Source organism: Indicator indicator, chromosome 7, assembly GCF_027791375.1.
Source record: "Indicator indicator isolate 239-I01 chromosome 7, UM_Iind_1.1, whole genome shotgun sequence".
Lineage (NCBI taxonomy): Eukaryota > Metazoa > Chordata > Aves > Piciformes > Indicatoridae > Indicator > Indicator indicator.
In genome coordinates this window covers 17,290,978-17,363,066 of record NC_072016.1, presented here as the reverse complement: position 1 = coordinate 17,363,066, position 72,089 = coordinate 17,290,978, and the positions used below count along the sequence as shown (strand labels likewise).

The 72,089-nt window shown below is 40.1% G+C and overlaps 2 protein-coding genes across 2 annotated transcripts; both read right to left on the bottom strand.

Moving 5' to 3' along the window:
* Positions 1 to 11,501: 11,501 nt before the first annotated feature.
* Positions 11,502 to 28,504, bottom strand: ZFAND4 (zinc finger AN1-type containing 4). The gene is made up of 9 exons (XM_054382385.1): positions 28,321 to 28,504; positions 23,143 to 23,218; positions 22,980 to 23,047; positions 22,250 to 22,436; positions 18,735 to 18,882; positions 16,810 to 17,991; positions 16,141 to 16,195; positions 13,728 to 13,842; positions 11,502 to 11,795 (listed from the first exon to the last, which is right to left on the bottom strand). Exons 1-9 carry the CDS (start codon positions 28,502 to 28,504, stop codon positions 11,660 to 11,662), a joined length of 2,151 nt encoding a protein of 716 aa, XP_054238360.1. The 3' UTR covers positions 11,502 to 11,659.
* A 3,687-nt stretch (positions 28,505 to 32,191) lies between these two features.
* On the bottom strand, positions 32,192 to 63,836 carry LOC128968068 (WASH complex subunit 2A-like). The gene is made up of 29 exons (XM_054382391.1): positions 63,742 to 63,836; positions 62,111 to 62,176; positions 61,282 to 61,455; positions 60,563 to 60,656; positions 60,092 to 60,150; positions 59,314 to 59,361; positions 57,951 to 58,055; positions 56,121 to 56,208; positions 54,823 to 54,891; positions 54,339 to 54,451; positions 53,783 to 53,855; positions 52,968 to 53,024; positions 50,844 to 51,008; positions 50,114 to 50,247; positions 48,984 to 49,079; positions 48,367 to 48,471; positions 46,915 to 47,031; positions 45,463 to 45,626; positions 44,951 to 45,062; positions 43,928 to 44,113; positions 42,940 to 43,125; positions 42,260 to 42,388; positions 41,964 to 42,059; positions 40,784 to 40,900; positions 39,162 to 39,224; positions 38,329 to 38,541; positions 36,512 to 37,123; positions 35,740 to 35,914; positions 32,192 to 32,586 (listed from the first exon to the last, which is right to left on the bottom strand). Exons 1-29 carry the CDS (start codon positions 63,769 to 63,771, stop codon positions 32,441 to 32,443), a joined length of 3,792 nt encoding a protein of 1,263 aa, XP_054238366.1. The 5' UTR covers positions 63,772 to 63,836; the 3' UTR covers positions 32,192 to 32,440.
* Positions 63,837 to 72,089: the final 8,253 nt, after the last annotated feature.

Sequence of the window (72,089 nt, the reverse complement as noted above, 5' to 3'; positions counted from 1 at the left end):
TGATGTAGCAGTGGAAGACTATGTAAACAAAAAAGGTCGAGCACCAAAAGGATGCTAATACGTTTGCCCTATAGCTATGTCTGGGTGCCACACACTCTGTTGCTATTTCACACTTCCCTTTTGCAAGTAGCAAATTTTAGTCATTTCTTCCAAAAGAGGAATCTCCTCAGGAATCCTCTGAGATAAGTTGGAATTGGTGAACTGTACTATTGAGGTGAATTATACAGGGAAAATCCAAAGGGAGAGATTTCCTCTGTCCAGATGTAGTGCCTATCCCGCTTGGGAATAAGTGAAAAAGAACAGGAAGACAGACAGCCTCACTGAACTGTTTCTGTCAGAGCAGCACAGACAAGAAAGCAAGATACTATTAAGAGAAAAAACAGACAGAAAACAAAGAAACATCCAAGTTCTTTCACTAAGCCTACTCAGTTTTTCATATCCTGAGTCTGCACCTTTCCACATCAATAATTTACAGGACTCCAGGGAGGTTCCATTTACCCTTAAAGAACAGTGAGAAGAGTATAATATGAGTAAGGTAACTCCTTCTCATGCAGAGTACAACCACCTCCTACAGAAAAATGACATGTTACAAAATAGGCTTTCAGAGCACAGAGAAGCTGTGCTGAAATTTGGTCATTATATTTCAGAGTTAGGGCCCAGCACACTCATGCAGTGGAAGTGGGAGAATCACCACACAGAGAGCACTCAGTGTGTCTTCCAGGGAAGAGAAAGGTGTTTGCAAATTCCTATTGAGGCATATGTAGACTGAAGTTAGAACACAGATGCTTGGATTGTATCTCCTTATAAGATAGGGCATGGTAAATGAATGTGTGATGATCTTGATAGGCAGCGCATTGTAATACTGGTGTGTAAAGAGAATCAGTTTCTGTCCTAGACTGTATTGATAGCTTACCTTGAGGCCACAGGGGTAGCTCAGAGGCTATTTTCTTCCCTCATACTCTGTTTTACTGCATTTGGGTTTTTAAAAATTATTTTTCAGGCTAGGATTGCATCCCACTGTGGCAACAGCATAACTCACCACCCAGTACTGTGTGCCAGAGTAGGAACGGAGCCTGTAGACACAACTGGTATGTAAGTAAAACTATACAGAAAAACAGCTGCACAGAAGACAGAGCTTCCTGGCAGACTAGAATAACTAATGATTAGGCCTCATATGAAAGAAGCTACAGTAGGCCACCACTACAACACCCTTAACTCTCAGGGGGAGCAAAGTGCCTAAATGCCTTTGCAGATCTAAGCCTTCCCTCTGTTTCACAGTTATTACTCCAAAGTCTGTTTCCCCAGAAAGCCTGTTTAGTAATGTAACACATTGCTGTTCAGTTAGAAGTCTCAGCAGCAACCTCCCAAACACAGAATTGCAGAGCTAGACTAAAGCCTCAATGCTAAAGAGCAAGCACTACTATGGAACACCCTCCTTGCATGCCTTCTTACAGCCCTCACTAAGAAATGCAAACCTAAGTCTTGGCAAATCTTCTCTCAAATTTGCAGCTAATTCACAAAGTAGGGAAGAACAAACTTAAGCTAAGGGTCTTTAATCAAATGGAAGCCTTAAATTCTAGCTAGCATTGCTGTTCACGATCTGAGTAGGAAATACAAAGATTTTTTTTTTTTTTAATTATGGGAACAGAACATCTCCAATTTGCTAGCTGGATACCTCTGGCTCAAAGTTGAGGGAAAACTAGCTGTGGAAAGTGCACCTAGAAATACACTTAGCTGAAGATACTGACAGGCTGCACACAGAATCTAGACTGTGGGCATACACGTGATCATCATAAATACTTGCCACCAACAATAAATTTGATTTGCTTGAAGTCACACTGGAAGGACCTCTGTGCTCAGGAGATTCCAGATCTCTCTAAAAGCATCATGGATCTAGCAGTCTTAAATAACTGTAAGATTATTTTTTACAAAAATCTCATTTCTGTTTTTCAGAAATACTTTTACTCCTTTTTGCAGGAAGACCTGAAAAGTGTTGTGAGGCAGAAACCCTGAATAGTAAAATCTCCTGTATAACTGTGCCTTTTTTTTTAAATGACAATACATACAGTAGGAATGTGGAAAAGCATACTTTTTTCCTCAGATAATTATAAATAATCTTTTTATTCTACAATATAAGCCTGAGCACCTGCATATTTTCATAGCAACTCCACAGTACTTTAGGGGATTACTTTAGAATTCCAACAGTTTGCTTTGTTACTGTCCTAAGAAAATGCAACACTTCCTTGCAGACTTTTGTACAAAACCATGCAATAGTATATTCACTGCAATCAGAACAGCCCTTATGGACTTATGGCTGGAAGCATCCCCAGAAGTCTTCCAGGGGATTACTCTTATGTGATGGGCTGATGGGAGACTGTAAAGGCCAAAATTTCTCATCCCCAAAATACTCTTTGTAAATAACAGGCAGGTGTCAGCACCTTCACACACTCAAGAACATCTCTCTCATACATTTCACATACATGTATGTGAATTTATGGCTATTAATTTTAAAAAGTAGAGAAACATCTATTAGACTGCATAACAACTACTAAAAGAAAAGAATGTAAGCCTGATGAGTAGGAAGCTTTAAACCCAGATATATTCATACATGCTCACATGCAAACATGACATGCATGCAGACAGGCCAGGATGTGCTCCTACAGCTTTTTCTTCGCTAGTTTTTCTCCAGGTCAGCTGAATTCCTGTACTTTCTTTCACCTGCATATGCTGAGCTGCATCTTCCCCTACCTGTTCACTCTCTTCTATGTACACAGGAAAAGCTCTCTGATGACCCCTAGTTTTACTGAACGTGAGCGCAGGGGTCATCACTGTTGTTCTGCCTGTGCTAGGTGAATAAAGTAGTTTCTGATAAGAGAAGGAAAAGAGGAGCATCAGGGAAGGTGAAAGGAACTAATCTGAATTCAAGTAGAAAGACAGAATGAAAAAAAAAAAAGTTTGCATCCTTACCAACACCTTTTCGTTAATACAAAGAGGATTTTAGGTTCTGAATAAACCTAGGAAAGAAAACAATTTACCTCTGTAAGATCTGGAATTTCCTAAAACCTGTTGTCAATGTGCTTCACACAGCATTGTTTTAAATGCTCTTCTCTAGAGGTTATGTGGGAACACTTTTTGACATTCACCAAGAAAACTAGACATCTTTTTTTTTTTTTTGCCACTGTTAGAAGGAAAATTATTTGCTGAGATTGTTTCAACAATACAGGAAGTTCAGCATTTTCCTGATTCCCTCAAGAATAGGAAAAGAGCAAGTACCACTCCCTTTCTTTGCCAGCCCAGAACATTAATATTATAACCAAGAATGTTCTGATATGTGATAACCATAAGATGCTCTCTGAAAAGTGTATTCTGCTACAATAAATGGCAACAGCTTGGAAGTGAACAAAAGAAGAAATTAGAAGAATTGCATGACAGGCACCTGAAAGATGTTACAACAGTGAACAAGCACTGAGCAGTGTTGAAGCACTGGCACTATTTACCAGTTGAGTCCAGAAGTGAGGCTACTCATCAAATACCTGCAAGCAACAGATTCAAAGACCTGAAGTAATTCTAAAATAAACCATTTTGCTCAGATAATTTATACCTGAGAGCCCTATTTTTGGTAACTTGCAAGCAGTGACCCAGCAGAATGCACTGTTCAAAGTCTCTTTAAGAAAGCAGCTTTTACCAGAAAAGCACTGGACTTCAAAGCTTATATCACCTTTAATAAAAACACTGCCAGACCTTCAAGTAGGTGATTTACAGACACCGTAATAAATGCCTGAAATTTATTGAACTTTCTTCAGTCTCAGTTGCAGGATATAAATTAGCACTGTGGTAAATATGTTTTACTAAAACCTGGCCCTGGAAAATCCCTAGGATGAGATCATTTGAAACCCACCCTTGAGACAGAGTGGCAACAGCCATCAAAGTCTCACTTGGAAAGCAATAGGGGAAAAAGAAAAAAGGCATCTCTGCCTGCAAACCAAATTGTAACCTTTCTCTCAATGCAGTGATGTAAGACCCTTGCATGCTGGGGATTCAGCAGTGGCTGTAGCCAGCCTTACATGCAGAAGGTTTAATGTGGCATGGCGTGTGACAAACAGGCATATGACTATACATTCCAGCAGACTTCAGCAAGTCTTCAGTCATATGAGGGTGCCTTTGAAGACTGACAAGATTGGATACAGCTCTGAATCTGTCTCTGTGCAGATAAGCTTTTGCAGTCATAAAGCCTAAATGCTGTTCCCTGTAGAAGTGCTGTAGGGATTTTCTTATAACTGAGCCTCAAAACTAAGGAAGAGGTTGGCAAGTGCAACAGACTGACCTTTTAAGGTAATTTCTCTAGGTAAAACCTGTGGTCTAGTTATTGGTGAACTGGCTCTAGTGAAATCCAATCAGCGTTAAGGTGTCCCATTTGATTAAGGCATATTGACACTGCAAGCTGTTGAGCATCCAGATGAAAGAAAGGAGAAGCCCATACCGTAGTCCATGCTCCGTACCCCAGAAAATTTAATGCTTGAATAAAGTGGGATATGCACTACTAGAAAAACAGTGAAGCTGAGTGACAAGCAATGCATCTCCTGAGGTCAGGTGGTACTGCAGCTGGTACTACAGCTCACCATTTTCTTCCCTTATTTTGCAAAAAGAAGAAGTAAAACCAACCAAAACCATTTCCTTCTCTACAGACCAGAACTTGGAAAAAGGACCTGACTAGTGTGCTGCACTTCCAGGTTTGTTGCTCAGACCACTGAGGAGTTTATACAAAGTTCTATTAACTTACTCCCCCAAGACCAAATATGCAGAGGAGGAAAGACATTTTCTGAACAGTCAATACTTAAGCATTGGTTCTCCCCACTGCCATAAATGAATTGCATGCATCTGACATCTTATGTGATAAAGGCATGAAAACAGGCAGCCTGGTTTGGTGTAACAAACCCCAGACATCATCTTCCTCATATGCACAGCTATTGAGCTGAACTCAGCCAGATGCTCCCCTTACACATCTTTCCTACATTTCCTTCTCATATTCTAACTAATGCTATTTATATCCTGTCCAGACTACATATAAATTAGTAATAAGCATTTCTATAGGATCTCCCTTGGAAGAACCCTGGGCATATTTCACCACGTATTATTTTAATCAAAACTGTAGAGGCTTCCACTTTAATAGTATCTTGAGCAGCTTAAAGCTAAATATACAAAATAGGAAAACGGGAATCAGGGAACTTAAGAAGACAGAAAGATCTCTGAAGTATACTTCAAAATTAGAAGATATTCAGGGGACATCAAGCATAATTAAGACTCTGGAATAGCAAAGTGAGTGAATTGCTACCATGAAGATGAGTAAGAGGAGATGTAATACAAACATAGAACATGGTGACTATTCAGGAAATATTGTTCTCTCTCATAGCACTAGACCAAATACATTTCAACTTTAAAATAGAAAATTCAGAACTAGAGTGAAAGGAAGTGCTTTTTGCATTGTATGTAAGAGGAAACAAATGAAACTGTGAATCTATTGAGATTCAAAAATAGTTTTAGACTTTTATGGGCCTCCAACCTAAAATTGTACTGTAGAATGAGACAGCAAGGTCTTCACAATTCAGATAAGTCACTAGCATAGGAGGTAAGACCAAGTGTTGAAAACAGGTTCCTGTGCATTCAGTTACAGAATTATTGCACTTTCTTCTGCAGGAGAGTTTATTATCTTCTGCTCTGAGATACAGATGCTAGACTGGAAGGATCTAAAGCTAATCCAATCTATGCTGATGAGTCCTGTGTTTCCCCTAAAGCAAACTACTTATGATCACTGTCGAGATAGAAGAAGAAATCCTGTAACTCAACTCTCAGTCTCAAGACCATGTTTAAAAAAAAAAGATAATTCATTATTCATCTTTGTGTTGTAACTTTACAACAGCCAGTACAAGTTTTTAGTGAACCACTACCATAACCCAAATATGGCCCATTATGGGCAATAGTTCCTGTACCTGACATTAAATAAAAATTATATTCATGCAAAACAGATCTAAGTCTACTGTTCAAACAACATCAGATCAAATAAAAATGTCATCTGCACATTAAGATTATGGATAGAAGGGAGATAAAAAACATAGTTGTCTGCTTTAAAAAAAGGATGTTTCAAACCCTATTTTTCCTTTCAGAAAACTTTAATGGGTTTATTTCCATCTCATTAACCTTCTTAATCACATACCATGCAAGTCATACTGTTTTTGTGATTAGGAATTGTTCTGAATTTCTGGTGCTGGGCAGAACACCTAATTCAACAATAATTCACCATCCCGATGTGATCAGAATACATAATCCTTACATAGCTATGTATGCACACACTATATGAGATATAGTACTCAGTCCTACTGAAGATTGGATTATAAAGGACTGAGAGCAGACAATGCGCAGTTTAGGAATAAACTGATGTTGCTGAAGCCTCTTGAATTGCAAGGTCAGAAACGACAAGTAGTAAGGAGTGGTCAGTTTGAACAGCTACTGGTATACACTCTCACACACCACTGTTTCAGCATGCGGGGTTGGACTGGATGATCTCCAGAAGTGCCTTCCACAATTCCTACCATTCTGCAATTCTGTGATTAAAAAAAATCAGCATACAACCATCTGTTTCTGAGGCACTCTTCCATTGTTTTCAAAGTTTTTTTAGAAAATTTGTAATTAGGAAAAGAGTAGGAATATATCCTATCGCTGACCTCCTCAGATCTATTTAGAGTGGCCTGAGTTAGGGCCATAACGAAATAATCTCTTTATTGGGCAAACCCAACACTTTTGTTATTCTTAAATGCCTCTGCTGCCCCCTGGTGTTTCTTCTCTGCAGCTTCATATAGAAAGCCACAACCAGTTCCCTCCCTCCAAGTCCCTATGTGAGAGAGAAGTTACAAACCAGAGGATCACACTTCCAGATGCAGGTCTTCTGCAAACTGACACTCACAACTTGCGAAAAAGATCGCATTATAAACAGGCTTAATTTCAGTAAGATACTGCAGAACACACAAAACCTATATCTGACACTGAACATCATTAGCAGAAACAGCTTCCAATTAGGGGAGCAATAAACTGCACAGAAGAGGCATGCAGTGAGCTGGGAAAGAGCTGTTCTCCTCTTTCATGCAAACTTCTGTAGATATACTATTAATTTGCTGCTTATGCATGGTGTTTACTTTTTGTTGGGTTTTGGGTTTTTTTTTTTTACTAAAAGAACCATTAATGGGAAAGGCAAGTTAACACCCTACGACAAAATACTTTTCAATAAATATGCACACAATAACACAGAGAAAAAAAATGGGTCCATCAACAAAACCCCCAAACATACTGGAACAAGCAGAACCTAAAGCTATAGAGATTCACATATCAGTAAGCCAAGATGCATATCAGATTCTGCAGTTTTCTTAAGTAGTGCATTCTTTTGATGCATATGATGGCTTTGAAACAACTGCCTTTGAGTCGTTGCAATCAGAAGTAGCTAGTAGTCCCAAGAAAAAGTGGGTTTTTATTCATGGAATTACATAGCTACAGGAAAGAACTTGGCTCACAAAGTCAATCCAGATGTGTCTGGATAACATAGTTTCATCTTTTGAGAGAAAAATTTACAGAGAATCTGTAGAGAGACTACAAAGACTGAAGTATAACTTGTTCTTTAACCATATGACTGTCTTACTGAAACTTTAATGAGAGGGAAGAATTCATTGGGAAAAATCCTACAGGATCTCAGGAGGTGTAAAGAGCTAAAGCAGAGGACCTCTTCTTTAACCTATGGCTGTAAATTCTAATAAAAATGGAGTAGTGGGTTTAATCTCAAGAGGTAAAGGCAAACATGAACTCTACTGTAAACAAAGCAGTGGGGGAGGACAATGACCAGCTTGCTGAAATACTTAGCTCAAGAAGGCTGCTTGATAAATAAAGACAGGTTAGGAATATAAAATAGGTTGAAATCAGCAACAGCCCAAGCACAATGAGAAACACATAGCTCTACCCCCATTTTTGTGCATCTGACTAGCTTATCCCGAAGTTGCTTTCAGGCTGGGGTCTCCACTGACATCTCGTGCCTTTGTGTAACATATCATATTCAAAAGGCAATCCTCCTTATCTTGTCAAGCAATTGCCTTTTTTTTTTTTTTTTGGCAAAAGTGGTAGACAAGCTTTTCTGTTTAGTTAAAATGCTTTGCTTGCAAAACCTTTGATTTTTTATCTACTCAGCGTGTGTAGAGAAAAGGAGGATAAAAGCTAATACTGTGAAAAGGAACATCCCTTTATCTGTGCACAGATATGCTTGTAACATGAAACAGTACACCTAAGTAACCTTAGAAACATCAAATACAAATTAGGAATCTAAAATCAGATAAAGAAAACAGGAGATTGTTTTGGTGAACTGCTGAAAATGTGACTAATGACAGTCCTACATATTTTAAAATCAAGAGTTACCAGGAACAATATCTCAATGGTTCTCAACTCATCCGCTTCACAAGAAACAGCCTAAATTTGTCTTTCAATTGAGAGCATTTGATTCCTTTTAGACAATCTCTAAGCTGGACAATAACTACAGGAAGGCAGGAATATTCTTTCATTGCTTTCCACCCAAGACTCCAACCATTACAAACATTGCCAAGCTAATCCACACTAAAAATAAGGTTAAGAACTACAGTACCCAGAAGCAGTACAGGCACACTCTGCTGCATCATAGTTTCACATGGCTTTCTTAGTTATGTGAAAGTCCTGAGTCTCACTGCTAACACAGAAAACAAAAAAAGGCATGTCAGGATGAACCCAATTTACATGAAAATCGTAAAAACTTGACCCAAGGCAAAAGCCACAGGTGGAAGCAACTTCTTATAGGCACACGCAACTCCAAACCCACAATTTAAATCCAGGAGATGGTGCTCCACTGTAGCTGAAGATCATTAGCAGAAGGCACCAGTGCAATTTTACATTTCTGGGGACTGCAGACTGAATAGAGATGGGAACTGGAAGCAGACAGATCTTTATCACCATAGCCTTCTAGAGATTTCAGAGAACAGAAGTATTTCATTCAAGACGCCAATACATTTCTGACACCTCTGTGGCACTCATTAATTTGACACAAGAATCCTGGAGATAATTCAGTAAGAGAGACCAGCCTGATGATGCCTCACAGGTCCTCAAGAATGAAAAAAATATTTGACAGGAAGGTAGGGTACTCAAAGTAATTTTTAAACTTCCATTATGTAAATGCTTTCTAGTACAATCTAATTACATGAACAAATATGCAAAAGCTAAACATTTGTCTATAGCAGATGCATTGCACCACAGTGCACTGACTGATACTCAGAAAACCAAACCATTTAGTTAAGTTTACACAGTAAACTAATTAATCCAAAGCACACCCTAACATGGGACTTGGTAAAACCCAGCAGAAGATAAATTAGCAACAAAACCTATTATTTATGAATTTGAGTGCTCTTAGGCCTGTACTACTAATTGAAAATAAAAGTGTCCATAACAGTATTGGAGATAGGAACAAAACCAGAAGAGTTCTGCACAAGAAATGCCTGTATTCAGTATAATCCAAAGGAGGTATAATAAAAGTCAAGAGCAACTACACACACAGAAATTAGGTTATTACTACATCTCATTTTCTGAAAAGTATTGTTGTACACTTTGTTATGCATATGCAGAGAGGGAGTGTCACAATCAAGATCTGACTTTCTGCCACATATCTGTTACTTAGGCTTACTAAAATTTGAGTATGGCCATTCTAATGCACTGCAAAATAATTTTCTGACAATTATGCAAAAATCAGATTAAGTGATGGCAACTGATAGGATTTTGATGTCACTTCTTGCCCAAATCTCTACTGTATCTACAAAAAGGCCAAAACCCCTGTCTTAAAGTTGCTGAGCCACATATAAGGAATTGTTGGGAAAACACTAGTACATTTGCCCTGTTGCTTACTCTTTGTCATCAAACGTTGTGCCATGATGGAGATGAAATAAAAACTACAGGTATGTTCACAGTACCTTGCACTGCTCAGTAATGACATTGTCCATACAGGGTGCAACTCTGTCCAGTAAGAATAAGCCTAAAGGGCACACACAGAGAGAACTACCTTTTTACTGTATCAATGCCCAGAAGAATGACTTTGGCATACTTTTCCTGAGGTCACTGCTTTCAGGAAACTCCAGGAAGTTTAAGTTGCAAGTACACTACATGAAATTAATTTCCTCCAAGGATAAGAACTCTGCAAGTTACTTCTGTCCCTTTCAGTGATCTCTTTTTTTTTTTCCAGCCTGACCTTTGACTGCCATGCTTACTAGATCCTACTGTTTGACTGGAACACAGCATAGACTATTTTAATACCACAGCCAAGTAGCTGAGTACTCTGGCAAGAAAGCAACCATGATGTTCAATTGTCTAGATGCAACGTGGACGGGTTTCTTTTGTTTTGGGGGTTTGTTGTAGGTTTTATACTAGAACATGTCAAGCAACATAAGCTTATGAAAACATTTCAGACACATTAAGGGAATCAAAAAGGAAAAGCTTTAAGTTGGTATACTCCTCCAACATCACTTTCTGCAGTAGCAGCATGCTCATTAGAGGTGTCTCACGTAATTACTGAACTGCTTTTGTACTGTATCAGGTGCAGGGAAAAGCTGTCAGGTTAACATGTTATGTATTGAAAACCTATTTTGCCTTTGCTAGTATAGCTGTAAGACTTCAGAAGCACAGTGGTGGTCACACTAATCCTAATGAAGTCAGTGGGACCAGACATAACTAGTGCTTCTGAATAAGTAAATTTAGAAAATATTATATACTCCTCCAGCAAAGCCCAACTCTTAATTTAAAAGCACATTGTAAGATAGGAAGAGTTATTCTGTGCATTTATAAGAGCATAAACCAGAATAAAACTTAATATTTATTAGAACTTCTTCCAGGAACAGCATTCAACATCTTAACAAACCAAGTTGTGAAGTCTTAAAAAATCTAGGATTACAAAAGAAGTTAAAATAAATTGTTCCTTATATTTAATGGCAACAAAGGGGGAATTTTCTATTTAAAAACAAACTTGTCATATAAACAGTATTATTTTAAGAAAATGCGATTAACATGATATGTAATCTTCAGAACAGATACAGAGTGTATGAATACCAATCTGAATGGAACACACTACCCCCTTAATCTCAAAATAGGCTGTTTGAAGAAATGGGAGGGAAGAGGATCTTTCTATTGAAATAACTTAGAAGATATCACACAATGGACAAAAAAAACGCAATAGTACAGAAGACATTACATGACACCCTCATTACAACACCCTCTCTGGTTATACAGTAAATAAAGTTAGTAAAGTGCATCTTTTAAAGACTTGTCTAGTGAAATAGCTTTTCCAAATATAAAACACAACACAAGACGTGCAGTAACAGTTAAATCATCGTGTAAGTTTTTTGAAACTACATCTTTAACTTTTCATTCACTAAAGAAGAAAAGTTTTAACTGCAGTAGTGTTCACATTATTCTTCAATAGGATACATCCTCATGTGCTTTTGTTACTTGGCAAATATTTAAATATGGAGCATGGAAAAATTATGCAGTTTATGCAAGTGCTTCTCTTGATGCAATACAATTCTTCAATGGCAGAACAGCCACATGCAGCAGAACCATGTTAGATTTTGGGAAGCTTTGGTGCACTAACAACAGGATTGGTCTCTTGCAAATATCTTCGCCCAGCACTCTTATAGTCGTAGGTGCAGGTGTGAGTCTCTGCATAGCGGTGCGTTGCACAGAAATTGTTTCCACATCTGAAGAATCAAGAATACTAGAGGTTACAAGCTTTTAGAACTTTTTAACTCTCTGACATGCTTGTTTATTTGGCGTAATTGCTTGGATTCTAATGATCCTTGACTGATGACTAACTGGTGGGGTAATCAAAATGACATTTTTGTAACTGAACACTGGAGTTTTGACCCAACAATCTCTTCAGCTGGGATGTTCAGCAAGATCAGTACTGCTGCAACCAGTTAGCAAGGATCAAACACACTTTAAAACTACAAGGTATGGGCTTTGATTTATTTTGTTTCTTTTTAAAGACCTCACATAACATTTGTTCTTAAAATTCAGAGGACTAAGCCATGGAACTAATACAACGTCATCAAGTGAAAGCCAAGTAACGTATTTTAATTCAAAACCAGCACATCATTCAGACTACCAAAAGAGATGTTTAGTTGAGCACATGTTCTGTCTGGCATAAATTCAAATTAGTCATTTGAAATTAACAAATACAGATTTAGTCATCTGTAAAAGACATCAGACAAACTCACTCTAGGGAAGACGAGTTCCTATATGACTAGATAAGAGTGCATCTTCCCAGTGTCAGTTGCAATTTTCATGAGTGAAATTATCTACCTGGGCTCATCATAAATTCTGCAGCTGTTACTGAGTCTGTGTGCCTCATAATGTTTGCTCTTCTTTGGTTCTTGGTCCCATAATCTCCAGCTCTCATACAACTGTATTCTCCGTTTGGTTCATGTTTTATTCTAGTAAAAGGTCATATTGTTGCTAGAATGAAGACTGTTCTTGGAAATGTGCCATTTCTTCCCTTTTCCTGTGCTTTGTTTTTAACCTTACACAAGCTGTTAGTTTTAGAAGAACATGCAGATACTTGCTCAGCAGAAGAGTGCAGTGTCCAAAACTGCTTCCAAATCAAAAACTAAAGTCAGTAAGGAGGCAGTGCCTCACTCAGAACACAATTCCCCAACAGCAGAAGTCTTGTTCATTTTGCGGTTTATTGGTGTGAACCAAGATCAGCTTCAAATGTAGCTCTTGCAGCGCAGCAGTTGCCAACCTTAGACTAGGTCATGGAAAATAATACTGAAAAAAGAATGTCTTGCGGGAAACAATACTTTGAGAACCATGATCAACAGAGAAAGTGGGTTGTGGGTTTGTTTTGGCTGAGCTTTTTGGTTTTGTTTTGATTTGTGTGCATGTATGTTTGGGTTTTTTCCAGCTTTGTTTGTGTATGGGATTTTGTTTGTTTTTATTTTGTGTTTGTGTGTTATGTGTGTATTTTGGTTGGGTTTTTTTTTTAGCTGTTGTTTCGGTTTGGTTTTTTTTTTTTTTAAAGTTTATAGTGATCATCACCAAGCAGTAGGTCTCACTGTGTTGTCTGCAAATCATCATTTGGGAGATCAGCACTCCAGTATTCTGCTTTTGAGATGCTCTCAATGTTAAAAAGCTGACCAAAGTCTCACAAGAAACAGAAAATCCATAAAAATCAAAAAGCTGTCAAATAAAAATTCACATACATTCACCAATCACACAGATGTGTTGTAATAGGGCAAACTCTGAGGGAAATTATCTGGAAAACTGTGACAAAACCAGGTTTTCCTGAAGTTAATACAATTGTTGAGAAACTGTATAGAATATAATTCTCTAGAAAGTTCTTCCTATAATAGATTTTTTTTTTTTTTGGTAACCATGTTCTTTAGCTCCTGATATCTTGGATTCTGATACCCTGCATTTCTTGAGTTGTCTGGAAAAACATACATCTCAACAGCAGAACAGGCACAACAGTTCTGAATTTTAATTCCTGGCATTTTGCAAAACAGAATTGCAACATTTTTGAAGGTTGTCTTTTGATTTGTTATGCTTAAGGAATACCACACAGCACAGAAAACCTTTTAGTTTACCCAGCTATCCATTTCAAATAACAGCTGGTTATACACTCAGCCTACCTGCATTCATAGCTGGTTGCCAATCCAGTTTTCTTGCCACAAAGAAAGCAATGTTTCGTAATTTTCTTTTTTGCCTGAATTGAGCCATTCACAGGTGGGAGACGGGTTGCTTCACCTGCTTTCAGAGGTAGAAAGACAGTAAATATATTTTATTTTTACTTATTCTTGGTCACAAACTAGTTAAATGTCATCTTCTGAAACCCAGATTAATTTTGCATTTCTTAGGATACTTCAGGTGGGAACTCCAAAGCCTAAACAGAGAGGAGAATAAAAGCCCAAACCCAAAACCCAGAAAAACACACCTCAAGCCTATGAACACCTTTGGATGGGGCACAATGCAGGACTTTGACTGTTATTTTTAACACCTGTTAGAAGTTCATATAAAAAAGAAATTACAGAAGAAATCAAGAAACATCTCCTAATGGTCTTCCCAAATGCAAAATGAAAACACAATGTACTTGGGAAAGCACTTCACACAATGGCTTTCCTAGGAACCAATAGGGTATTGAAGCATCGAGCACCTAGCATATTCAGTAGCTAACACGAAATTTGCTAGCCAAGTGTTGCAAGATTACAAAATCTTACTGTTACTCCATAACTGCAAGAAAAGTACATTAGACTACAGGCCTCTGTTGAGCTACATGGTTTCATACGGCACTTTGTACATGTTCATACAACTATTAAAAATTGAATTCACCGTTTTGCCCTGTAATTCTTGGCTGTGGCTTCATTAACTGGAGATCACAAACAAAAGGCACCTTCCTTCCCTTTGTAGAAACAAGCTCTCTATCCACAACCTGCTTATCCATATTTATCAACAAGCAATTAACCAGTGAGCAAGGCATCCCCTCAAACACTCTTTCAGTGCTTCTACCGTTATATTGTTATGATGGTCCCAAGAAGCAATCTCACCTTCCTAAGTGTTTTTTGTCTAGCACACCCTTAATCTCACCAGTCATTTCTCAGCTGAGATACAGCAGGCTACATTCAACACTAGCACTGGCGTCCCAGAGTTCAACCAGGGCACAGCATTACAGAATCCCAACATGGTGGGGGTTGGAAAGGACCTCTGGAGATTATCTAGTCTAATCCCACTGCTGAAGTAGGGACACCCAGAGCAGGCTGCCCAGGACCACACAGTCACTACACACTGCAGTTATCACTGCCAATCAGTGCTAACCCATTGCTACCTAGCATCAAAACTTCCAGGCAATGTTTGTCCATGCTATCAGTTTCATCATCCAGAAGTATACTACTTCAAGCTCTGTCTTTTTTGCAAACTGGCCTCACTGATGCGTCTGAAGACAGCCCCCACTGTGGGCCATACTTAAATAGGAAAAACAATATACCTGTCCTCACATTTTGGGTCTTTATAGCAATGACACATAAACTGACACCATCATAAACAACCACCTCTCTCTCAAGAGCCTGTGTGATACCATGGCACCAACTTTGTCTTTTTCATGTCTGTAACTTTTTGGAAAATACACTTTTGTCTAGCATAAAGGACACCAGAGAGTGTCCTCTTTACAGTTCTATCTGACATGGCACAGATGATAGCAGGCCTCCCCACCATGCAGATGTGGATATTCAGATACTAACTTTTTACCACACAGTAAGGAAAGACAGACCTCTTCATTGACTGACTGTCAGTCCAAAGCTGCACCTCTAGTTGTGAAACTAAGGCACAAATCCCTATTTTAGCAGCTTCAGCTCCCATATCATCACAATTACATAATTATTTTTTTCTGTTGCAGCTGCTATTTGAATATTCATCTTCTAGCTCATTCTTTATGTATAAAACTTACAATCTTGGAATATATGGCTTGCTCTTTCTCGTAAGATCATACAGAAAGAAAAGAAAATCTGAAAACTTCAAGTGAAGGATTCATTTTCAGAATACGTCAAGCAGTAAGCACACCACAGTTACTGAGACTACAATGGAAAGAATGATGCCTACCACAAAAAATGGAGAAAATTCTACACTGTATCAGTAATCTTCAGCATCCTCCCTGGTTTTCTTTTGCCAAACCTTTTTGGTTCAGGCTGTAGCTCTAAAAGTAACACTACTGATAAGCTTGGCTCTGATTTTAGTACACACAAAAGTATCCATAGAACTAGCCTTTTGGAAGCTTCAGAAGAGAATGTCATTTTATGTCTACAGATGATATGCATGATTAAGAAAAGCTAGGAAAGAGTCACATTTATGTCTGCCTAAGATCTGGGTGACATCTGTATGTTAAAGAATTCCTTAAAATATCGTAAGGTATACCACGCTACAGAAATCTAATACAGTGTGTACTTCTAAAGCCATATGCCTTACAAAGACAAAGGATTCTTCTCCTGTACATATGTGATATATAGGAAAGACCAAAGAGTCATCTTCAGTTATTATTTAAGTCACATTACTTACCTACTCTTTTCCCTACAGCTGCAATACTTCCATTCATTCCAAGCCCGTGTGCAGACTAAAAAAAAAAAAAAAAAAAAAATTTCCACAAGAAAATTACTAGCAGATGGAAATTAAATGAATTAGGCAGTCTGGTATTAGCTTATTTGAAATCAATGTTTTCCTCAATCAATGTACCTACGAAGAGTCCAAGATGACTTCCGTATACAAAATTAAAATTCCTCAATTTTATTTCAGTCTTACTCAAATTCCAGTCTTACTCAAAATGACTTAAATAGTCTCCCTATACTTCACAAACACTCCAAAATAAAATACACTAGAGATCTGAAGCCAGGCACATAAGACAATTAGCAGCAAAGTCAGATGATACCTCAAACAGACACTCATCATGCTATCATTACAATAACTAATTATTTTAGTTGTGAACTGAACAACCACTGGAGTTTTTACCAAAAATTACTTCTAGGACCTGTTTAAATAAACAGGCAGTTAAGATACCAACAGGAATTCAGAAAACAGTTTCAGACTATCAGGGACTTAAGCACACTTCCCTCTCCCCACCTGCCTTTTCTGAAAAGACCTACAGACATACACAGGAAAGTACACTTTTCATAATGCCAATACCAGAAAAGACAGGAAAATTTCAATTTCTTTCCAACCATTAGTACTCACTATAATATATTCAGTAGCTTCTTTTGGAGGAGCAGTTTTCCTAAAGCTTTCTTCCTGCAAATGGTGTAGGTTTGTAGGCAGTGCAATACCTGAAGTCCGAAACCTGCCTGTCCCACAGGAACTCTGTAAACTTTCCCTGTTTGTGCTTCGGGCCAGTGAAGCCAGGAATCCTAAGTTACTTAGAGAACTCACAGGTTCTTTGGATGCCTTGTTAGCCACATCTGTGATGTCCCTAGCCTCTGCTTTAGGAATTACATCAGGTCTTTTGCCAAGTGACTCTACTTTCACATTATGAAATCTAGTAGTCCTAGAACAAGAGGAGTCGGCGATACTATGGACTTCCAAAGACCGAAACACATTTGGGGAGGCTGTAGATCTCAAGTTACCAGCCTCAAAGCATTTAGGTTGTGTCTGTGGTTTCAGAGAACTGTGACGTGCCACTTGTGTCGAATACCGAAGAGGTGACAAAAGCAGATTTTTCTGAGGACTTAATTCACGAGTGCTGAGAAGACCAGCCCCCATTGCTGCAGTGCTCAACACTTTGCTAATAGGTTTCCTATGCTGCTCTATAATCTTAGACTCTTCATCTCCATCAGACAGCTCAAGTTCTGAGTTCATCTTTCCTATGTCATATATCTCACTACACTGTTCAGTGGTGCTTGCTTCTGTGAACAAAGCAAAAGCATCTGTTTCAGGTAAAAGTTTTTCTTCTGTTCCATATAGTTCTACATTTGTTAGATTTGGAAACAAAACAGCATCCTCTTCATTTGTTGAGGTCACATTTTCAGATGCCTTTTCTGCATTTGCTGGCAGAGATGAAACAGGAGTTGAAATACTATTTGTAGGTAGTTTTGCATTTTCTAATTCAACACGAGATATTTTCGGTGGTAATCTGATGCTACTAACTGACTGAGACCAAGAGCTGCTCTGCCAAGTGTCATCTTCTTTAAGAAAGTCATTAGCCGTGGATGGCATTGTTCTACCCGCAGTGGCCAAAGTAGCCAAGGCTGAAAGTGAGTTTTGGGAAGACTCTGAGTGGTATGAATTCCCAGGAAGAGGTAGGCAAGGCTGTCCAATATGTGGGACCACTCTTAAAAACCGGTGACGAGCAGCAGCCACTGAGCCACTGGATGGTCGAGGAGCCACTGGAGGACGAGGTTTCACCTTCACAGTCTTCTTAGGCTATTAAAAAGCACAAAATCCACATACAAAAACAATTAGCATTTGAATTATGGTTGCCTTCAAAGACCTGACTGAGATCACATCCACAGGAATTCAGACAGTGTAAGGCCAGAAAAGATCTAATAATTCTTTCTACTCTCTTCATCTGTTACTAGCCATCAAGACCTCACCCCAACATCTGAATAACAAATTCAAAGATTATAATCAGAAAAGACTATTTAGTAAATAGGTCATGTGTCACAGAAATAGAAAATGAAACCAGAATGCCACCCAAAATAATCAAGAGCAGCTTAGGGTCAAACAATGAAAGTATATCTTCTTTTTATATCTAGGCAACTTAGACAGACATGAACACCAACATAATGTTTTATCTTCTAGGTAATTTCATTCTCATATTTAACCTTATACACTTTTCAGTTATAGAATTTCTAATGAAGCCTCTTTTTAGAGAAAAATCAATTTTTACTAGAACAGTAGTATCAGAATTAAAAACAAGAACCCCCAAAACCCACCCATGCAAATAAATCCAAGACCAGCTGTGAATTCTTTGAATGCGGATAGGTAGATCCAAGTAAAGCCAATGCCACACAGCAGAACATTTATACAATAACATTTAATTAAACAACAGATAAGCAGTCATCTACCTTTGATTATTTCAAAATATCTGACCTCCTCTTTGGAAAAGCCAGCACAAGGGAAGTACAAGACAATTTAAGACAGAAAAACTGAAATCACAACTTCACCTTTTTACTCAGATTCATGTTCTCCATCTTTGCCTTGAGCAGTTTCATTTTATTCATTGTAATTGAATTCTCAATAATCTGTTGGCCAGATGGCGATGTCTCTGTCTCATCCTCATCATCAGCATATAAATTATAAACTGAACCACCACTGAAAATAAAATAAAGTTTGTGTTCACCTTCTAATCAAGCAATTATGTTTTCAATATAGAGTATTCTCACCACTAGAAAGTCACATCCGTAGTTGATCTGTTGACAAAACATTATGTAAAACCATACGCAAAGACATTTCAAACCCATTTATTGTAGCACATAAGCATTCCTTGTAAGATGCTCATGCAAAATGATGATGCTGAAATCAGAACATAACCACGCTTCTGGGAAGTTGTTATACCATATACAGTTGGTTCACACTCACTATATATTCTTCCCACAGAGGGGATATCCAGTTCCACAAATGCATCCTGAAGGTATGGCCAAAGCTGTTAACTGTGCGACTCAGACAACAAGCTGATCAGTTTTCCAATTAACCAGACACTGGTATGGAAGGAAAGTCCAAATTCTATACATCCTGAGGGGTGTTCTCACCATAAATGGAAATGGAGGGGTCACCCATGTGGATGTGATATTCTATTTCGCCTTTTCAAAATAAAAATAAAATAAAATAGGATCAGTTTAGGTTTCCAAAAAGCCTCACAGTTGGGAAAAAAAAAAAAAAACAAACCACCAAACAGATTAGACTTGCCAGTCCCCAGACAACATATTTGAACTCAGTAGTCACTGGAAATTTGTAGTATCACATAGCCTTTTTCCACTCTGTTTTCTAACAGAATGCAAAACCTTAATGTTTTGAAGTCATTATCTGACTTGTTTTTCCTATGAAGCATTAATTACTAAAACATGCCCAATATTTACAATAAAATAAAAGAACAACCATTAGGAGTATCCAATTCATTACAAATGAATGTATTTTCAACACTGTACACAATACTTTTTAAAGGGTATTCTAATTTTTCCTTTAGTCTGTCAGTATCTAGAAATCACGACAATCAAGCAATTCCCCTGTGTTCATACAAATGTCTTAGCAGATTTAACTAAAATTTCTACTCTCTAAAAGAGAACAAAGAAAAACTAAAGGACATGAAAAAGTCAGTAAAAAAAAAATTGCTAATTATTTCTGGCATTTTACCTGATTCTTGGAAATATTCTGCTGCCCTTAGTCAAGAGTCAGTATTTTTCCACTGACTCTCTAAATCCATTTCCTAAATTGCAGCAAAACTCCAAAGGGAGTCTGTCTGGGAGACAGATCTTTGAGAGCAAGATGGCAGCAAATTCAAACAGGAGTCAGCAAAACAGTCCAATAATTTCTTACCAAAAACTGAACAGTTCCACATGAGGACAGTCAGCATGCATATTACATGCCTCTCCTGGTAAAGAATCAACACTAAGGAATCTCAAAATTTTAACTCTGCATGTCACCAACTGAAAACAATTATTTGAAATTCTCTTCTTTCAAGGTAAGGGTAAAAATAAAAGATATGTCTCCATGTTTGGTTGTTTTTTTCATTGGTGGTTTGGGTTTTGGTTGGGTTTTTTTGTTTGCTTGGGTGGTTTTTTTGTTTTGTTTTTGTTTGTTTAATGCAAAAATTGTTATCCTTTTTCTAGCATTTCCTGGCTAAACAAGAGCCAAAAATACTAAAACCCCCTCCAAAATCCAGTGGACTAACATAAGGATTTTTTGCTTTAACATGGTTGCAAAAATGTAAAAGTTGAACAGGGACCTTTGTTCTTGATGATTATTTTTTCCCATTCTCCAATGAGTATATTTCAAATTTGCTTTGCTCCTAAGTGTCAACATTCCTGACATCTTGCTTGTAAAATGTGTGCCTCAAAAATGAACAGTAGGTTGCCAAAATTCTTTTGACAGCAGTGCTTGCCAGTCCTTTACCACAACTTCAACAATTTTCTTTTAATTCATAGACAATAAATCCTTGTATGTATTTACACCTTGTCCAGTTCTAACCATTAACTAAACCACATATAAAATGATCTGGAAAAATATAAACCAAAACCCAAACCCATGTTCATTTCTAAACCTCAGTCACTACATTCTGCTCCACACATAAGCAATGTGAGAAAAACTCTGATAAACAACTGCCTCAAAAATGCTCAGTCGCCAGTATGCTTACACATATAATTGTCAGAATGGAAAACACTGGTATCCAGAGGAATTCACAGATTTCCTCTGTAAAGATCAAATGAAAAGGTCTGATTTGTTTTCATTCTCTCCTCCCTTTGCTACTCTTCCTATTTACACAAAGCCTGACCCAGCCACAATTAACAGTTCAAAAATTAGGATTTCTCTTTCCCTCCTTCCCTTGCCAAATTACTGTCTGTCTTAGCAGAAAAAAAACCTAACACACACGAGCTCTTTTGACCCTCTGCAATGATGTGGGAATTCAACCTTGGTGTTTTTTTCAGTCTGTACTTTTTAGGTACAGATCTCTTATAAAAAGTTTGTAAAAGTACTATCAATCTGAATGCAAACACACTGAATATAAATCACCTCTTGCTTCCAACTTTACAAACAGGAACATGAATAAGTTACTTTGATCAGTGCAAGCCTTGGAGAAAACGCAGCTAGTTCCCAGAACAGGGACTCCTTTCCTTACAGTTGTACAAACACTAAGATCTTTGGGTGATTAAAAAAATAATCTGATAGTAATATAAAGACAGTGTCTAATAATTTTTAACAGAGTATCAGTTTTGATAGCTTTAGGAAAAAAATAAAATAGTATTAATCTGTTTGCTGGATTGTAGTACTTAAGTGACATACTTGCTCTTCTAATGGTAACAACACTTAGATTCTGTGACAGAAACTGAAAAAAGTTTGGTACGTCAACAGTACATAATCTGAGGCTTAATTATGCCCAAAGGCCAGCTCCATTGGTAATTATGTCAGTACATTTAAAAACAACAGCAACCAAACAAACCTCACCAAAACACCAAACTAAAATAAACATCCCTTGCCCAAACCAAACAAAATACCAATCCCACCACCCATTTTCTAGAAACCTCAGACATATCCTGTCAGGATTCTGCAGTGCCAATCTCTTATCTTCACAGTTAATCATTTGGTCAACTCATGTCCATACAAAAAAAAGAATTTATAATGTGTACAGAGAAATATTTATAAAAAAAACCAAATTCCTTAAGATGGAAGCGAAAGTACTTAGCAAAAGTGAAATGCGCCATGTCTCCTTTCAGAAAGGACTGGAAGGCTGAGAATGCCTTAAGCACAAAATTAGCTTTATCTCCCTCCATGGACACACACAGGGATAGATGATAATCAGCATGACCACAAAGCACTACTGTGTTTTTCAGCTACCCAGCTACAGCATTTTAGCAGGCCTTAGGGAACAGTTCTCACAATATTTTGATAAAGTCCACAAATAACGGTGAAAATTATATGGCATCCCCTTTTTGAATAATAATATAAAGATTAAAACCAACTTTACCTCAAAGATTCAGATAATGGTGTTAAAGTGCCATCTCCCCGGTCTACCACACGGAAGAAATTCAACTGATCTCCTTCTCGATAGACTAAGAAGGTAACTTGCTTGTTGGATGTCCCTTTCTCCCAGACCTCATCTCTAGTGGGATCCATGTATTCAGCCATTTCCCTGATAGGGTCTTCCACAGGAACTACGAATAGAAAAAAAAACAGAATTAAACCCAAATTATTATTTTTATTATTTTGATCATGTTTGAGAACTCAGCTCAGTTTACAATCAGAATCCTCAACCTAGAAGATATGCTGATTTCTTTCCAAATAAAAATTATCAAGGGATTTCTGCATTTTCACTCTTCCATAAATGATCCACATCATCAAGTTCAACATCAGACTGAACCAATACCTGGTCTTTACTAACCAGAATTTAAAGAGTATTTGCATAACGACATTACAGCATCACTTTTTCTACAGGTGAAGAGCTGATTTTAATATTTGATGACTCTATACATCCAAAGATATTTGCTAAATTAAGGGTAAACAACATGAAAAGGATAGAGCACTTGGTATGCTAAGGAAGAAAAGATGGAAAATAAAGTCTCCCCATTTTTGTTACATATATTTGCAAGTAATTTGGAACTGAAGAGTCCTTGTCTAAAATGCTTAGCTAAGAGAAGCTGTTTACAGTTGTAAGATGTCACACGAAAATGACTATTTTTAACCGAGTTAACACCTACCTCTTCTAGTGTTAATAGGTCCGCCTCGCATAGCAAGAACTAATTTCAGAGTGCAACCTTCTGAAATGCTGTAAATAACAACAAATACATTTTTGTAGCATAAGTAATAGAAAATGCTAACAATCATTTAGAAACATTAATTGCAATTTTATTCTATACTTACTTATAATCATTCAAACAACAGTCATCCTTCAATTCTGTATTATTCCAAATTAAATGCTGCTGAGAGACAGGAATACCTAAACAAAACAAACAAATACAGATAAAAACTGGAGCTTGGTAGGAGAACTTTGGGGAGTTTTGCTTTTTCAAGAATGTGGAGGTAGCAGAGGAAGTGTAAGGAAGTAGATTACACAGGAAAAAAAGAGAGGAAGCAGGACAAGAATAGCTACTTCAGCAGCCTTCAGTCATGATATCAAACCTCCCAAATAGTCATGAAGAACTTTTCATCAGGCTTGTGCTCACACATGGAGTTCAATCTTTTGGCTCAACAAGGGGTCTGCAATATTCAGACTTTAGGCTTAATGAATACTTGCTCTTTTTCAGTCATCAGATGAGGGAGGTTTCTTCCCCCTTATGTATACCTCAGAGCTTTATGTTTACTGACATGAAAAGTAAGATAAATTTCTAACTACAGAAATGCTGAATAATTTACTATAACATGGAACATCAGCTTGTGATTAAAGACAAGGTCACATTAAGCTAACTGGTGACACCTCTGTTACAGTGGTGACAACTCTAAATATATTTTGATCACTACTTAGCTTGGAACCTGAACTGTCACACATACAATATAGTACCATAGCAGTTAGTCAAACTTTGTATTACAAACACTTAAGATTTTTCTTGTGGGTGTTCTTTGTACAGAACATTACTTCCAGTAACACTCATTTACAACTCAATTTCTGGGACAAATTCAGTAAACATATCAAATTTTTGTTTTTTTATTAAAAATCCATATTCTGCACAATGATTAAATTTGTTTCTTTTTGCATGCATGATCAACATCTGGCAAGATGGGAATACAAAGACCAGACTCTTCCAGGTGGTTTCTAGAAACATCTCAGCTTCCCAAGATTTGCAAGAGTGCAAGCTATGGCAAAAGGTTGGTTGGATAGCCCCTTCGTGGCTGGAGGAAGGACTCAAAGCTACCAACGCTCATCACCAGCCAGTAAAAAAAGGAGACTAGATCCTGGAGAAAGTCCAAGAGATTCAACAAGCAAATAGCAGACATGCTAAGTGCTCATCCCTGTGCCAAAGAGGGATAGCGCTTTGGAGGAAATGTCATTTTAGAGAAGATGGTAATTTTGTTTTCTTACCACAGCTCACATCTTTATCTTTTTTTATGAATGACCAACACAACTTTACTTCACTTTGATAGCATTTAACATGAATCTTGTATCCTTTGAAGTCCACAAGACATTTATGAAGTGAGTACACTAACACTGCCAGCTACTTCATTTGTGTATTTCTGTGTTTGTATATTGGTTATGTTTCAAGTCTGCAGCATAAGCAAAACATGAAGAACTCAGCAACAGCCAGCAAGTCTGTGCTGTTTTGTAGTCTTCCAATTACAAAGTCATTACTATCTGCCTTTGTTATGGTTTCAGCAGCCTCTAAGGAGTAATTTCCAATTATTCTGATAAACTGAGAGAGTATTTGTTAAAAAGGTTGGTTTGCAACTGGCAGTACTGCAGTAAAAAATGTTTTTGTTCATTTAACAATGACAAGGTATTTCTGATTAAATGAACAGATGAAAAGATTATGCTCTGCTGTAATGAGAAACAGACAAGTCTTTATTACTAATTCCCTTTTATGCTGCTTTCTAAGAATTCTGTATTTATACACAGAGAAAATGGTATGTGCTTTACAGATTCAGGTGCAGGAGAACATGGATCAGCTATCCCTTCTCTGGATTATGGTAAGGCTTTCTTCAGGAGACATTTGCATATAGGAACAGCATGTAAGACTGTCAATAATAATGAGAATATGACATACCCATCCACTATCCCCTGTCCCTAAGCAGCATGTGACTCTATCACTGGCCTGCTGTAAATTAGTACCAAGAAGAAAAGTAGAACAACACACATCTCAGTGCTCAAAGGGAAGTGACTAGCCAGGTGATGCTATAGGAGGACAGAGGAGTCTGCAAATTGTCTATTGAAATGGCTGCAGATGTACTAACAAGATGACCTACTAAAGTGGGAGAATGAGAGTAGGTACTGTATCCTGTCTTTGAATTGGCATATCAGATACACACTTGAAGCTTCTCTCTTACTCTTTCTGGCATGTTAAGAAGGCTCGCCAGAAAAAAACCCCAAACCTATAGATTTCAGAACAAACTTGATTTTATGTTGTGGGTAGAAGATGACTATGTTTAAAAACACTACAAATGTCAAAGTCAAAGTTCAAACAGTGTACTTATCTTTCATCCAATGCTGAAATTATTGGAAAGTTTCTTAAACATTTACTTTTTGGTCCTCCCTAGAGAGGCTGAGCTGACAGTCTTTCTCTCCACAAACTACCTACACTAGGTAAGAGGTGCAAAGGTTCACAACTGACAGCAGCACGACCATTTTCATAACTGACAAACCCTTCAGCTCTCACTTGTGTGATAGTAAGCTACCTTAGTGTCAAGGGTGGTCAGCACTGATCTACTCTATACTAGGGACTGACAAAGAAGAGGCTGTAACAAAGTCACCAGCAACTGAATATAGTCACACTAAATATCCTGACAAAGGTGACCTTACCTACACCTTCCAGATGCTGCTCTAACCAGGCTTGCAAGAAAGTTTTACCAGCTTAGACAAAACAATCCTCAAAAAGCTTCATGAACTTCTAGTCTGTATCAGCACAGTAAACAAGCAAATTCAAAGCAAACAGGAGACAAAGAGGAAAAGTAGCAGAGAGAACAAAACAAAGATTGGTTTTGTTAAAAACTTATTACAGTTGGGCAATCCATTAACTTCAGCCCCGACAGAAGCATAGCTAGTAATAGTATCACATACTCTGAACTCACAGAACATTGAAAGAAATTACAACATCCAAAAGCAGTCTGCTTGACAGTCATCCAGTTAATTTCACTTAAAGTGAAGCTGCTGTACACATAGGCAGCAAAGCACAACAAAAAGTCCAAAGAAAAATAACAACTCTCATGATGAATTGAGTACACTCACACAACAAAATTATTGCATCTGTTGTTCTCTGCTGTACACAAGCATTCCAAATCAAAACGAACGCTGAAAGCCAGCTCTTTTTCCCCTTTACAAGAACAAATGAACACCTAAATTTTAGCTGCAAAAGTAGATGTTTTTACATACACAGATCATAAAACTCAATTGCAAGTCACTGAAGAAACCACAACTGAGTTGGGTTTTTTCTTATATGTAGGACTTAACACTCCATGCTGTAAAATGAGAATTCCCATTAATAATATTAATGATAGTAATAATAACAGTACGAACATCAAATCCCTTAAGATTCAATCCTATCTTACTGAACATATATCTTTACAGGTATTATCTATAGTTCCTTAACAGATGAAAGAATTAATCAATCACCACTAGGACTAGACTATCTGATTATTCCTTGTATAAAATGCAATAAAATTGGTGTTTCTGGATGAAAAATACTAAACTTTCCTTTTTCTTGTTTCACCTCTAGGCTCCAGGAGCATTTCAACACACTTTCTGACTTGTGATTAACGATAACCCTGTTGATTGGTAACAGAAGCATATCCATCTAGCTGTGCTTATATTGCTCCACTGACAAACTCCAGTTATCTGCATGTGGGAGCATCTAGTATGTGACTTTACCAGCCACTCTCCTCTTGAAATATTTCTGTGTTTTAAAACTTATACCAGCTACTTTTTTTCTTCCCCTGCCCGTCCTTTAGCGCAGATTTCCGTAAGGGGAGGAGAGTACCTTACATCCAAGTCTAAAGCATTATATTACATCTCTCAGAGGCTGGATTCCACCTAGACAGAAGCATGAAGAATGTGTACAGGTATACTAAAGAAAGAGAGGATCTCTTTTCTTAAAATTATCAATCCTGGTACTCTCAGTTCATGAAGCTACACTGTTTAACACAGCCAAAGTGAGAAAAACAATGTCCTGCTTCAAAGTAGCTAAAGTATGTATACACGTGTATTTCAAATCATGTTCTTTTATGCAGTTACCACTCTCATTGTAGAGACAAAGTGATAAGAGAAAACTAACCTACATCTTTTCTCCTTGCATTAGCATCAGGTCTGGCCTCACAATTCAGAGGTGGCAAGATATGCCAAGTGCATCACTTTAAGACAAATATTGCTCAGCCAGCTCTCTACCAGCAAAAGCTCACTCACCTAAACACAGGATGCTATGGCATTGGAAGGGGCTTCTGGAGACCACCTATTTCAACCCTGCTACTGACACGGGTATGCCTATATCAGGCTGCACAGGAATGCATCCAGGCAGCCTTTAAAAAAAAATCTACAGACAAGAAGACTCCACAACCTCTCTGGGCAGCCTGGTCCAGGGCTCCAACACCTTCAAAGAAGTTCTTCCCAAAGTTTAAGTCAAACCTTCTGTGTTCTAGTTTGTACCTGTGTCTCCCGGTCCTATCACTGGCCACCACTGGAAAAAGCCTAGCTGCCTCCTTGTGACCTCCACCCTTTAGATACTTATATGCATTTATAAGATCCTCTCTCATTCTTCTCTTTTCCAGGATAAAAAGGCCCATAAGAGAGCCTCATAAGAGAGATGCTCCAATCCTGTAATCATCCTCATGGGCCTCCATAGGACTCCCTCCAGTAGTTCCCTCTCCTTCTTGAACTGGGGAGCCCAGAACTGGACATATCAGTAACTTCAAACTGCCTTTGGGATAGCCTGCACTGCAGTTGCTCTTGTGACTGCAGTGTCATAAACTGACTAACCTATGAAGCAACAACCATAGCACCTAGCTTAAATTATGATCAATTACAGTGTAGATATACTGCAATAGTGAAGTTTTTAACTATGCTAGTTAACAAGCAACTTATGTCAGAGAACCTCTTCAACATCAAAAATACTATACCCCACATTAATATCAAAACAGTTAGACAATTTACCATAGACTTTTAAAGATTTCTCCTAATAATTATATATACACACACACACACAAAGGACAACAATAAAAACACTAATTCCAGTGAAGTCTAAGCCATGAACTCATAGAAAAAGGGAAGAACAGAAAAATAACTCAATTCCAATTAAACCTAAACCATAAATCTAGTGCCTAGTTTATATACGTATTACTGAACAAGCCACTTAAACTATCTGGTTTGATTTAAGCAATTACTGAAGTAAGAGAAAATAATACCTTCCAGTCTTTGAATTTTAGCTTTCACAGAAATAACTGTTTCAAAGGGGGAAACTCGCAGTTCAAAGCACGTTCCTGTAAGTGTTTCAATGAACAGCTCCATAGTTTCATAAAAAGGAAGCTTGTAATGAAATGGTCCCATGTTATCTTCATTGAAAAAAGGAGGCTCTTTCTTGTTGGCCATTACAAAGGGTTTACAACTTCCTTGTAAGAAGATCTGTCAGGAAACTACATTCCACTTCTAGCCAAGTCAGCTTTGAGGACAGGTGTGGTGCACTGCTGTTCATGTTTGGGATTTTTCACCTATAAAGCAAACAAACATAGTTCTAACTACATCTGAACGTAGCTGTTAAAGAGAATTTCAATTTATTCTTGATGAACAATAGAATATCTGTTAGGATACATTACTATTCAGCAAGGCGAAACGACAGATAACCACATTAGTAGCATCACAGTTTTAGGACTCTAGCTTCAGGTCCTACCTACTACCTTTGTTATTTTTTCACGAACAACACGACAATCCGACCTGCGATATTAACGTCCAAAGACTCCTGACAAAGGCTAAGCCCTCATCAGGGGCAAGGATAAACACTAGAAAGACATGAAAAGAGAGACTCGTCGGGGGAGGCGGAAGGCGGTGGAGAAGACGGCAGCTTTAGCCCCTCGGCAGCGCTGCGCTCCCACGAGCCCGGTCCAGCCCCTGCACTGGGGCGGCAAGCCGGACCCAGGCCAACAGAGCGAAGCTCCCGCAAACAAAGGAGTGAGAGCAGCTGCCCACCAGCCTCGGGGCGGCCTCAGAGCCCGGGTACGACGCGGGGCGCTACCGGTCGTGCCAGCCGTGCTCCTAGCCCACCCCCGGGGGCGGGGAGGAACCACCCTTCCCTTCCCTTTCCTCCAGGGACGCACTTCACGCCAGCGGAATCGGGGGAAGAAAGGAGCAAAAACACTGCCCCTCTTCCCGTCGCAGGGCCTCTAAGGGAACAGTACCCCTGAGGGCCCGAAGATCGCGGAGCCGGTCCGCGACGGGAGGAGGGTGGGGCCTCATCTCACCTGTCCGCTGGGCCCGCTCGGGGGGAGACACAGCTCCTCTCCCCCCGTGCAGCCCCGCCCGCTGCGCCTCACTGGAGCTCGACAGCCCCGGCGGGCCTCATGCAGCAAGACAGGGGTAAGGACGCAGTGGCCGCCCGCACCGGCACCAACACCACCACTCCTCCCCAGCAGCCTCCGCGCCTACCTAGCCTTTATGACATCCCCGCCAGGCGTTCTCCTACGGGCCAATGTGACGCCCGTTCTCACGCAGCTCGTCCAATCAGCTCCCTCGGGGGGTGGTGCTCCTGGAGCCGTCAGGGGCCGGTGTCCGCCAAGCTGCCGCGCTCTGCTCGTGCTTGTTGTGGTCGTTAAGACGCGAGGAGCCGCGCGTGCGCGGAGGAGGACCCGGATGCATCGGCCGCGCCGCCGGCCGCCGCCACGTGACAGTGTTCCGGAGGCCGCGGCGCTCTTGGGACATGTGGTCCACGGCGGGCGAAGCTGAGAGGACGGCGGCTCCAGCGGTTCGGTGCTGCCGGCCTTTACTCAGGGTAAACGTGCAAAACCAGCATTTATACCTGGAACTCAACCCGCGTACCAGCACAGGGCTAGGCCCACTGAGGCAACCAGCAGGGTTACCCCAGCCTGTGCAGGCCTCCCCCCCTCATTCTCAGTTATGGGAGGGGCCTAGGGCCCACCTGCTCTTTTATTCAAGGCCAGCTATTGACTCCTCCTGCTTCAGTACTGTCTCCAGTATACTAGAGAAAATGATCTTAACTCGTAGGAGCTGCTAACTACCTTAACCACTTTACTTTCCACTTAGGTGTTAAATTCTGCAAGTTGTATCCTGACTCTGTTAGGTTTCAGACCTTGTTAAAACACCAGAGCAACTGGGGTTTTTTATCACATTCAAATAGCAAGTATGGGAACCCTATGACAAAGAGCACGGAGCAAGTCCCAGGCACTGTAACACAGGGCCTCCATCTCTGCCCTTCCCAGAGAAAGCAGCCTTGGTTTATTGAATTTGCAAGACAACACACCAAGCCAAAACACAGTTAAAAAAGCCACCACTTAAACCAAGCCTTCCCAAGAGCAAAGTGCCGAGATCAGGATTTGCAGTCTGTTACAGGGAGCTACTTGAGGATGATGCATTTTAATATAGGACTACAAGACTGTCCCTGTGCTAATTTAGAAAGACTAGGCAGGGAGGAAAGGTTTTCATCTACACTTACGGTACAAATTATTACCAACAGGTTTTCTCTACTGAGCTTTCACATTAACATTTAAGAAACAATCTAAGGCAGGAGCTTTTTTCCTTTTTGTTTTTTTTTTTCCCCCTACTCCAAACAGCTTTTGGGCCCCAGGATTCTTGGCTCATGAACACTCTTTGCATGCTGAAAGAAGTTAATGTGAAGGGCTAAGAAGAAAGGAAGATGCAAAAGAAACAAGAATTCACCCTCTCTTTCCTCTTTCCCTTGGTATGTCTTTGAAGCCCTTCTAAGCACAGAAGAAAGGAGTAAAGAAGCAGTCCACATCACATATGAGGCATATGCAGCAGATGTAATGCCTATAAATAAAGCGCTCTGACTGTAGACACCCATTTGCAAATAGCTCCTACATACTTTTCCAAGCCACTACTCCCAACTTAGCCCCCACTTAACATCACTTCGAGGCCCACAATGGTGCAAATCAATACACATAATTTCTCCTTTATCCCTTTCAACTTCTGCTTTACCCTCATTACTGCTAGATGCCTTGGCTGTAGCATTTCCTGTGCCTGATAAAGCAAATCCAACTTCAGAAACAGGAGACTGAAGCAGATGCCTTGGAACAAGAGCTTCAGTGAAGGTGGGAATTGCTCTCTAAGAAGTCCTCTGAGTGCATGCTTTAAATTCACAGAGAGCCAAAAAGAGTTGAAGTAGTACTTTACTCCCATAAAACAGGGCATCTAGTTTTAAAGTCAGAATTGCAGGCAGTCACCAGTAAAATAAAGAGAAACATTTGATCCTTCTGCATTTTTGTATTTGCTCTGCTTGTATGCATGCCAGATAGTAAGTTTCAACCACTAGGCATCACATATGATTAATGACATCAGTTATAGAACCTTGAAATCTTGAAAAATCTTGGGCAGTCTTGAAAATACAGGAAGCAAGAAGGTTAAGCCAAATGTATCAGACAGTTAAAGAGATTCCACAAAACAGCAACCTCCTATAAACAGCCTACAGTGTGTTATGGATGAGACAGGAAAGTGGACAGCAAACCTTTGGGTACAAGCTTGTCTCTGCACTAAGTATATATGCTTTCTAATCTGGAAATGGCCAAACATGGTAAGTACAGACTTCTTGGAAAGTGTTATTGCCAAACTTGACCAAATTCAGGAAGGTGAGAAATCTCATTTAGCAGCTTACAACTTGAAGAGAAGACAATGATAGGTTTCTGTTATTTTCATGGAGCACTAGGTGCTCATTGGTAGCATACCCTTTCTGGCAGAGAAGTTTTAACATTTTGATTTTTAGAGACCTCAGCAGCAGCCAGTATGAAATATGTTTTCTCTGTCTGATGTCACATCTTGCACTAAGATTTGTTTACTGCTTGATTGTAAGAGAAGCTGTACCTGGTAACAGAACCCACCCTTACCCTAACATTAGCTCAGCAGACTGGCAGGTGACCCAGACAAGGCATGGCAGTTGTTTCCAAGTCATGACGCTGATGTCCTTAGCAAGTGGTAAAGAGGAAAGTAAGCCATACAGACAGATCTGGTTTAACAGACTCCATTTACTATTTATCAATTATTTTCTCTGTAGATCTGTTCAATAAAACTATATTTTGTATAATAGATTATGTCATTGCAGGTATTGCACAGGCTATATTCATCTGGACAAACACGATACAGGAAGGTTACTGTCATTTTTAAAAAAGATATCATTTAGCACAATTAGACCCAGCACAAGAGAATACTAACCATTTAAAATGGGTAATCTCATTTAAATATGCACAGCCATCCTATTTCACTTCTACTGGATTAGAGAATCCAGAGCATTAGAACTGGACAGGGCACAAAAGAGGCCTCCTCTCTGCAACACACTCTCCTTGGCTACTGGCTTCCAAAGGCATTCAGTGGGTCATCAAATGTGCTTAGTGTCTTGCTTTCCTTGCTTTCCAGTTTTGCTTCTGAAGCTGCTTGGGAAGATTGGCTTTTGGGAGTGGGTATCTTGACTTTGCTGCTAGAGAAGATATCATCTAAAGAAGAAAAAAAAAGATTTTAATGTGAAGCAACTGCCAAACAGAAGTAACATTGCACATACATCTCTAGCACACAGTAGTGACTGCCAAGGACATTCTGTGATAAATAAATGCTTTCCTGCTGCTTATGATTCTAGATACATTTGTAAGGACATATGTGAGAGCTGTTAGCTGTAAAACAAATTAGGAATATTTTTTCTTCTCAGTAGAGTAGCATAATACTCATATTTTATAACATGTAAAAGATCTCACAAGCATTTGAGAAGTACTAATTTAAACCTCTACAATAAATTCCATCATCCAAGTGCCAGATAACATCCCTTTTATCTAGAGCATTAGTATCTGAAGAACCTGAGAGATCGAAGATCTGTGAGGTTGTCACCAAACAAAGTAAGAAGAGGAGAAGATTGTACTTGCTAGTGACTACTCTTGTGACATCCACTAGCCATAGGAGTGTTTAATCTACAGCACAATAACACAGTGTAAGTCACTTGAGAACACAGCAGAGCTCAGATGCAAGGAGGCAGGCAGCTACAACTGCCATCCTGCTGGATGTTTGAGAAGTCTGTCTACAGTTCAGATTTCCCATCGCCTTCCTCAATACAAGCATTTAATGTATGAATAACTAGGACTACAAAGTGGAAAAATATATAGTTGCTATAATGACAGAGTTCTCTCCTGAAAGATACAACAGATAGAAATTAAACCCTCCAACCCAGAAACCCTTTGCTAGCAGCAGAGCTTGCTGTAGCTAGCACTGCTTGTGTTTACAGCTGTGCTCCTGGAAAGAGATGGAGCTGCTACCATACACAAGCTGAAGTGTTGCCCTGAGGTTTCCTGGGCACACTCAACAGCATATCTCTTTTTATACACTAAGGTTTTAAATTTAAGATACTCAGCTCATGCAGTTTGATTATGAGGGGACACAAAAAAATTTACAAGACTGAGCTATGTGAACCAATAGTGGTTCACAAGGCCAGTGTAAATAGCACATAACTGATCTTTCCTATTAAGAAAACACATGTCTTACACAGAGGCTAATAACCATTTACTAATCCAGAGTAGGAAAATCAGTATTTCAGCCTTCAGCATGCATCCTAACTTTAAGCAAAGGCCAATCACAAAGTGGCATATCACAGTGTGCTTGCCTTTCTCTTCTCGCTATTTATTCCACTCCAGCACGTTTGCTACTGTGATGATCACAGGGATTACACAAGAATAATCCAGGACAGCATTTCAGCACAAGACCAGTTAGAAAGACAGTAAAACAGAGTAATCCTCTACTGGCATAACTCCAAAGCAAGAAGCTGTCACATAGATTAGTTTTACTGCAGAGGGGAAGTACAGTGGGTACCACAAGCAGCAGAGGTATCACTCCCATTTTATAACAAGGCTTAAGGAATAGGGAAGGTTTGGCCATGGAAAACTGTATTTTCCAATGCACATGAAAGTTCTGTCACCATTTTGCAGGCTGACAGACATGACCTCAAGATGCTTGTGTCATCAGCTATAAGATTACTGAGGAGGCTAAGGAGACTAAAGACCAGCAAGAGTTTTTCTAATACTGCTACTACAAGCCACCACATTTAATACAAATGTGGTAAATAGTGGTAAAAGCTGTGGAAGGATAAAGGAAAGCAGCCTGCAGCCTCCACTACCCAACCCCTGCCCTTCAGCTGCACCCACTTAATGTTTTGTTTGCAGCAGAAAGGCTGTCCCAAGACAGCAATGTACAGCCCTGATAAAGTGCTACCATGATGACTAAAGCAAATGCATAGGCAAGTATCAATTGTACTGCTCTACTGCCAGCAGGGCATCCTCACCACCAGGGTCCTTCTCTACGCTCCTGCTGGGTGTTCTGGAGCATAAGCATCTTTGGGCACTAAGAAGCTGCATACCTATGACTGCACCACAAAACAGTCAACACTCTAGAAGAAGATGAAGTAGAATCTATCAGATACAGGGTGCTGTAGATGCCATAGGGATCAAGATCAGATGTGACATCACACAACAATTGCATCACCAAAGTAGATGTCAAACATGGAAAGGCAAACGACAGGTACTGTTGTGGCAAATGTTCCAAGTTACTTTCAAGAGGCACTCTACAACTTTTTGTTCTTTTTTTATATTTTTTTTTTTTACAAGAGGTCTGGATTTTTGTGCTGAAATATTTGGAAAGGGTAGCTGTTTGCAAAATACTTTCATTTCCCTTTTGCTACATGAAAACACCTCAATTATTCAAATAAGATATTTTGAGCATCCAAAACATATTTCAAATATCTTGCCTGCAAAAGTTTAAGTCTTATTTTTTATATCAATTGAGACAGTTTTGGAAATCCCTAGATATTCATTATCTGGTAAATTTTCTAACAAATTTACAAACTTCAGCCAGGTTATTTGATCAGTGTGGAATGCCAGTGATAAATCCAGATTCAATGTGAATAGGTTAGAAAGAAAGACTGACAAAAATCAAAGCTAGAGAAGGCATTTTTTTTGTTTTAGAGGAAAAGAAATACTTGCAATTCCAAAGAAAAGCTATAAAGATGAAGAGCTTGAGGACAGACAGACACTGCTGGTGATCAAATGACACTGGCTATCTCCACAGATGAACAAGAAAGGAGTATGCTTTGCATCATTTCACATTACTACATGTGAACAAATTATTTGAACAAACTACACGGGGCAAACTTTTGCTCTCAGGTGTAGTATTTGTAAATTGTTCTGAGTATAAATGGATGTAAAGAAACTCTTACAGGCTCCAAAGCAGTCAACGCAATAGTGAAGGTGGTATAGAAAGATAAGCTAATTTCTTCACATCAGTAATTCACTTGAAAAAAATGAAGTACAAATCAAAACAGAGAATGTATCTCAAAGATATTACAACTAGTCTCTTACTGCTAACAAGAGAAGTCTTCTAATTCCCACAGCTGAGAAAATCCCTACAGAAACAGTATATGCCCTCCTCAACCATTTAAATGGCATGCTAGCTCTACAAATTTAAGTAGTTCTCATCCACAGTTAAAATCCAACAATGACCAGAGATTTCAGAGCAGTTGAAAATGAAAAGAAAGCAAAGGGTTCTAAAACACCTCCAATAAATGCAACTCAGGAAAACATTATGGGATTAGCAGTAAAACATTAAACACTTACCCATATCATCATCAAATATGGATTTTTGTTCCACCTTTTTCTTGGTTTTCTTTTCTTTCGGTTTTACGGTGAGATCAGCAAAAATATCAATGTTATCATCAAACAAGTTAGTCTCTGGCATTTTCTCTTTTGCTTTGTTCATTGGTTTAATTGCCTCAGTAGCAAATATATCATCCTTGGAGCAAAACATAGAGATCATTAACACACAACACACTGTAAAAGAATAGTTAAATTATGTGCATGCAGCACCTGAGGTGTTTAGAAGACTGACAGCCTTTGGGCATCTGAAACCTATGAAGTCTGAGTCCCTTCCCCCTGCACAGGACCTGGTAGGAGTGCCTCAGTGCAGGATTGTGTGCAGGTCAAATACAGCACACAGACGCTTATACAGCTTCTCAGTCTGCCAACTTTATTCCTTTTGCAAAAGAGTTATTTGAAATGCTATACCTTGAACAGGCAGCTAACACTTAAGAATCAAATACTTTATTATTCTGAAAAGAGTCATAATCATAGCTATGTTGTGACAGCACATTCAGTGACATACCTGCTTTGTTTTAAGGCTGCAACTTTTAATCCACTCTTGCTAATCAGGAGATGAACAAAGAAAGGGTTTCTATCACCTAGTAGCAGAGAATGATTGACAATTTACTTCACTATCTATCCTGCATACTCCATCCTACTCAGCAGCCTCCAGTAAGCCTGTGTGTAACCAGAGGGGGTCTGCACAAAACCCTGGGCATCGAAAGGCCAAGGTGGCAGGCTTAGCTATTACCTCAAAGATATCTTGGGCAGTAGGGTCAACAGCTTGCTGGACAGCAGCTTTCAACTCCTTTTTTCCAGTTTTCTGATAGGTGAAGAGAGAGTCTTCCTCTTCCTCCAAAAAAGGTATAGGACTGCTTTTTGTTGAAGATTTTTGCTGTACAGGCTGGAAGAGATCATTATTGTCCTGATCACCTAGAACAGACAAATCAGTCTTTTTCTCCCTGCCCTTGATGCGTTTGGTCGCCATACTGTCTGCCATTCCCTCCTTTAATTTTGATTGTACAGCTGATCTGGATGCTGAGCTGCTTGCAAAAAGGTCTTCTGATTCAAACAGATCATTCCCTTGGTCTGTGGATTCTGGAGGAAGGAGTTTGTTTGCCTCAGCAGACACAACACTGTCATGAGCTGGTAGTGACAAGCCAGAGAGAAAGTGGTTTTCTTTGGACTCTGCTTCAGCAGCAAGAGGCTCCTTTAAGTTTACTACTGCTGACATCTGTTTTGGTAGAGAGAACTGCAATTCTTTAGCACTGTCCACTTCATTATTCTCTTCAGACTCTTGGGCAGCTAGGCGGCGAGCTGTTCTGCTTGGGGGTCTTCGTTTTCCTGTAACTTTGATCCTGGTCTGCAAGAATAAAGGCAGAGCAGGGTCATACAGAAGGAAGAAGCACACACACTTCACAGAAAACAGGTTAGGATTCTTGTAACACTTCTTTGTAACAGTTCCTCCATCACAACACTCAATTAACATGCATAACCTATTTCTTACTAGCACACTGAAACTGAATTAACTATCAGTTCTGCTGACAGCTCTGGTTAAGTTACAAGCCCTGTGACTTAAACAGTTACTGTACATTAAACAAATGCTCAGATGTGAATCTTGAGCAAGGAATGCTGAGCAGTCATTGATTTAGGTTATAGGGTGAAGCACCAGGAACCATTCATCGTCAGCTCAGTATTCTGCCCATTTTCCAGAACGTGCAAGTGGGACATTTGAGCTTGGAACAGTTTGCAGCAAAGTTCAGAAAAATAACCCATGATTTTTGATTTGCTGCCCTATAGTCATTTCACTCTATAGTTACCGAGATACTTCTCAGATTACTTCTGTAAACAAACATGCATCATTACTATGCTAAACTGAAGATTCAAGGCTGACCATATACAGTTACAGGAGCTCCATTCCTTTACAAGCCTATCTACTCAAAAGCATCATGATAGAGAGTATTGTCTGTTGTGCATGACATGCCACTATTGGAAACAACTATGCCTACATAGTAATGCATTAGGCTGATGGTTTTGTGGGGATTTTTTTCTTTAAAAATAAAGGTTTTGTTCGAAAAAGAATTGGGAGTAACAATTCAGGACAACATCATGTTTTTATCCACAGAGGAGGTAATAGTAAACCTACAGTACTGATGTGTTCTTGGTATCTTGCCAAAACAGCTACCTGTAATGTATTTTATAGTTAGCCTAGAGAGATGCCTTTTTAGTGATTCTTCAGGTTGGTGTCTCCTAGAACAGGACAAGATGTTATGCTAAAACATCTTTAACCTATAGGAAAACCCACTATATTTGGGGAACATACACATGTACCTTTAAAAGGCACAGAATTAGGCATATGCATAAGCAGCTTACAGAGCTAAGAAGGTAGTAGGCTTACCTTTCTCTTCAGTGGTCCACAGAAGTGAGAGGGATTAGATTTTTACACCTCCATTCATATTTAGATAGACCATACTGTTAGCAGGGTTTACACACAGAAGCAGAGATTCCTACATGAGGGCAGACTGTGTTTTTAATGACCCTTTCTGTCATCCTAAATACCAACATTACCTTATTGGCACTGTGCAAGGTATCCACTTGCATAGGCTGATCAAAGCTTACACCTAGCTCTTCATTGTTTCCTGCAGCAGAGAAGGCTTCCTTGTTCTGTACATCCCTGGGCTCATGCAATGGAGTGTCCAGAACTGGTAAGGGGGACTTTACATTGGAGACTTTAGGCATTGCACCAGGTAGTAAGGCTGCAGGGTTAATAGCTAAGTTAGCCTACAAAACAGAGAAAACAAAAACATAGACACAAAAAGAGATTACATTAATATCACTCAAGAGCAAGCATGGCTCCAGAGAAACAGCAAGAACTAGCATATGTAGACATTTAATTTCTACTTGTACAAGTGTCTGGCCTTTCTCACACCTACACACTTGTTTTGTTTAAAAGCTTCAGGAACAGCATGGCCACATTATGTCAGACCAAACACCTATGCAGCTCAGTACCCTGTTTGAGGACAACAGTAGTTCTGACATTAAAAGTGGTACTGGAATACAGACAGTAATTAGTCATTTCATGTCAAAAGAGGACATAACCAGAACCCCAAAACCTTAAGAGTGTCTAGAAGTACTTAAAATAGAGCTGAGAAGAATAGAAGGTCAAAGAGGAGTCCTCCCTCTGCCCCCTAGATAGAGTAAAAGGTCTGAAATGGGAGGGGGAAATAATATTAAACATGCAATGCAAAAAAAATAACAGAAAATACACCATGTGAAAAAAAATAAAATAAAATTGCAAGAGTAAAGTAAGAAAGTAAAAAGATTTTGTTTCAGGGAGAGCCATCAGTAAGACAAGGAAGATTTTTTTTTTTGACAGTTGAAATGCCAGTAAAGTTAATTACTTGTAGTTTTCCAATCCGGGACGAGGGTTCTTTGGTTTTAATGGGAACAGGACCTGTAGAGTTCTGCACAAAATTACACTGGATTAAACAAGTGGACAAGTTGTTATCAACCAGACCATAGTTTGCATTTTAATACATCTATAGAAAGCAGCTCACGGCTTACCAATTTCTTCTGAAGATACGTTATCACCACAGTCTACTGACAGAGCTATGGTCACTCAATTTTCAGCTTCAGTTCCTCATAGGCTATAGCCCCATCTTTATTACCACATTCATTCCAGCCTCCTTCTACCCAATATTATACTTTCCCATAGTAACCCAACTTCCATCTTCTCCAATCACACACACCTGTCAAATCAAACTGACAGCTATGCTGCCTCCTTGCTTACTTCCGCCCATAAGATCATCTGAAGTCAGGTTGACAGATCATGATATAACTGACTTTTCTTTTTGTGACTGGCTATAATAGGGCCACTGACTTCAGGACACAAGAAAGCCAAATGAGCCAAAAAACAAACTGTACCACTCAGCCTCCAAGGAGAACAGCTTCAGAGAAGTGACTGGTTCTCTACAGAAAGCAGGCCAACAATGCCAGAAATAAGTCAGGACTGAAAGAGTAAGAACAGCTGTTTGATCAGAAGACTTTGGTCAATTCTAGGACTTGGGGATGAGCCAAATCAGCTAAAGTGCTCTTCCCAGGGCTTTGTCTCCACAAGATTGTAGTCTACATGTTTCTGTGAGCTAGGCTGTACACCTCGTGTGACTGGGCAATTGGAGCTCCTTCAGCCATGTTTAAGTAACTGAGGATTTGCAAGGGTTATGACACTGATTTGGGGTCATAATAGCATGACAGAGTTCTAGTGTCTAAAGGAATTGTTTTCCACTTAAACACCTGTGCTGTTCAGCTGAACCTCAGACAGGCTGAGAAGGCAAGTGTGGAGCATGGTTCAACACTTCAAGGAATACTTCACCATAAGGGAAGACTAGCTAATTAACTAGCCTTACAGACATGCTCTGTGTTCCTCAGCCCAGGGAAGAAAAAACCAACACCCACTCCTCACAACGAAAAGATGATCTTCTACAGATGGAAATTCAACATGCAGCTCTGGTAAAGCACAAGCCAGAATTAAGATCCAGACTGTCTCTCCCAGAGACTACTGGCTCTGGAGGATTAAGGACAAGAGTAGGAGTCTTGTTTGCTTATCATAAAGTCAGAAGGATAAGATTCTTAATAGGCACAGATTTGTGCTGCATGCCCTGATGTCCCTTCTGAGAAAGCCTACCTATACTTTAAAGATCACATTCACTTCAACAGACACTCACACTTCAGAGACACATGAACAACCCATTTGCAATTCAGCTGGACCTGAGGTGAAATTCTTCACTCTCTTGAACTTTGCCCTTACAAGTGTGGGGGCAATGAATAAAACACTATCAATGCATTTAAACTTCTGGCTAGTTACTGCACCTGCTAATAAGCAAAAACAAGTTTGGGCATGCATAGTTGCTTTGCAGCCAGTGAATCCAGGCATTAGTTTTGATCTTTGAGAGACTTAATGAAAACAATGCTACATCTCCTTTTTCTTTGCTTGCTGTTCAAGGCACAATATTTAAGTACTTGCCTCTGTAGTTACTGCTTTCAGAACTTCATTTTGTTTGGCACTTAAAGCATCTTCCAGGTTACTGCTCTCCGAGGGTGGACTACTGCTGGCCTTAGATGTTTTCCTCTCAGCTGTTTCCTGAAAGCATTAAGAACACAACTCAACATGAAATGGGTAAAAAGCATGGTCTGCAGATCAAAACACTAAACAAGCAAAGCTTTTTAAAATCTCTCTTCTATCTGAAAACTAGCCATATCTTTCGACTCTGCAGTGCATAGCAGGCATTGCCTTTTACATCTGCAATGACAAGTGCCTTTCACTCCTCCACTCCTTTAGCCTACCTCAACCTTTGCTGTCTATGCTAATGATAAATAATGAGTTTCAGTAAAATTCAAAATGTATATGTATATCCTCATGCACAGGACAGCAGGGAACATAAAAGCACAAAGCTAGCTAAGGAACACTGCTATTTTTATGTTTTCAAGCAAACAGGTTCCATATATAGTTGCCAAGCACTAATTACTTAAGACCACAGTCCTCAAAGAACTGTTTCCAGAAACCATTGCCAGTTTTCTATGCTAACTTCCAGCTATAGACATGAAAATAGAAAAAGTAAAGTTGGCTTCTGTTTAATTAAGCTAAATACATTTAGAGTAGCAGTTTAGCATGCATGTTCGACTTCGACCTCAGATCACCTATAACACACTATAGTTCATTACTGCAGCTGCTTACCCTCTAAAAACAATCCAGTGATCATAAGCATTTTAATACTGCATTCATTATCTTAAATCAAACCAATGTGCAGAAACTTTCATTACCTAAGTTACAGAGCAAGGGCCATCATGAACTACAGGGAAGTAATATTAGCAAGCTCAGCAATAAAACAACGTAACAATCAAACTCTACTATTCTAATTTCTGCTCAGGTGTGTTCTCTTACATTTAAGCCAGTCCCAGGGCTGAAAGAAAAAAATAAATTAAAAAACAAACAAAACCAAACAAACAACAACAACAACAAAAAAAAAAATCAATCCTCTCATGCTAGCTTTGGTAGGTCTAATGCATCTGTTTGTTCCCTGTGTCTTCAGGGTCATAATGGCCACTTCTACTCTCTCTTGTGGGAATCCATATGGAAAAAAAACCCTTCCATGCATTTATTTCCCATGCCTTATAAAAGCCATTTATGCTAGAGGAACAGATACCGGAAGGTTTGTTTTTGAGGTACTGAAGAGATCATCTTCATCGTCATCCCCAAAAAGCCCTCCTCCAGATGATGGCTTCAGGATAGAGTTTGCAGACTAAAGAAACAAAGGATAAAGAAAAGATGTGTCACAGATCAAAAGCATAACTCCTTCAGCCCATGATCCCTGAACTGATAATAGCACTTGGCCTTCCCTGGAATTCAGTGACTTCTCAGCTGTGTTCAAACAAGGAATAACGATAGGCTGCACACTTAAGAGTGGTTTTAAATAGCAGATTCAGAGAACTTTGAACTCACCATCGACTTCTTGGGGCTGGCAAAAAGGTCAACATCTGGATCATTGTCCTTCTGAAGTATGTGACTGAAGAGGAGCTCTTCATCTTGAAAGACTCCAGTGCTTTTGGGCCAAGTACTTTTCTCAGAAGCCTGCAAAAGAGAGGAAAAAAAGTCCATATAGTGAGAAACTTCCTCTTTAAGGAGGTTACTTGCTTAGTGATAGGGCAGGTTACAATTCACCTAAGGCTACACTATGACCCTGGTAACAAAAAGAAACAACTTCCACTGCCAGTTATACATTCTACTTGGACCAAATTTGCAAAACTTCAACTGTAAATATTTGTATTCACAGTTTGATGAGAAGACATTAACCAAAATGTATCTGTTTGTTGACCTGAGGTCCAGCTGCTACTATTTACCTGTTAAGTTGTCTTAGAAGGAAGAGGGGGGAAAAAAAAAGAAGGAAAAAAACAAAAGGCTTTCAATATGTTACCATGAGTGTACAGTAAGGTTTAAGGAATTCAGGACCATGGGGAAAAGCAGGAGTAATTTCTTACCCCAGAATCTGAAACTTTAGAAATAGAGAACGATAAGTCTCTATGACATAAAGAGGAGGAAGGGTAAAAATAAAACTTTGCCTAGAATAGTAGAAAATACTAGAAATAGAATTTTCTAGTGTTTGAGAACTTCCCTAGACTCACCACACCAATTTCTTTCTGTGCAATTTTAATGCCATCATCGTCTTCCAGTCTCTCCTCTTCCTCCTCCTCCTCAAACAAGCTTAACACTTTCTTAGCCTGGATCTTGACATCTTTCTCCAGAGCTGGTGGTGATGTTGCAAACAGATCTGAACCACTGGCTGGTTCAGAGGATGTTGCTGCAAAAGGCTGCAAATCAACAAATTTAAAAATTAACACATAAGCCTGTTGTTCACTTCCTTTGCCCAAAACCCTACTAAGCTCTCTTGGTTAAATGCCAGCACTGGTCAAAGTTCTGCAATCCATTACCAAGTAGACAACTACATTAAACTCGTTTTTCCTATGTAGACAGAATAGCTACATGCAGACTAACAAGAGACAGTCAACAGAGAACACACTTTATGGTTCTGAAGGAAACACAAGTTTCCTCCTGTACTCTACACTGTAGTGCTGTTGATAACCAGCTTCCTGCATACGGTTTCCTCCTCGTCCATACGTCAGGTTGCACATGCACCACAAGGCTGCATTGAACAGCTTTACCATTATCTCCAAGGTAGGATGTTTGTGCAACTTGGGTTTCTTCTCTGGAGCAGGCAGCACTATCTGAACCTTGAATGTGCTCAGGAAAGTGCAAAGCCTAACTACTCTGGAAGTTCAACAGCTTGTAATTCCCCAGTCACTCAGTAAGACCATGCCCAAGATTAAGTTCTGCTGAAGCACAGGGTATCTTATAAAGGAAAGCTCTGTTCACGTGAATAAAATTACCCAACCTACTCTGGAGGAAAAACAAAACAGATTTTGCCTCCACCCCAAACCAAACCAATTTTCTTGGACAAGCAATTTTGCTATATAGAGTTATTATTTCCTTTGCAGTAGAATAGGCAATCCAGAAAACAAAATCCATCCCAGAGCAGCACTTTTAGATTTTAATTTTTTTTTTTTAAAGCTACACCTTTAGCAAACTGCAGATTAACATAAGAAAATCTCTCACTTTTTCCTCTGTTTCCTGCCCTGCAACATCTGTTCCTCTAGGCACAGGAACTGCTCCAGGCTCTTCTGGACACCACAATGTACCTTCTATCTGGTTAGACTTTGCTCCTTTATCTGTCAGATCATCCTTTTCCTCCTTTTCTTCTTCATTAAATAAAGGTGGTGCTCGTGGTAGTTTTACTTTCTCCTGCAAAATTAAGAGAATGTTGGTGTCACAAAATTGGTGAGAAGCATATACTGCTGTGGGATAGCAGAGTCTATTTGCCTTCTGCAGGGGTCCAGGACACTCGCAACATGCTTAACTTCTACTTTCCTTTCATGGAACATTCCAGTTTGTGACTTTTGATTTCTAGTTCTATGCTCTTGTGGTTGAAGAATAAAAATAAAAAACAGAACAGTTACAAGCCTAGACTGGACACCCTGGGAATGCTGTCTATTACCTCTATGAGCAACAAACAACTGTTTTGCTGGTACACAGAAAGGCAAAGGGGAAAGGGGGACTGCACACACACACATACAGGGATTTCCATTACTGATATAGCTGCATTAAGCTTTTGCAACTCCTACTCTCAATTCCAAAGCACAAGCACACAGACACTTCCTTTACTCTAGCAGAGTAAGACAGAATATAAGCACCCTCAGAAGGTCAGTGAGAAGCCTATAGATACAACTGAATCAGCTTGGGTCAAGGTGACATAAAGGCCTAACTTCACAGTCAGCAATAATCTATTTGTTCTTTTATAATGGTATTTTATGGTTGAGAACTCTCAAAATATCCTCAGGAAGGGCTTTAGCATAAACCAAACAAATTTAGGGACTAGTAAAGAATAAACTGAAATCTCTATTCGGCTGATGCTACTAAGAAGCTTCACACGTAAGGGTCCAGTCTGTTCTGTTTCCACTCCTAATTTGCCAGAACTACCACTGGCTAAAACAAGTTAGATTTGCAATTAGTACCTAACAAGAAAATGGACTAGAAAAAGACTAAGTGTTCCACATTAGTTTTAAAAGAAAGGGGAGATACCACTGCAGTCTCTGCAGCTGAAGGAAGTAGTGTTGACTGGGAGCTGAAGAGCAATTCTTCATTAATAGCATCATCTTCAAACAACAGTGACATCTTCTGTGGCTTTCTTTGGCTGCAACAAGAGGAGAAAGTGAAAAACTCAGTGCAAAAGTTTCAGAGGCCACCCACTACATCTGTTTAAAAGCATCACTTAGGACAATCATTTGCAGCACATGGTCCCAGAAACAGGACTCTGCTTTCTCACAACAGTTCTACCACCCTCTCTTTCTGTCTGCACAGGATTCTGGAAATGGATAGCCCAGTTCTGTGGTGGCAAGGAAAATGATCCAGCACAGATACAAAAGAGATAAAAGAACCCTGCCCTGCCCATTACTGCTCACACACCTCTACTTCTCAGCAGCACTATCAAGGAACAACACTTTCAATATGCCTGTCTGTACAGTTTCAAGGGCACTGCCAGACTATTCTGAAAAAATGCCCCTCACCTTTCTCTCCCCTCCCAGGACTGTTACCTCTCTTTAGTGATTGCAAATAAATCCTCCTCATCCTCTTCCTCAAAGAGGCTTGTTTTCTTCATGGCTTTAGCCTGACTGATAATGCTAGGAGGTTTTGTGGGGTCCTCTTTCTGGTCATCTTCAGAAGGAAGTTTAGCTGGCTTGGAGACATTCCAGTGTTCCTTAAAAATAAAGAACCTTTAAGCTTTTTGTGTTGGTCAAAGCCACCTTCCCATCTTTTGTACAAGGAGAAACACTTCAGCGTCTTGGCAGTCATATCTCTCTACTAGTTTATATTCCTGCCTTTCTGTTAGCTACTGCAATCTGACATTGCTCAGGCTCTGTAGAGGGCCTGGCCACCTTTTAGTGTTTACCCAGTAAAACTGGGTACACACACCTTACAGTTACAGTTGCTATTGACAACTGAAGTCAGTGTCAACTTGCTGTCTCAGGGGTAAGGTCACCTAGTAGAACATGAATTAAGAACCACAGAATTAATCAGCAAGTTTGATGTATGGGGTAAAAAAAAAAAAACCCAACAAAAAAAACCCCAACCAAACCAAAACCAAATCAACGAAAAAAAACCCCAAAACACCAACATAAAAAATCCCAAACAAAACAATGAAAAACATAACACCCATGCTCAGGACTTTTATATTAGAATGCATGGTGCTGCACTTCTGACACCCCACCCCCGAGATCTAGCACTTTATCAAGCCTACCAACTGAGTAAGTTGAAAATCTACATTAAACTGAAACATTTCTGGGGATAGGAGAGTTTTGTGGCTTGTTTTTGATTATTCCCATAATTTCAAATGGTTTGCCCCATTCCTCACCTCTGTTGATCCCCTTTCTGAAAGAGACTACAGGCATGTTATAAGTATGAATTTGGTTTATTCTACATTAAGATAAAAACGCATCTAGAGATATTACTAGTATACAACAAGCAATAACATGGCAGGATGGGGGCTGAGAAGGATAGGATCCTATTCATTCAAGTTAATTCAGACAAGTTTTAATTTATTTAGTGTCTCTGGCTTTCCTTTAAGATGCAGGATGACAGCTAATCCATCCCCAGAAGAGGGCTGCTCTCTGGGAACCTCAATTAATTGTTTTGTTTCTCCCATCCCTAGGTTAAAAAAACCTCAAAGCAAACAAAAACACCAAAATGAAAAAAAATCCTGCCAAACACAAAAACCCAGCCCCAAAATCCAAACCAAAATACACCACTTCTAAAACTTTGAAAAGTTACATTGAAAATACAGATTTTTCTCTTCCATATGACTTCTGTTATCTAGATCCTGAGATAATTCACACCAAGAAACAGACAGCTCCTGCAGCTGCAAACAGGATAGCACTGAGCATGGCATGTGGACACAGCAAAGAGTGACTGGTTCTCATGTCAACAGTTTTATGCTTTGCTCAGCATAAAGCCAGTAACCCTTTCAACCGAATCTTACTCCTCAGTACCTCCTCATCACTGCTGAACAATAGGCTGGAGGCTTTCTTGATTGGCTTTGACTGTTTTGCTTTCTCTTCTGGAGGTTTTGGCTGTTGTTTGTTGGCAGGTACCACACCAAAGATATCCTTAAAATAATTAAAGATAAATTTTATTTTATTTTTAAACGAAAGACCAAAGTCATAACAAAAAGCTCGCTGAGAAGTCATCAGCATGCCAGACAGTGCCCACTCACTTCCCAGATTAGGTTAAAGAAACGGTGTTTTGTGAAGCCTTTTTGAAGACAATTTCAAGTGTGATACAGTATTCTGGTACAGGAAATTAACAGCATTTAATAGATCAGGAACTTGTAAGCACACAGCCTGGTTTTGGCCCATGAGTTTTCCACCGTAACGCGTGATCAGCAACCAAAAACCACCACTCAGCAATTTTGTTGCACAGCAGCTGACAAAATGGGGCACTGTTTCTATATTTACATAATTAAATAGCAAACAAACCCTATTCTGAGAGGATAGGCCACAGGCAAATGGAACCACTACCAATGGGCAAGAACCAGGGCTTCTCACCTGAAGACCCTTATGCAGATTATTATATAGGCTTCAAAATATGCAAGAGCATATGTTGACTTCATCACCTAACACTTACTTATGCTCTTCTCCACTCAATTTAAACTTCAGTTCCATAACACAACCTTCACTATCCTGACAGCCATTTCTGAACAGCCCTTATTCAGAATGGTGAGCTGGAAGCAGCTCTGTCTTGACCAGGAATACCTTTATCTTGAACTTCTACAAGTTGTCTATCTTATGAGTCGGAGCAGATCTCCTACCTGCCTCAGGTTAAGACTACAGGATAAGTTAACTCACCATGTAGGCTGCAGGCCCAGAGGTGAAAGTTCTTTGGAGGGTGTGTGGGAGGGAGAAGAGGGTAAAACAGATAAGAAAAGTACACACTAATTCAATTCTGCTAATTTTTCTTGCACAAACTGTGCTCTAATCTCAGCTTCTACACTAGCAGCCACAATTCTTAAACACTGAAAAGCAAGAAAAAAGGAGTATTACCAGCCACGACACAAGACAAGTAAGAAGTCATCCATGTCGCTAGGTAACACAGGCCAGGACAAAACAGCTTCCTGAAAGTATTAGCCATTCTATTGCTTAGTGTTTTCTAGTCCTATAAACAACGGATAACGTCCTTCGTATTTAGGTCCAGAGATGATATGGACCGACTGCAAAATACTAAAAAGACACCAAGAACTCACAAGAGTCCCTGCTATGGCTCTCCTCCATAAAGCTGTCCACATACTCAGAACTGCTACACAATGCAAGGTCAATTTGGTGCTCTAATATAGTGCTCCATTTCCAAGCCTGGTGTTGTAAACTTCTGAACATTTCCTGCTGCATTTGCAAGAGGCTGTGCAGAAGCATTCCCATACACAGGCAGTATCAGGAAGTGGTACTTACCTCTCCATCATCGTCAAACAAGGAGAGCGGAGCTTTCGTCATGGACTTGCTGGTGAGGAGAGACGTAGCTTTGGACTTTATAGTTTTACTTGATGAAAACAAGTCCTGTGCAAACCAAAGAAATGTCACTTTGGAAAGCAATGCTATGTATTTAAGAACTTTTAGGAGGAAAAACATGACTGTCCCATTTAAAGAAGCGTGCCTGTGAAGTATGGAAAGACTGGCTTTTCCAGATGTGCCAATCATCTGCAACTCTACAGGGATTTTCCTCAGCTTTGCAGACTAACTGCTAGCTGGAAGTCAAGGATGCAAGATTAATTATATGCACTCTTCTGTGATTCTTTATTCACTGCTCTTTTCCCTCTTCAGGCCTTCAGTTTATGCCTGTACACACCACACAAGTTTAACTTTCTGAAGATAGGGAAATGAAGATAGGGAAAACATTGCCAGAGATTTCACTCTTGGAGAAGGAAAGAGCCTTCATGATGGCTGGAAGTAGATGCATAGATGTCAGAGTCCCCTGTCCTACAGGTAAATAGTGAGTCCCCACATATAAGTGGATTGAAGTCAGGGGGATTCATGAAATTTCTGTAGGGAATTATTGAAGAGATACTTACTTCAGAATCCTCCTCATCAGAGAAGAGGCCTCTCTGTTTTCTTGGAGGTGTTTCAGATAAAGACTTGAAGTCCTCACCTGCAGATGCCTGTTGACTCTTTAGGACAAATGAAACACTGCATCAACATCCATGGGCAGGCACATCATATGACCCTCTCTAAGAGGCATGCTGCTGGCAGTCTCAGCAGTTGAAGGCACAGAACACAACCCATGGGCTGAAGACCAAAACCCACATGTTGTGGCAGTTCCTCACGCATAGCTAGAGCTGTGCAAATGACTTGCAGGTCTTACCATAGACCTCCCCTCCTACCACCATCCTTCTCAGCAGGAAAATACATTTGGCAGCTCATGACAGGCCTCCTTGTGAGCTAAATGAAAATGTTTAACAAGTGCTCCTCAATCCAGAGGGAAGAGTCACTGTAGCTGTAGCTCATTATGTTCAAACGCCCCTTGGACAGCAAACATGCATATACATAATGCCTGCCATGGAGTTAAAAGCAGCACTACTTCATTTTCAGAGAAGTGTCTTGAGGAATATAAGTGGAGTGGGCATTAGGAGGCTCTCATATCTTTGTAAAAGTGTTCCCAGAACAGCATTTAGAGCTTTCTACAATATAAGAAGTTTTTTGCTGAAAAACAGCTTTTTAAGCACACCAAGTACTGTACATGCTTAGGTAGAACTGTGACATCCACCTTCCTCTCCCACAATGCATAGAAGCAATGGGTTACCAGTTAAGTTGCCATCAGCAGATAGCACAAGTGCAGACAGTCTCCACAGGACAGAACTCTGATACAAAAGGTTCTTAACTCGGGCTGGTTTAATTTCAACCATAACTTCATAAACATTTTCTAATATCAGAGGCTTCCTATTTTGTTCTCATTTTAATCCTACTTAAATAAGATTCTTCTAATTACTGCCTGCATAAGAAGAATCTCCAATAAATCTCAAGTTTGAGAGACAAAAGACATTTAAAGACCCCTGAAGCACTTGAGTCACAGAAAACCCTATGTAACTAGTTCTGTTTCAAAAATATGGCACTTCCATAGTGTTGTACACATAAAGATGACTTCAGCTGCAGTAGCAATTTTTTCCTAAAGCCTTAGCCATACAATCTACTTATATGCCATTACCTTTTTTTCTATGACTACTTCCCTATGACTTTCTGTTTCTTTAGTTGTGCCAGCAACCACATGAGGAATGGCAGGTTTTTCCTTAAATAGGTCACCTTCTTCGTCATCATCAAAAAGGTCAGTTGTGGGCTTGACTGCATTAGGAGGACAAACAAACAAGGAATGACAAAACTAGAGCAACCAGTACTGAACAAGAGAAGATACTAGAGTTTCAAAGGATAACATGCTCCCTTCTTAAAGATGACCAACATTAGGAGTCTTTAAGAGAAATAGCTAGACAAGTTTCCAAAATGAAACACACCTACCTGAGAGCACTGCTGACAGAGAGTGCAGTCAACAAGCATTGGGGTAAAGCCAGGGGTTTTTTTATTTGCTTGGCACTTCTAAAGACCTAGAGCCTGTCAATAGAGTGTGCTGGGCATGGGGCTCAAGGTTGTGTGAATAAATTCTGTATCATTTCCCTGATTCTAGCAATGGAAGGAGCATCCTAGCAATAGGAGCATCCTGAGAGGAACGTTGGCAGAGAGCATGTACAAATAAACTAGTTCGATGCTGCTTTGCGGAACAGAAATGCCAATAACAACAACAACAAAAAAAGCCCAAACAGAATCAAAAAGCTCAAGAAGTAGCAGTGATGTAGATTTGAGTTTTTTAACTCATTGGTTTCTATCAATTTGAATTTTGATGACCTTTAACATTTAATCTTCCACTGCACGTGTAATAGAGGTACCTGAATCTGGAGGCTTTTTAGTTGCTCCCACAAAGAAATCATCATCATCGTCGTCATCAAACAGAACAACCTTGCCAGGCTGTTTAGAAGTTTTCTCTGTGCTCTGTCCTGCAGATTTCTTGTCTTTTTCCACAACTACAGTGGAACTAAACACATCACTTCCTCCTGCAGGTCAGATGGGGAAAAAAAGAAAACAAAACCCAAAATGAACCACACGGAGAACATTGCCAGATGTCCAAAAAAGCTGAACTTATACCATAATAAGTGGAACCAGGCAGATTTGCCATCACACCAACTTTTAATGTGCTCCTGCAAAAATGCTGCATTAAAAGCATTAGCTAGAAACTTCCTGCTACAGCCAAGTCACAGACAGATGTCCCACTCACTCTCACTGCAATCACTTATTCCTCCAGCCCATTCATATTCCCTAGGAACAGCAGCCAGGTTCCATATTAAAGCTAGAAGACCCAGTAATTCCACAGTGTTGCCCCTATGGATTTCCAAGCCAGAATCCTACTTTAGCAAGCTACATCACTGTAGACAAATCAAAGTGGTAAGATGCTTGGGGAGAGTGAAGCATTGGAGACTAAGGTCTTCTGAGGAACTGCATTTTCATGCAAGACCACTGGCACTACTGCAGCATGAGGCTGAGTCTCCTCCCTAGATCGCTGCGCACTTCAGATATGGCAGTGATCAACTAGAGTAAGCTGGTAACCACTGTTTCTTCTACATCTGGTGTAGAAATGTTCAGCTTCAGTGACATCTGCATGCCAATAGACTGCAAACACTTCTAGTGTTTTCGGTCAAAACTGGCAGCCTGATTCTAAGGGTTCTTTTGGCTTCTTACATATAGATGCTTGGAAACTAGGAGGGAAGCAGGGTGGGGAGAAATGTATTTTAAAGATTGGCAGAAAGTAGAACATCTGCTATTTGGTTAAAAGTTAGTAGCCCGCACAAATTTTGACCAACACAGCAGCAGTTTAGTATTTAAAAAAGGGTATCCTCCAATTAGAAAGTGCCACAGGACTCACAGGAATACAGTCACGAAGTTCAATTAATTAAACATTCTCGAGTTGCTAAACAAAGTGTTGACCGGGAATGCGGTCACCAAGTGATTTCAAATAGCAAAGGAGCCTCAATCTTGTTTTTTTCTCTGGTGACTTTACCCTGTCTTCGTGGAGGCAGCAACCAAATACTTTGCATAAATGCTGCATAACTTAATTCCTGATGAACTAGAACAGGACACTTGTAGAATGATGGGAAATTCACTGCATTTGCAACACCACCTCCAAAAAAGAGCGAAGGAAAACCTCCATCTGCTACCAAGTCTAACAATTATGTAGAATGACCATTGTTGATGTGTATCTTTGATCCTGAGTAAGAAGTCTGTATCTGCATACAGCCTACTCTAAAAACATGCTGACTGAGGGCTGAGTTAACTGAAGCCAAAGTGTTAAAATAGGCCTTTCTTAATATTATGGTAACTCAATCAGGTGAAGACCCTACACAAAGACAGATAGAAAAATCTGTTGATTCAAAGAGACTGGCAATGTGTTTCTTTCCAATGCTCAGCTTGAAGTCTGATATGGAACAGGGATCTTAGTACAATTATCTTGTTTAGCTCTGAATTGTAGATCTGGTCCTTCCCCATGAATACAGATCCTCCTAATCAAAACCAGAGAAACCTGTGCCACAAAAAGCATAGGAACTTGATGTTTAAAGTGTTCTTTTGCAAGACCAAAGGAATATCATGAAATCTGGGAGACCAAAATGCACTTCTCTCTCAATGCAGAGGGAAGGGGTGTCTGCATGCACTGCTACATAATAGCAGAGTAATATACATCCTCAGAACTGCACAGCACAGCACTGGAAGCTGACAACTACTAGTAACTGCCATCAATGACACGGACCTTCAGAGCTCCTACAGAATCCTGATTACCTATAAAGCATGCTGCAGTTTAGGCAAACACAGGTGGAAGCACATGTATTTGTTACTAAGCATATGACTAAGCAATGCAGTGCTGCGGTATTTGGATAGTTTTCTTCTTTAAAACCTCCCCAGCCGGTTTTGAGGAAGAAAAGAGCATTTTGTGCATTAAGCGTTTGCTATTGAATGAATCATACCTGGGAACAGAGATACTGCACCTGCAGGAACTTTCTTTAAGGACTTTGCAGAGGATGCTGAAATCATAGGAAGTACAAAACAAATGTATGCACTTGTTTTATCTGTCAAAGCCTTCAGAACTCTATCATAGAAATAGGAATCCAAGAAGTCTTTTGAGCTACTTCAGGTTTGTTGTTTGTTTTTTCCCTTAACAGCTGAGAACTCTTTAGACATTCTCCTTGAAGTTCTGGAGGTTTGCAGGTGTATTTCCTCTATTAATACTTCACAAAACAATTTTACTGAACTGCAGCTTATACACATGATATACACTTACACATAGCATTATTTACAAGAGTTCAGATTCACACGTTCAAAACCATTTCAATGCAATACACAAAACAGCTTAGTCTCCCAACACATAGCCAAAAATTCATCAAAGTAAAAGCTGCTGCAGTACAGAATGTGTGCTCAGACTCCTAGAGTGTCTAGACATGCAGCTAATGAGAAACAGAAGTGCATTAATCTGCAAGAAGAAATCTTTACTCCACTGAAACCCACACCTGGACCCTGCAAAGCACTCTTCACCAGCAGGAACCCAGTGCATGCAGAGAACCGTGCCAACATCAGTAAGACGCATTCTTTCAGCTCCAGGAGAGTAGGTGTAAGACATCATAGTGAATAAACACATTTAAAATTCATGGAAAACACAGCTTGTCTCCATTAAGACTGAGGAGAAGAGACTTGCCAACAATTGCTACTCCAGATTTTCTAGTTTGTAAAGAAAAACTGATAAATCACAGCACAGCCAGGACTACAGGAAACAACTGCTTCTTACCTTCACTTACTGGGAAATGCTCCTCTCTTTCTTTTGATTCTTCTCCTTTTGGTGCTTCAGCAAAAAGATCACTCTGATTGTAGAAGAAAATGAAAAGAGGAGGAAGTGGTGAATTTGTTGGGGCTTTTTTGTAGGAAAAGACAGCTGCAGATTTTTCCATGTAGAACATGAAGGACTTCTAAGCCAAGATAGAGGAGGTAACTACCACTCCCTTCTCAAAACACTGTCTGCACATACAGACTTAAACCTAGGTACTCAAGCGTTAACTTGAGTGCATACATTGGGAAGAGAAGCTTCCTTACTTTATCAGTCTGTTTACTGCTGTTTACTCACCTTGACTGTTATGAGTATCAACTGCACAATAAAATGAGAGTCTGACCTTGTATAGTCCTGTTTCTCCACTGGAAAGCTACGCTGTTCCACTACACTTGAATATTACCATGCAAGAAAATGCTGTTTCCTCTCCCTGTCTTCCAGAGGTGGGAATTTGTGGGAATCTTTTGTTTTGTCTTTAAAAGGAGACATGCTCAACTTTTATCCTTTCCAGCATTCTCACCTCTTCATCGTCAAAGAGACCTGTTCCACCACTGAAGAGGCCACCCCTAGAACCAAATGGTGTGAAGTCTTCATCAGTCAGCTTAGGAGGCTTGAAGATGTCATCATCTTCCTCTAGAAAGCACAAAAGCCAAGAGCTGCGGTCAGACTCACCAAGTTTCAGGAAAGGGAACTGAAGAGATAACCAAAATAAAAACTAGTTTGATTCTATCCCCTCTCTCTTTTATGAACGTGACACATAGAGAACCTCCAGTAGACAGATTGGGTTGGATGTGATTGCTCCAGCAGACAACGTTTAAAGAGGAACTCTAAGCCTGTTTCTAGCCTTGTTTTACATGTATTTCACAACCTAGATTTGCTTACGCACTCACCTTGAAGGATTCTCACTAATATCTCACTCAGTTTCTATATGACATGCCACAATTTCCTATACGGTATCTTACGATCCAGCCCACAATCAAAAAATAAAAAGAAGGATGTCCTACCATCTGATGGAACTCTAACTTCCTTCTTCTCTTTCAGGGTTTTCCTTGGTTTGGTCTCTGATGACAAGGCTTCAAGAAGAAAATTTCAAAGCAAAAATAAAATAGTCCACCTTTACTTGTAGCCTGTGATCAATCTATGGTAAAACAAACCTTAAAAAAAAAAAAAATCTAACCAAGCTGACCTACATGATTTTATACAAATCAGCCCACTGAAGCAATCTTACAAAGTGCAGGTTCTAAAATTAGAAGTTAAAATTTTAATAGCACCATTCTATCAGGGGCTGTGGGTTTAACACAGTTGCCCACACAGAGACTAGTGTCACCCGAGATGACAGCGCCACGCAGCATTCCATTCTGTGTGGTTCAGATCCCACACAGAGCATGCAGAACCTTTGAGCACCTCGAATGGCCCCAGATATACTATACCTTGATTCAACTACCAAAAACAAAGTCAGAGCTTTATTTAATCCGGCCCTGCTATCACAAGATTATTTCAATGAATGGAAGATTTCCCTGTAACTGAACAAAGTAAGCTGGTAGGTTTTAAATTCTGATATTCACAGACCTAACCTGATTGTTTGAACCATTAAAGAACATAAAGACACACTGTTCTTGTCCGTTCATGCTCTCAGAATTACAGGTCAAAAGCAGATTCACATGCACTTGCCAACTTCATTTCAGTCAGCTATTTTCAACTGCTGCTTTGCTGCAAGGATAACCATTTTAGAGAGGTCTCTCCCTTTGAAAGTGACACAAAAAATGTACTATTTGGTTTAAAATATCACAGAAAACAGTATCAAGGACAAATTCCTCAAAGCTCAGTATATTTAAGCCACAGAACAACCCACATCACATGAAATCAAAAAACTACTGCTTGAAGTGTTTTCCACTGTACTGCTCACAGAACAACTGCAGAAGCCAATGGATTCCACATACATGTAACAGAAGGAAGTACACATGGTCAAACATGCACAGTTTTACATGCAGAGGGATAATTAGATTGGAGAGAAAACCTTTCTAACAATACGCATTCTTGGGGAGTGACCTGTTTCACTTGAAAGGTACACGTTTTGCACTATAACACTCCGTGAATTCAAATTCAGTCCTAGAGGTTGTGGCCAAAAAAAATTCCCAGAACACAAAATAAGTGTCTTTAATTCCTCTTGATGGGCTTTCACATAATACATATTAAAATAACAGATCTGTGTACCTTACCTGTTGCACAAAATCTCCTGTCCAGCTCTTTCCCAAGTTCCCCACTATCTCATAAACACTTATCAAAACTAGAGTTAGCTTACACGAACGCTCTTCATCCTGTTTGGCTGGCACTTCTCCTTTGATTCGAGCTGCCAGCTCATCTGCAAACGACGTTGGTCTCTTGTTTTTCTGAGAAGTAGGGACAAATAACAACATATTCTTTAGTTACAATCCAGTTACCAACTTGATGCAATTGGAGCTATATTCTGCATTCTACAGCCTCACTTGTTAAATATATTCTGTCTAGCCTTTGACTGAAGCCCTTGGAAGAGGCAATACAGCTTTCTATTAAGAAGCCAACTAAGAGATTATGAGTTCCTCAAGATTAAAAAAATAAAAGGCACTTCTAGCCCCTTATGATTACGTAATTTTTAATTCACCTCATGCATGAATTCATAGAATGGTTTATGTTGGAAGGGAGATTGAATATCGTCTAGATCCACATCCCCTGCCAGGGGCAGGGACACCTTCCACTAGACTAGGTTGCTCAAGGCCTCATCCAGCCTGTCCTTGAACACCTCCAGAGAGGGGGCATCCATGATTTGCCCTTGATGAAGCCATGTTAACACCAATCACCTCTTTTTCATTTTCTGTATGCCTTAGCAAGGAGGATCTGCTCCATGATCTTGCCAGGCACAGGGGTGAGACTGACTGGCCTATAGTTTCCAAGGTCTTCCTTTTTTTTTTTTTTTTTTTTTTTTCTGTTTTTGAAGATGGGCTCATGTTTTCCCTTTTCCAGTCAGCAGGGATTTCACCAGATTGCCATGATTTTTTGAATATGACAGTGGTTTAGCAACTTCATCTGCCAGTTCCCTCAGGACCCATGGGTAGGTCTCATCGGGCCCCATGGACTTGTGCACCTTCAGGTTCTTTAGATGACCTCAAAACTGTTCTTTGCTTACAGTGGGCAGATCTTCCTTTTCCCACTCCCCACCTGTGTTTTCTGGAACTTGAGTGGTACAACTGGAGCCATTGGTGGTGAACACTGAGGCAAAGTAGTCATTGAGCATCTCAGCCTTCTCAGTATCCATCATGACCAGGTCTCCATTCCCCTTTTGGAGAGGCCCCACATTTTCTTTTGCCACCTTTTTGTCCCTGATGTACCTGGAGAAATTCTTATTCCCGTTTTATGTCCCTAGGTGAGTTTAATTCTATTTGTACTTTTGTTTTTCTAACCTGATCCCTGACTGCTTGGACAACTTCTTTGCAGTCCTCCCACACAGCCAATTCTGGCTTCCATTGCTTATAGAATCTTCTTTTTTCCCAAGTAAGTCCAGGAACACCTTATTCATCCACACCACTATACCACTCTCCTGGCATTCTTGCCTGCCTTCTTCCTTTCTGCACTACTCCTGGGCTTGGAGGAGATGGTCCTTGAATACTGATCAGCTTTTCTGGGCCCTCTTCCCTCCAGGGCTTTGTCCTATGACACTGCCAAGCAGATGCCTGAAGACGATGAAGGCTGCTCTCTTGAAAACCACTGTAAGCTTGCTTCATGCTCTTTGACATCTTGACAATCTTAAACTCTATAATTTCATGGTTGCTAAAGCCAAGGCTACCCTTAAGTTCAACATCACTCACCAGCCCCTCATTGTGGGGCAAGACAGGCAAGAAGCATTTACTCCACACAAATGCAACAAGTAATTTCTTAATGATGTTTAAAGACAGCTTTGATGCCAGCTTAGGGTGCAAGAGTCCTGTAGCTTAAAAGGGTAAAGCCTGAACAGCCATGTTGAAAGAGCATTCAGGATTTTTACAGGTTTTCTCTACAGTAACCCATCCCAGGTAACTGAGAGCTACCATTATAATCCTTTTAAGGACAGACTTTTCATGAGTTAAGTCAAATCTCTAGGGAGGCAACAAATACTTACAGGCCTTGTGTTTTCATCTAAATCTCTATCCTCATCTTCCTCTTTTTCAGAGTCAAAGAGATCACAGCCATCATAATCATCTTCATCACTCATCTGTGCTGTCCTCTGAAAAAATCCAGTAATAACCTGTTAAGTTCTCCGAAGCTGGCACACAAAACAAGCAGAAACATTCATCTGCTTAGATAAAATATTCAAAGCAAACTTTCTGAAAGGAGGAAAACATTCATTAATCAGTTTGAGGTGCTTTACAGCTTTTGAGAGGTAAAGAAGGAGTATTTCTAGCTCCAAGAAAGTCACTGCATGTCTAGTACACCCTTGTGCTGTGTCATCTAACATTTCTGAACCAGAGATATATGTGAGGACCCTAAGGGCCTCCTCACAAGGAGCGTACTGCTACCATATACAAGCCTGAACTGTTTTGGCTGGGCTGTTTCCTTTAGTTTACAAATTCCTCTCCACTGAAGACCTAGCATTTTGCCTTAACTCAGGAACACTGTGATCAGCTAGCAAAAATCCCAAAATGTATTTCTTAAGGTGGACAGCAGAATGGCAGACAATACATGCCCATAACTTAGCTTCAGTCATGTCAATAAGATTATGAAAAAGATTAAGTGAATTATGAGCTGGGGGCTGGCATGGACAAGAGCCCAGAAGCAAACCAAATGGTCAACAACCCAAAGACACTTGTTCACTTCAAAATATAAAGTTACCCTATGATGGTTAATACAGCTTAAAGAAGCATCTGAGTAATTTTGCAATATTGTTTTATTAATGCATAGATTTAAAGAGTAGCTTTTTGAAACACTGTTTAAGACTGAGGATTCCCACATAAAAGTCTTTTGCAGTGGCACATCTAAGATTCCTTCTCCTACTACCAATGATTCAAGGCAGGCTTGGATTTTTCAAACATGCCTTTTCCCTTCTCATTTGCTATCTAAACAGACTTTTCAAACATTTAATACTGTTCCTGTCTTTTGATTTCATGTCACACCAACACTGCAGTGTTCCTGCATAACAAGTTAAAAAAAAATTAATTCTAGAGAGAAAAATCCAACAGGAGTCTAGTTCTCCTGCAATGGATTCTTTGAATTCTCACGACTTCAAAGCACATCAGACAATGCCATCCCACATTACCTGACATCTAATTATGGCTTGAAAACATGTCTTTAAGGTCAACCCAAATTCAATTTCACAACACAGTGCTATCTAGCCAGGACAACCCTCCCATACAAAGTTATACAAACCAGGCACAACCAAAGTTTTTAATAATTAATGGCATTGAGCTCTTATTTATTTTTTCTTGCATCCCACTGTCTTATAAGCGGAAAGGCTTTCAGGTATGTAACAGTGTGTATAACCATACCATTTTTTGGTCATCTTCACTAGGGTTTCCAAATTCATCATCTGATTCCTGGAACAAAAGAGAACCAAATTCAAGTATCACATGTTACTTCATCCAATAGTTACAGCAGAAGGCTCAGAAACTCTGGACTTGCTTCAATTTGGACATTCAGATCTCATAGTGACTTGACCAAGGAGATGTTTCCCCATTGCTGACCATCATTATGAATGGAGCTTACTAGAAAGTCATTAATTTAGCAAAGACAATAAGCTCCATCTGACAGGTCAAGTAACTTGAAAGGTGTTTAACTTTTAACTGAGCAACAACACCAAAAGCAAGCTCCTCAGGAAAAAACGAGTGCTTCTGTAGCAGTTACAAAGCAGAGACATTTCAGCCAAGGCAGACAAAACCTATTACAAACTGGCAGTTCAATGCAATAGATTTATGAGGCAAAGCCCTGAAGGTACATTACTGACACCTGCTTAACCTTTTAAACTTGCTCCTGTTCATCTCCATCCCTTTCTTTTTAACTCTAATTTGTAACAGATTTATTCTCCCCAAATGCAATTTTTTATAAGAATTTGGTTTGCTTCATGAAGTGAACTTAGAGATCTTGAGATCCCACATGAAGAAAACAGGCAGCTAATCTACTTGATCTAGGTGAGCCTGCTTTTGGCAGGAGGGTTTGACCAGATGATCTCCAGAGGTCCCTTCCAACCCCTACCACTGCCTCACATGCAACAAGAAACTCACGAATGCTTGGGCAAAGTAGTTTGCTACTCTGTCACCTGTCACTTACCTCTTCATCCTTCTCTTCACTGTCAACCACACTTCCACGATCACTATCTACTGATCCTTCTATTATGAATGAAAACAGAAAAGTTAGGATCAGACCTAATATCTCTACGCAGAGCAACACAGTCACCAGACATACCAACACCAACTTTAAAGACTTTGTGAAGAGAACTAAAAATAGAGCAGAAAATAAAGTGGTGTGGAAGAGCTTTGAAGGCTGCTGAAATTTTAGCACTTTACATTTCCAATACACAGAGTACAGGTTACCAAGAGGTTACTGCTTTGCATGCTGGAAAAGTGTTTTTTTTTTTTACAGCATGAGGCACGTTTTTTTTTCCGGCAGATAATTACAAAGCATCTCTAAATGTGCAAGAACACTAAGCAGTGTAAACCAGGCTGTGAGTTAAAACAGACCAAAGTCTCAGATTAGAAACTAGTTACTTGCCTTCACATAAATGGTCATGCCAGCACATACCTTCACTAGAGAGATCTCCAAGGCCAACATCATCTTGTTCCATAAACTGCTGAGAGCCAATCAAGTATGGTAAAGGCCTGTCGATATAGAGATCCTGAAAAGAAACAGCATTGGGTCTTTCTGACATCTACAAACAGCTCCACATTGCTGCCCAAGGTATAAGTCTTACACACCTTGAACTCATGGAAGACAGAAGCGTGTTTAGAGTCCCACCAGAGACATGCTTCATGTAAGCATGCAGCTGGGTGGACCAGCTGAGGTTTATTCCTTTTTAACACTGTCAGAGAAGGAGGCTACTTCTATCTGTGTGGTCCCAACTTGTCTTCTAGGTGCCATCTAACACAAGAATACCTTTGCAAGTCTTAGTCTTATTTCAAATCCTGCACCTAGGGTTCTTAATTACTGGGAGAGTAGAAACCACTTAAGATATGGTTTGTACCTAAAAAAGCATAATATTTAAAGGTCTCTGTCCAAAACGGAGGTTTTCCTTTCCAAATTAATTGCCATTAAAATAACTCCCTTTGGGTGTCATACCTTAAGGATAACCCAATTTCTAGACAAGCAGGCTACACAAGGAGTAGCTCACTTCTCCTTCAGGTCTTTTTAGGTAACAAGTATCAATCTTCTACCAATACAGGGATATTGCTGACAGAAGAAAAGAGCAAGTTCAAAAAAGCCAAACACGAACACATGCTCCCAGCAAGAACAGGTCTCTGTACCTTTGGCTCAAGTATCAGTTCCACCCTTTCATTACTTTCCTCCTCTTCTGAGTCAGAGTTGCCTGCTTTGATGTCCAGCTGCTCAAATGCACTGTCCAGAACTTGCAATCCATAATTCACTGCTTCTTGGATTTTGGGGATGAGATCAGCTTCTTTCTGTTCCCTTGTCTTTTCCTGTATTAACAGGAACAACACATTCTCGTTGCGTTTTACTCAAGACTCAATCTCACTGCCACACACATGCAAATTTTTAAAATTAGAACAATGAGTTTTTTCACTATGTGTAAGAGAAAGACCTTCAGAACCTTTTTTAGCTTGACTAAATTAATCTTTATTACTCCTAGAAACAGAGATGTTCTAAACATCCACACCATCACAATACTGTCTTTTTGTGCTCACAGCTCAAAGGAACATTTATGGTATAATACACATGGACTGTAAGATTTATAAAAAGTTCTTTGAGTTTTTATCTCTGGGAACTGTAGTCAGATTCTTCTTCCCCAGTTCACTACCTCTATGTCCTACTGCGGTCCCGGGCCTTTCTCTTGCTGAAAGACATGCATAGCCATTTGAAAATCAACACATAAGTCTACTGGACACAGCGTTGAGCTTTGGGAAGGCCTAAGGTATTATCATACACTGTAGTAGCTTCCACTGCTACTGTCATCTCTGTGTTTAAATGACACACACCATCCAACAATAACTGCAAGAAGAAAGGAAACAGTTTGGTTTGTAAGCTGTACACATCTGCAAAGTAAGTTCGAAAATGAGAAGACGGACAACAGCTGAAAACCTTCCACCAGCATTCAAGGCAGATCAAGTTAACTACCTGCTCTGTTTTGTCTCCAGTGTCAGCTTTGCGAATAGGCTCTTCCACTTCTTCATCATACACTCTCTAAAAAGTCAAGGAAAATGAATACAAGTAAGAACAACATACTACTGCAGACGCTAAACCACAGGCATCATCAACAAAACAAAACAGACTGTTAATGAGTAATTAATTACACGTTATTTCTTAAGAAAGAAACCATGGATGATGCCAAGCATCTTCAGGTACTGAAGTCATCATCCTTTACCACTGGGCAGCCTCTCAAACCAAGGCAATTCAAGACTGCAAATGCCACTGCAGTAGTAGAAGAGTTGACCATTTAACCTTGTTCACAGATTGACCTGAACTGCTTTAATGTCCTAACAAAGTTAACCAAGAAATTTTCAAAATCAAACATAAGTTTATTTATGGGCTACTTTTCTTTTCGTTTCTGTCCTTTGGTAGCTTTCCTTCTTCAGTGTTTATCCTTCTCCTGTTCTTGTAGAGAAAGTTCACATCCTCCCTTAGCCCTCAGTTTGTTCTGATGAACTCTCCTATCCAGCTCTTTTAGCACTTTTTTGTAGAATCAGTTACAAGGAGACACAGGGGAATAAAGTCTCCCTTGAACCAGAAAACCTAACCCCAAATCTCTCAAACACCTTCAGTCAACCCCTGGGAAAAGACAGATCTCTCACAGTAACTATATTGAGAGCCAGAAATTAGGACCTATTTCTGTGCACTTATATTTGGGAACAAACGGCTTAGAGCACCCAAGTCTCAACGACATTTGGGACAAACTGTTCTCAGCAGAATCGTTACACTGAAATGCAACAGTAGACCAGAAAAGATATTGCAGCTCTGCAAAAAAGCCACCACCAAAAAAACCCACAAGAGAAATACAGATTTCCATCATCTTGTCTTCTGCAAGCATCTTTCCAATAATAGCATCACTGCTTCAGCTGAGACACACATGGCCTGAAACAGTGCTGATGAAAACAAAGTACCTGATAAAACTCACAGTGCTAAAAATCCCTCCATGAATCTGAAAGAATATTAAAGCTCTATATCTTAATTATGCACATGCTTCTAGTAACACAATGTTGTAACAGGCTTTCAGGTCCAACTTTTCCCTTTCTAAAACAGCAACACTGATAAAGTGGGAACATGAACGAAAAATATGCTCATCATGATCGAAGTAACAGACAACACCTTGCAATCCAACATCTTTAAGACCAAGTGCTTTTGGTATAAGATAATACCACTGGGCAAATTTACAGCATCGTATAACATTCCTCATCTTCTGACAGACATGTGCGTTCCAATGCTACATTCACACTACCTTTGAAGATATATTAAGACACATTATGCCAGAGACCCGAACTCATTCGCTGTCCTTAAAACAAAACTCTGATCACATATAAATAAAGGAAGGAAGGTGCCCTCAGAAAAGGCAAAAGAGAATCTGCCAAGATTGGATAGCATATCACTCACAAAGGAATTAGGCTATCCTTTAACAGAAAGCAATTAAAAGCCACTTCATCTCTAAATTATCATTGGATGCACCAAAATGTCAAATCACTTCTCCACATCAAGGTAAGAGACAATACCAATGTCTGAAGTACAAGCATGATGCTGTATAAGAACATACTCACGTTCTCTATGAACTGTGTATTGGACAACATAAGAAAGTCATTGAAGACATTATGAAGACGACAGTCTGTGGCTTTTGTTTCACTAATCAATCCATCTACTTGCTTTTTGATTTCATGAGTCCTGGAAATGGTTTGCTGTGAGAATTCTTGTAGAAAATGCAGCAGCTGTTTACAACAGAGGAAACCAATAGTCAGAATCCAACTTTCTTTTTCTTAGGGTACCATTTATGACATTGGCAGAGTTGATCACACATTTCAAATGAGCATCAAAATAAACGCAGTTTATTCTGAAGGTGCCTCACGTACACCCTGGATCAAATCCCCATTCCCATTTCATTCTGCACTGCCTTTGGGGCCAAATCCTCATTTTAGTTTTCTCTCGTGATTAAAGCAACAAGAAAGTCTGCCGACTGCCGAGCCCTGACGGGGCTGCTCTTTCCGCGTTCCGCACGGCGGGGCCCCGGGAGCTATCCTTCCCCAGGCAGTAGGGCCGACCCCGGGCCGCTGCTCCGGCCAGCGGGCGGCAGCATCACCCGGCCCGACACCTCCCAAGCCCCGGGATGAGGCCACGGCCAGGGTAACCGCTGCTCGTGCACTCCTCTGGCTCCAGGCTTGGTCCCGGTCTCGTCCTCAGCACTCACCCCGGCGTCCGAGGCCAAGGACCAACTCTGGCTGCCCTTACGGATCTCCTCCAGCGACCAGGGCCGCTCCCACACCGGCGCCGACTCCGCTGCGTCCCGCGGGGCTTCATTCATCTGCACGAGAAGGATAATAAGCCGCGAAACCAGTACCGCAGCGGCGTAAGAGCCACCCCAGCACTTACCATGACCGCAGGCCGCGGAGCTGCCCCCTCACCCGCCGGCGCCATCCGCCGCCCGCCTGTCAGCTGAGCGCCGCCACGTGACCCGACCCGACCCGCCCAGCGCGGCGTGCGCGCCGGCAGGGCGCCAGGGGGCGCAGTAGAGGCTCCAGGAGGTCGGGGTATGCCTTTCCGCTGCGGCTCAGTCGCAACCCAGCCACTGCCTGTGCTCAGGAGAGGGGGTGGTGGCACACGGCCGTCATGCTCTCCGACCCGGGCCAGAAACAGCCCTGCCCAGCAACACAGGAGTAGCAGAGGGGTTTACCGAGGCAGCCACTGGGTCCTAAATCAGTTGTCAGAGCGTAAGACCCCGGGAGGGTGGATGAGCTGAGCTGGCTGCGCCCGGTTCCAGCTGGGAAAGGGGCGCTCGAACCCTCTCTTCCTGCAGGCTGTGAGAACCAAAGCACCCAGGGGAGAGGAACGAAAACCAGGTGCGAGGATGCCTTCCACCGCTGTAGCAGCTTCGAAGGTCTGCCCTCTTTACTGAGAGGCTGTTTGTTACTTGGACGCGTGCACAGCGGGTCCTACTCTACACCAGGAACAAGATCAAGGGTGGCAGGTGCAGTAGATGGTGGCAACACCTCCGCAGCATTCCCCATTAGAGCACTGCGATGGGGTGTGCCAGTGCCTAGTCTTACAGGAATACTTTCCTCCTAGTTTTCTTAGAAAAGTGCAACATTTACCTTACAAGTCTGGTCAAATCCCCTTTGGTTTAAACTGGATTAGTCTTAATAAACCCACACCAAAATTACAGGATTTGCTAAAAGAAAACACTGTATACTCTAGCATAAGTAAATATATCATGCAAATTGCCAAACTGGGAGTCACAGGCAGTTATCCTTTGGCCTTTACAGGTCAAACACCCACTCTAACCTCTCACTTTGTCACAAAGTAATTTTTTACCCAATGGGTTAAAAAGCCTTGTCATACCACTGTATTTCGTATGTTCTTTATTGCAAGTGAATTAACCAGAAATGAAATTACATTTTCTGGATGGTAACTAAATAACAAATGAGAAACGGTGAATTCAGACCAGCTCTTGATTGCATGTGGAGTTTACCACAAAAGACTTCATGAAGAACCAGAAAACTGGATGATATACTTCTTACTTCGCATTTTAACGCCCCAAGTTCTTCAAGTTTTCATAAACTGATTTTAATGGCTACATCCAGACACTTAAAGGATATTGCTAGATTAGGGACATAGGAACTTCTCAAAGAACAGTAGCATCATATCTCTTTTGATTCTACTTTTTCAATGCCTCTATAACAAAATACCATTACTGAACTGGTTCAGCTGTAGTAGAGCTCAAAGAATATACTGATTGTAAAACAGAAATTAATAATGTAGGAGTAGAAAAGTATTAGACTGGGTTAGTTTCACAACAATGTGTTGAGCAAGATTGTTAATAAACACAGATGGGATTAATCTAAAATCATTCTCAAAGGCTTTTAGTGTTTTTCAGTTCATTCCTCCTAAAAATTCCCCAAACCAGAAAAACGTGCCTTTAGTTACTTTCCGTGTTCACCAAAATGTGGACTAAAATCCAAGTCCTTTGTTAGTAATGCAAAGTTCTACTGGCACTTTGTACATTACAAAACATGAGGTCTATACACTCTAAGTGTACTGACACTGAAAAATGTAGCATTTCATCATCAGGCAGCATCAGGTCTGGGGGTCTTGCACACTAGTTTTCATTACCGAACAAAACCAAAACAACAACAAAAATCAACCAAGCAGCCAAAAAAAAAAAACAAACCAAACCAAAACAAACAAAACCCAAACCCCACAAAAAACCCCTAACACAAACAAAAAACCCACAAAAAAGAAAAAAAAACAGACCAAAAACCCCCCAACCAATCAAAATACCACAAACAAACAACAAAAAACAAACCTGAAAGTTCCTTAGGATAAATTGTTTCTTTCTGATTTTTTCTCTTTTACTTAGTTTATTTAAACTGTTTGTGTGAAGTGGCTACTAAATTTCCATTAGCATTTGGTGAAGAATTTACAGCTTAAAGTGGACAAAGGCTTAGAGTCTTGAGGTGCCATTTAATATAAATTTAAATATAATTCCCTCTTCTTGATAATCTGGGTAATGATATACCACATGGTTACCTTGGGTAATATTTTAGTTCCTGTGGGTATAAACTTTGGCAGAAGTTTTCTGTTGCTTTACACTGGAAATGATAACATAAGCTTAAACAAAGCACTTGGTTAAACTCACAAATATTTGCAAAGGAAAAAATGAAAGAAAATACCATAGCTGCCAATTTTCTCAATAGCTAACAGAAAGTAAATATGTTTATGACTTTAGAACAGGATGCAAACAAAAGAAAAAATGAAGTATCACACAGGAAAGGATGCCAACACAGTGTCTGCATTGTTTGTCATTTTCCTGCCACTCCTCGTTCTCATGCACAGGTTGTATTTTATGACTTGGTACACATATGGACAGATGTGTTTGTTCAAGCCCTGCAATTACCAGAATTCCCTAGTCCCAGCACCTGCATTATCTGCAGGTTGCACAAGGACTTGAGGGCTACTAGTGAAGTTAGGGCTTGAAAATGCTTTGGTCTCTGGTGCACAGTGTCTATAGCTAGAAATAAGTACATGTAGTGTCATTGGACCAGCACAGGAGGCTGAAGCTGTCAGAGGTACTACCGTCCTGCTGGCGATTTGTTGCTGGTTAGTGCAGTGGCAGAACGCAACACTTGCCAACCAGTGTATTTATTTGTTTCAGGGAATTCAAAATCAGCTTTCTTTTAAAGTCATAATTTATAACCTGTGTGTCAGAAACAAGCAGACTATGAGAACCTGCATCACCTAAAAGACTTTCCTGCCAGGTACTCAGTGCAATAAGCTGATGTGCAAGGGAGAAACAAATAACCAGACTGATGAACTCAGTTCAGGTAGACTGAAATCCTAAAAGGAGGGAAAAAATCCAGAGCAAAACTGCTAATCCCCTAAAGAAATGTGGACTTAGACACATGTGACTTCGTTGGCTTATAGTTTCCCCCCACATAAGTTTGGTCTTTCTTTGATCCCAAAAGTTCACCTCTAATGGTAAAATCATAGTTTTGGAGAATGGCCATTACCCTGGAGTTCCTTTAGTGTTGGGTAGGAATGCCTAGTGTGTGAGGAACAGGAAAGGTTGGCATTTGGGTTCTGTTTCTGGGTTCTGCAAACCTTTACAGTCAGGTATTAAGCTCTGAAACTTGAAATTTCTGACACACTTAAGGAGGCCACCTGAAATCATGCATCAAGTCAGTATCAGAATGAAAAAATATAAGAAGCTTCTGAATCAATATCCCATGGTTTTCTACTTCAGTCTGTGTCAAAACTTTGAAACTCACAGGACTAGTGAACAATGCTACCCACCCACTTTTGTAACGAGGTCAAGAAATTAAACTTCTCATATCAATCAATATACCATAGTTGATAAACCAACATGGAGCCAGGATGACTGTGAACTTATGTTCCTGGTTAGATCCAGCAAAGCTTTTCAACAAGCATGTGCTTGAGAATAAGGAGTGGTTCGACTGGAGACAATGGAATTACTCACATGGCTAAAGCTGAAGATATAATTAAGTGCTTTGCCTGATCCAATCCCTAAGATCTAGTCTGAAGGGTGCAGAAGTTAATGGGAGTTGTCCAAATTTCTTCATTAGGCTTCCAACCTATTTACTCTAAAAATAATATTTGCATCTTATGCTTTAGTTATCTGCTTTATTTGCTTTAGTTATCTGTGACTTATATGCCAATATTCATCTACAGGATATAAGTCCATTCTATGGAATCAGCAGTGAACTTTACAAAATACTGTTCTGTCAAAGAGCATTAATCTTCCCTCTTGGTGTGCAGTATCTGAAAGGGAAACCTTTTTTGATGGAATGCAAGAACATAGAATTATTCACAGATTGCATTGGGTTGGAAGGGACCCTCAAAGGGTAATCTTGTCCAACCCCTCTGCAATGAGCAGGGACACCTCCAACTGGATCAGACTGCCCAGGGGTCCATCAGATCTGATATTGAAGGTCTCCAGGGATGGGGCTTCAACCAGGGCAACCCATTCCAGTATTTTACCACTCTCATCTAAAGAACTTCTTCCTAAGTCTGCTCTGATATGGTTTCAAACCATTGCCCCTCATCCCACCTGAAGTCCTTCCAAACAGTCCTTCTCCAGCCTTCCTGTAGGCCCCCTTCAGATATTGAAATATAGTTATAATATCTCCCCAGAGCCTTCTCCTCTCCAGGCTGAATAACCCCAATTCTTTCAGCCTGTATTAATAGAAGTTCTCCAGCTCTCTGATCGTCTTTGTGGCCCTCCTCTGGACCCACTTCAGCAGGTCTATGTCTCTCTTGTGTTGGGGTCCCCAGAGCTGGAAACAGTGGAATAGTCTGAGTTGGAAGGGACTTTAAAGGTCATCTAGTTTCAACCCCCCTGCCATGGGATTTGAACACCTTTCATTAGATTAGCGCTCAAAGCCCCATCCAACCTGGTCTACAATTTCAGGGCATCTACAAATTCTTTGTATAACCTGGTCCAGTGTCTTGCCACCCTCAGGAAAGAGTTTCTTTCTTACGTCTAATCTAAATCTACCTTCAGTTCAAAAATTCTTCGTCCTATCATTATACTCCCTGATAAAGTGTCCCTCCCCATCATTCCTGTAGGCTCCCTTTAAGTACTGGAAGGCTGCTATAAAGTCTCCCCAGAACTTTCTCCTCTCTAGGCTAAACAGCCCCAGCTCTGAGCCTGTTCTCATAAGGAAAGTCTTCCAACTCTGATCATCTGTGCTGCTAATACCTATGACCTCTGATAAAACAGTGAGGATGGAAGATCATTATCTTTTTGTTGCTGTGGTGGTGGTGGTTTGTTTGGTTGGTTTTTTTGGTTGGTTGTTCGGTTGGTTTTTGTTTGTCGTTGTTGTTGTTCTTTTCAGCGGTGTCATCACTCAGTAGCAGTTACTGTTCCTCTCCATTGCCCACTCTGATCTGCTGCCAGGTTTCCTCCTGCAATGATGGGCTTCAAAGCAAGTCTCTCAGCTGGAAACTATCCTAAATCTACCCACTTACAGGAGACCAGGCAACCATACCCTCTAAAATGCTGCTTCTACATGGTCTCTTGCTGCTTAATTGAGGGTTACAAAAACTCCCTAACAGTCTGTAGTTAACTGTTGTATGGATTGGAAAGAAACACATCTTCAAGGACAAATGGATTGTTTAATGATGCTCTACAATCATGACAAGTCTTACACACAGCATTCTTAGGACGGAGATCCTCACTTAGCCCCAAATCAATTTTCAGCCTATATTTATTTATTCAGCATGGGTAGTTGCTTCTCAAGAGGAACCCTCTCATTCTCTGCAAGCCATCAGGGAAATCAGAAGGGTTTAATGTGGTGTGTTTTACCTGGCTTTGGTTTTGGAAGGTCTTCCAACTCTGATCGTCTTTTTAACCCTCTTCTGAGCCCACTCAGGCAGGTTCATGTCTTTCCTGTTGTTATAAAAACTTGTAGCCAATCCAATAGGCAAATATAAATTTTATTAAGATGGTTTATAGAAATATATTTAGATATATATATATTGAAGTAATAACAGCAAACAAAACAGCACTGGGTGCAGCAGTGAGTCTCAGCTCTACCTGCAACGCACACCGCACTTAGCAACTTGTAACTCCTTTATACCTTCGGTTACGTACATATTCAAGTCGTTTCTTGGAGGAGGTGTTTCAGTTCTGAGAAGACTCCCCTATTAGTTTTGGTGCCTTGCACAGCTGTGGTTACACTCTGAAGGTCTTCTCCTTCCCTCTCTGGTGGTTGTGGGATGAAGTCAATAGTCTTCCTTGGTTGTCCTCTATTTGACCTCGTCATCCTGTGCATGGGTACTTAGCCCCTGTTACACAACATCCTGTAACTTTTAGGTGCCAAGCTAACTTATAACCATATATGGTCCCAACATACAACAGATAACTTCCTATACCCAAGAAAAGCATTTTCAGAAAATTTGAAATAACTTTTAAATTTTCCAGCCTTTAGGTGAAGACTTAAAGAACATGTTTCATTTTGTGCTCTCTTATGCAGGCTGTTTCATAGATGGAAAACAATATCCTTTTGGAGAGATTGAGAGGACAGAAAATTGCCACAGATGCAGCTGCAGCCAAACCCGACTATCTTGCTGCACACTGTGAGTTTGAACTACTTGGTAACATCACTGCCCATAGGAAGCCCCGAGCTTTCCATTTGCTGGGGATAAATGAGTTCCTAAGGGCACAAGAGAACCTTTCCTCACCCATGTCATGAAGCTAGGGCAAGCCACATACAGCTTATGATCATTTGGATCCTTGGCCACATTTACCCTAGCTCACTTTCTGCTGACTGGGACACAGACTGGACACAAGCCCTTCCAGACACATACAGTTGATGCTTGCCTTTAATTCTGTTGTGTACCCCTCTTATGATGCAGTTAAGTCTTTCCTTAGCAGGGAAAGTGGGGGTAGGAAGGACTTCCTTCCATGAGGATCTTAAGTGAAGCTCCCCTAAAGGGCTTATGATGCAATGGGAGTGCCTTTCTGGAGGTGTTTTTTTTTCCAGTGAATATGCTGCCACAAGAGCAATAGGGCTCTTAAGTACCTGTCTCAAACATCCTTCTTTCCTCTTATCCTACCTTCTCAAAGGACCAAAATTTCTTGATTACGATCTTTGCCTTTGCTCAGGTGGCAATCTATCAGGAAACAGCTACCACATTATAAGCAAACTGGCAACATCCTGTAACTTTTAGGTGCCAAGCTAACTTAAAACCATATATGATTCCAACATATAACAGATCACTCATATCCTGAATACACATGGCTTCAATCAACATAACATATAGCAAATAACTACAAATCCTGGTGTCTCATTTATCTAGCACGAATCACACCTCTCACACTATGCTGCAAGGCAGTCAGACATGTTTAGCAGCCTTCAACTGGGAAACTAGGAAAGATCTAGGTATGAAATCCTTAGCAGCCATCCTACCAATAAAACTTTCAAAATGTTTCATGCTTTCTAAAAGTCTTGAATTCAGAAAAGGCAGACCTTCGATAGTGTGCATTTTCATAGCCTGGCTATAAACTTCATAGGAATAATGAAAAAGCTCAAAAATGAGCTGGTCACAAGGAAGACACTTTTCACAGGGAGAATTGTCATGCAATTTTGTCTTTCCTCATGCTGTATGACAGCTGGTGAAAGCCAGTTTAGTGCAGTGCTATAGAAGTATTCATTCTTGGGAAAGAAAAAAGTGTATTAAAAAGGCAACTCACTGTAGGTGTAGTCAGATCTAAGTTTAGGAAGAGGCTAAATTCTTTTCAAGCAAGGTTTGCATATCCTGAAGCTGGAGATTCAAAGGCACTTAAAGGACTGTCAGCCTGCTACCAGACAAACAGCAGCACAGCTGTCAGGGCTTCATCATTTTTATCAAGAACTCATTGGCAGAAGAGTAATGTGTT

Coding starts and splice junctions, on each gene's coding strand:
- ZFAND4 (XM_054382385.1), bottom strand. CDS start 28,504: ATGGCCAACAAGAAAGAGCCTCCTTTTTTCAATGAAGATAACATGGGA. Junction 18,883..22,249: donor CCATTATCTGAATCTTTGAG/GTAAAGTTGGTT, acceptor TTTTATTTTCAG/TGGTGGTTCAGTTTATAATT. Junction 17,992..18,734: donor ACATGAATCTGAGTAAAAAG/GTGAAGTTGTGA, acceptor GCTTTTTAATAG/CCTAAGAAGACTGTGAAGGT.
- LOC128968068 (XM_054382391.1), bottom strand. CDS start 63,771: ATGTTGTCCAATACACAGTTCATAGAGAAC. Junction 45,063..45,462: donor TTTGCAATCACTAAAGAGAG/GTAACAGTCCTG, acceptor CTCTTGTTGCAG/CCAAAGAAAGCCACAGAAGA. Junction 42,060..42,259: donor CCAGCCCCAAGAAGTCGATG/GTGAGTTCAAAG, acceptor TTGTTTCTTTAG/TCTGCAAACTCTATCCTGAA.